A 72,089-nucleotide genomic window follows, 5' to 3' on the forward strand; every position below is an offset into this window, starting at 1 on the left:
GCTGTTAATAATCACGATTTTGGCACTTGACCTAAAGTGGAATTTGAGACCATAAGAATATGTTCTTAGGTCTTATAAACATGTCTTAGAAGTTTCGTTGCGTTTGGATGTCATTTAATGATGTAGGGATGTGATTTGTTTGCCGATGAGCGATTGGCTTTTGGTGATTTCAGTCACTTGAGTGTAGCTTGAGTTAGATGTGAGTTGTTAGTTGTTATCCGAGAGATTGAAAATCTCTTGTAGCCTCTATGCACTAGTCGAGTCAGCTTTGTCCCATGGATTGAAAATTTAATCGTGGTTCTCGCTAAAACTGCAATAAGATAGGATAGTGAGGTTAGACTCGCGTCCCACATATACCTATGTGGGTGTTACCATATACATGTGGTAGTGATGTGTGTGAACACACTAGGACCATCGGGGCTCTTTAGGAGGTTTTTTCCCCTGTGCATTGTATATACGTCGATCACTCTAGGGCTAGCTATCTTCCCATTGCACACTAAGTAATACACTCTCAGTTGTGTGCCTTGAGCTTCCTTTGTCTTCGCCAAGCTGTGTGTATTTCTCTGCAATCCTAATTCCAACCATTCGTATCAGAGTAGGTTGCGTCCTCCGGGGCTCAATCCAGCACACGCCTACTCACTTTCTCCGATTTCTATGAGCTTTGGCGAGCGTTCGCAGGTCAACAAAAATTTCAGGAAAACTCGTAGAACTTAGTCTACTCAGATTTCTGATTCGGGCTCATTTCGGCGTCCGTTTCCACTACAGGCATGTCTGCACATGCAATTTTATCATTTTGTGCAAAATTTATGTCAGTGCCGTTTTTTGCATAACAAGTGCCTTACAGTCTTCTACGGTTTGTGCTATGTAGCACGTGTTGTTCCCGCTTCGTTTCTCCTCTTTTCGGGCAGTTTTCACATCAGGTGCAACATTTACCATGGCTGACAACAACACAAATGTGTTCAAGATGTTTCCTGTTGAGGACAGTTTGGATGGGGACAATTACCCTATGTGGGTTTATATGATGCAGCATGTTCTTGTGTCAAAAGGCGTATGGAATATTGTGCAGGGCATTGATATACATCGTGGTTCTGAGGATGTAGGTAATGTTGCAGGTCTTGCTGCAAGGATTGTTGCTATTAGAGTTGTTTTGCCTACGATAGAACAAGCTCGTTGGGATGTAAAGGATGTGCAGTCTCGTGCATTGATTGCGTTGTCTGTGAAGTGCACCATTGTTTCTCACATTCTTCAGCAAAAATCTGTAAAACGGGCTTGGGATATTCTAGCAGGTCTTTATGCAAGCCATAATGAGGCTAAAATTGCTTTGTTGCGTACAGAGTTGAAATCGAAGATTATGCATGAGGAAGATGTTATGGACACTTTCCTTGCTAGTGTCAAGGATATCAATGAGCAACCTATTTCTGCAGGCAAAGTCATTTTACACAATTTCCTTGTGCAAACTGTTCTTAAAGTCTTACCAGATTCTTACCAGACTTTTGCTAGTACTTGGAGACTTATGACCCAAGGAAATCCTGAAGTTGTCAAGTTTGATGCATTATGCACATTGCTGTTGCAAGAGTCACTTTCCAGAAAAAACAGAGCTAGGCAGCGTGCAGTTGAACAGGATTTTATTGCTTCTCAAAGAAAGGGTGGTAAAAGCAATGCAGCCACTTCTTATGGTTCTGCTGCGAGTGGCAAAAATTCTGTTCCTAATGCTTCTGCTGGCAGCACATCGTCTGGCAATTCTGGTGATAAGGGCAAAAAGAAGATGTGTTGCCATTATTGTAAATCTAATGATCACTTGATCAAGCAGTGTCCTAAGTTGAAGGCCAAAGAGGCTAAGAAGAAAGAGGGTGGTTCCACTGCAAATGCTGGTTCCACTACAAATGCGGCCATTGTTGAGTCTTCTGTGAAAGGAGACTGTGATGCTGACGTTGATGTAGAATGGGCTTTTAGTGCAAAGTGCACTTACAATCCTGTTGTCCATGATGCATGCATGTCAGTTGCTGCAGATTCACATGTGTGGTATTTCGATAGTGGTGCTACAAAGCACATTACCTCACATCGTGAATTGTTGACCTCTCTCGAGTTTGTCCCTCATGGGAATTCAGTCACTTGTGCCAACAATGCCTCTTATCTAGTTCGGGGAGTTGGAAAGATTGTGCTTACTGCTGCAAATGGAAGTTCCTTCACACTTGTTGATGCACTTTATGTACCTGGGATTAAGAAGAATCTCTTGTCTGTATCCGCACTTGCTAGAATTGGACTTGTAGTCAAATTTGTGGATGAAAAATGTACAGTTCATGATCTCAGTTTTGGTGATAAAATTGTTGCATCTGGCCTTTTATGCCATGGGTTGTATAAGCTTACTTTGTATGACAAGTGTGGACAAAATTTTGCAAATGCAGTTGCAGATTCAAGGGCTATTTCATATGCAAAACTTTGGCATGCACGTTTTGGTCATCTGAATTTTGCCAGTTTGCTGCAATTGCAGAAATCTGATATGGTTGCTTCTTTGCCGCCTCTTGAAGCACATGTCAAACATGTTTGTGAAGGCTGTATTTTGGGTAAAATGCAGTGTTCTAAGTTTCCAAAGGATGGTTCAGTTAGGGCCACATGCAGGTTGCAGCTTGTGCATAGTGATGTTTGTGGACCCATGCAAACTCCGTCCTTGGGCAATTACTTGTACTTCGTGACTTTCATTGATGATTACTCCAGGCATGCATGGGTTTTTCTACTTAAACGAAGTTCGAAGTTTTTATGTGCTTCAAACAATATTTTGCTATGGCTGAAAATGTCTCGAAATGTACTATGAGCACCCTCCGTCCCGATCGAGGGGGGGAGTATATGTCTCATGAATTTAATGCATTTCTGGCTAGTCGTGGGATAAAACACCAATGTACAGTGCCTTATATGTCTCAGCAAAATGGTGTTGCTGAGAGGAAAAACAAGTTACATACGAAAATGGCACCATGTATGGTCAAAAGTCAAGCTTTGCCGCATTCTTTTTGTCATGAGGCCATCATGTGTGCCACTTATGTACTTAACAGGTGTCCTACGAAAGCCTTGCAGTCTATTACTCCATTTTAAGCATGGCATGATAGAAAGCCTTCTATTGAGCACATGCGTGTTTTTGGTTGTTTGGCATATGCTTTGATGCCACAAACACAATGCAAAAAATTGGATGATAAGGCTGTCAAATGTATTTTTATTGGTTATAGTGCTAAAATCAAAAGTTACACGTTGTATCATCCACAAACAAAGCGTATTTTGGTTTCACGAGATGTAGTGTTTATGGAAGCTTCTGTTCAGCCCTTGCTGTCATGCACTAGAGACAATAATGTAAGCTCATAGGACATTTATGACACTTTGTTGCCTCTTTTCAGTGGTGGAAGTTCGAATATAAATTCCAATGAGGCAAATGTACAGCCTATGGGGGTTTCCTAAAATGTTCCAGATCAACCTATTACTGATTCTGATGTACATGATGTACTTGGTGAGGAAAGGGCTGAAAATGAGCAAGCTAGAGGTATGCCAATATGGTTGGTGCATACTTTGCGTGACAGTAAATTGGATGCACCTTTGTCTAATCGTACTCGTTCAAACTCTCGCCATGCATCTTATGCATCAGATGTTATGCTTTGGCTATGTCTAGCTTACATGATGTTGAGGAACTTCTATCTTTTGATGAAGCACAGAATTCAAAAAATTGGACGGTTGCCATGCAATCAGAATATGATGCACTCATAGAAAATAACACATAGACTTTATGTGATTTGCCTCTTGGCAAAAAGGCCATTGGTACGAAGTGGGTCTACAAGTTAAAACGCAAGCCGCATGGTGAGATTGATCGCCATAAGGCTTGACTTGTTGCAAAGGGTTATGCACAGCAAAAAGGCATAGATTATGAAGAGACTTTTGCTCCCGCTTGTCGTCAACTACTGTGCATTTTCTATGTGCATTGGCAGCTCATTTTGGTTGGGGTGTACATCAATCAGACATTGTTACTGCTTTCTTTAATGGTGACATATTTGAGGAAGTTTATGTAACATAGCCTCACGGTTTTGTCAAGAAAGGACAAAGAGGACAAAGTGTGTAGATGTAAGAACGCTTTGTATGGGTCGAAGCAATCTCCTCGTGCTTGGTATGAGAAAGCTGACACTCATTTGGTCAAACGAGGCTTTTGTAACAGTCCAATAGAAAGCACATTGTATGTAAAGCGTGAGGGTGATGTACTTCTCATTGTGGTTCTTCATGTAGATGATTTGTTGATCACTGGACCAAATGAGAGACATATTGCTGAATTTAAGGCTGATTTGAATGCTACTTTCAAGATGAAAGATTTGGGGCTATTGCATCATTATTTGGGCATACAGTTTAAGCATTGTGATGGTGGTATTGCCTTGTGTCAAAAAAGTTACATAGAGAAATTTCTATGTAAGTTTGGACTTGAGGATTGCAAAGCCATTGCCACTCCCATGGAAACAGGTTTAAAGTTGAGTCTACATGATGCTCGTGATCCTACTGATGTCAGTCTTTACCAAACTGCTGTTGGCTGCCTCATTTATGTATGCAACATGAGGCCACATATTCAGTTTGCAGTCTCACAGGTCAGCAGATTTATGCATCCCAGGGTCTAAGCATTGGCAGGTTGTCAAGAGGATTTTCCGCTACCTTAGTGGCACTTTACATCTTGGCTTGTTTTATCCCAAGGGGGGATCATTGCCGCCAGACTTACATGCTCAGATTGGACTGGTTGTTTTGACACGCGAGTGTCCACAAGTGGTTATTGTTTCATGCTTGGCAGCTCATGTATATCATGGTTGAGCAAGAAGCAACCTACTGTGGCCACTTCGAGTTGTGAGGCTGAGTACAAGGCAGTCTTCACAGCTACGGTTGAGTGTGTATGGCTCATATGCCTTATGGCTGATTTGGGTCTTGGACAGCACACTGCCATCACTATTTACACTGACAGTTAGAGTGCATTGGCAGTTGCGAGGAACCCAATTTTTCATCCTCGCACAAAGCACATTGAGGTGCATTACCACTATGTCAGGGAGAGGCTCTCAGTAGATCAGCTTGGCTTATGTGCCAACACAAGACAACCTTGCAGATCTTTTCACAAAGGCATTGTCTCGTAAGAAGCTCGAATCTTTGCGCAAAGCTTTGGGCTTACTCCCCTTTGTGGATTGATCATGTCCTCAGGGCATGGCACTTCCCTTTACTCATGTGCCAGCTCTTGTTCACCGCATCACTCAAGGGGAGATATGTTACCATATACATGTGGTAGTGATGTGTGTGAACACATTAGGACCGTCGGGGCATCTTTTCCCTCTTTAGGAGATTTCTTCCCCCATGCATTGTATATACTCCCATCACTCTAGGGCTATCTATCTTTCCATTGCACACTAAGTAATACACTCTCAGTTGTGTGCCTTGAGCTTCCTTCGTCTTCTCCAAGGTGTGTGTGTTTCTTTGCAACCCTCATTCCAACAGTGGGCTTCTTGCAGTATGTATAAATACTCATCCTCACGAGCACAACGTCTAAGAATATCGTCCTTCCCTAACTTGTAGAGAGTTCTTGCAATTAGAGAATAAGGTTCACATTCTTTTAGCAATTTTTTAGCTATATCCTTACGAAGCTCCTTGGGTGGAAAACCGTTAACTAAAAAGTTCACAATCTTCTCACTCCATTCAGGCATGGTCTCTACTAGGAATATGTAAGTATCGTGCAATTCATCATCAATTCCAGTAGGGGATTCACCATTGGGTATGCAAGACAAATGATCCACCATGAAATGTCTTTTACCAGGTCTCACCACAACGATAAAATCAAACTAAGAATTGACAACCATCGTGTAATTCTCCTTGTAGAACAAGGTTTATTTACTAGATACAACAATGCTTGATGGTCAACATAGAAAACAACCTTGTTAGCAAGAAGGTAGTAGTGAAATTTCTTCACTGCGTAAATCATAGCTAAACCTTGCCACTGTCATAATAATCAATACCTAATGCTCCTAAATGATTTTCTCATGTTAAACTGATCATTTAATATGGGGAAGTGCCAGGGGAGAAAAAGCTAGAATATTGGTTAAGTTAGCAGACCGGCCACAGTAGGGATCCAAAGGAGGGAAAATAGGGATCCAAAGGGGGGGCCATTCGCAAAAGAGCTATGTGCAAAAATGGGCTCAAAAGACCTCAAGGTTCAGCCCATTAAGACTTCCAAAATGCTAAGGTTCCAAAATTCAAAGGCTGTGTCCAAAGGTCAAAAGCCTAGGGAAACTGGATGCTTTGTGTGTGTCCCAAAAGTCTTCAACCATCCCTACATAGGAGGGGACGAGCCCTAGAAGTAGGAGATGAGAGAGAAACTCTCTCTCTCTCTCTCTCTCTCTCTCTCTCTCTCTCTCTCTCTCTCTCTCTCTCTCTCTCACACACACACACACACACACACACGAGCTCCCTTTTACACAAAGGGAATGAGGGACACATGTCAGGTCCCTAGCCTAGATGCTTACAAGGTGTACTCAATTCCTATTGGATGGCCTTGGAGGTGGACCAATGATTAGGCTAGAGTAAATCTAGTTTAATTAATTTAAAAACACTTAAAAAAAGAACCAATAAGAATTAAGCTCTCTAGAAGACTATTGGACAGTCTCCCAAGGGGTCCAATGAGCATTCAGCAGCCCAATGGCTCGCCTGATTCCTATTCCTATTGGCCAGGAGGCAAAGGGGTCCAATGAATTAAGTAATAACCTAAATCTCTCACAAAAGGGGAAAGGGGGACACATGTCAGAAGACTATCACTTATGCTGCTTAATTTCCATTGGCTATGCCTGGGGAGATCCAATGAGGTGTGAGGATGAGCAAATAGCAAGAGGGGTCGACTGAGAGAGAGAGAGAGAGAGAGAGAGAGAGAGAGAGAGAGAGAGAGAGAGAGAGAGAGAGAGAGAGAGAGAGAGAGAGAGAGAGAGAGGGACTGATTTTTGCAAGGATTATCACACACACACTCACACAATCTGATGTGGGAAGCAAAGAAGACTCTCTCTCCTTCTCAAGCTTTAATGGAAAGCTTACCACCTACTCCAAGCTTGTGAGAAGGGAGGCCTACACCAACAACTCTTGGCTTTGTGATGCAAATCCAACCAACAAGAGCCAAGCTTCAATGCATGCTCATCTCCTCTACCATGCTAATTACTAAGCTAAGCTATGCTAATATGAGTGATTATGTGAGGAGATGTACATCTTTCTCGTAAGAATACTCCTTCTTCCTCTCAATCTACTCTCATACCCCGCTAGCTCTCACCATCTTCAAAGGTGTGTGAGGTCTTGGGTCTGAGACCGTGAGGGAATTGATGTTGTGTTTGATAATTGTTTTGCTTAATGCATGAAGTTTCCATCTTCATTGCACTAGCTAGTTGAAGGAACACAAAGAATTGTATTGTAAAATGTCTCTCTTGATGGGAGAAACCATAATACAAAGCCTTTTGGACGAGGGACTGGCTCCATGCAAATTCGGTCCTCAAGTGTTGTCAATTGCTTAATTTATCTCTCTTTTGAAGTATTGTTCATGCTATCTAACTAGGTGTTATACTTTTTGTTACTCTCTCCACCCAAGCACTCTTGCTATTTTCCGCTACACACAAGTTACTAGACCATTAAATGTTACATTGGTATCAAAGCACAAGGTTTCTCTTTTCTCGCTCAAGAAGGGAGCTATAAATGGTTGGTACTATTAATTGCATGTGAGTAAGTAGAATAGGGATTTTTCAGCCTTGCAGTACGCCTACCTTTGTGCAGTTAACGGGACATCATCGTCGAGAGCTATGGTCCTAATAGTGGAGACTTACGGGGCTTGCCTACAGCTTAACCACTATTGAGCTATTAGAAGGTTGACAGGAGCTGGTGTGATTTTGGTGTTGAACGACCCTCTCTTCTATTCCTTGCAATTAATGGTATTTGAGCCACGGGTACAGTAGCTTGAGTGCTTTTTCTAAAGGGGTAAAGAGGAGTAGCAACTAGGGCTTGAAGTGCCAAAGTACACCTAAAACGTTACACCTAAAAGTTGTTAGAATGGCTAACAATAGTAAAGAGAGTGAAATTAATTTTGATAACTTTGATTTTGCTAATGAGAAGGCTACTAATGATGCCCCAATGCTTGTTAATGGCTTGTTTCTAGGCTTCAACAAGCCATGGGCGATCCATCCCTCCAAAGTGAAGTGCAACGACGACTTCGTGCTCATGGGATTCTCCAAGGTCCCACCATTACGAGAGAACACCTAGGAAGCCACCTTGCGAGACTTCCAAAAGAAGTCTCTCTCCGATTCGGAAAGAAGAAGAGAATCCATATGAAGGGCTCAGAAATTTGGTCCTTGATGACGCATCTCCTTCTCATATGAGGATGCAAGAGTCTCCATCGAAGGAACGAGAAAGAAGTGGGTCTCTTGCCACCTCGACGGAGATGGCTCCACGAAGATGGCGGGCTAAACGCTCTCCATCACCTCCAAAACGGAGAAGACCATCGCATACTTCTCCACACCATACTTCAAAGAGGGATGACAAAAAGCAAGAGAAGAAAAAGGCGAGAAAGAGTATACCCTCTTCTTCATCCTCTTCCTCTGATGAAAGTGATGGTGAAGACAACAAAGATCAAGGCAAGAAAAAGGCAAGAAAGAGGTCACCCTCTTCTCCATCTTCCTCAAATTCTTCATCTTCTGAAGAAAGTGATGGTGCAACCTTTGAACCATCAAAAAGAAGAGGCCATAGGAAATCCTATGCCGCGTGGAAGAGGTCATCCAAGCTCAAGAAGTTCAAAGAGGGAAGAGCATCTCTTTCCTTACCTATGATGGCACTTTTGGTGCTACGGACAAAGTATTGGCCTTTATCCAATAGTTGGATGCGGCGTTTGGAGATGAGGGCTTCACGGAGTCCTCTAAGCTACGCCATGTAGCTATGCACTTTCAAAATTCTGCCAGACAATGGTGGTCTAGCCTACGTGCCAAGAATGAAGCTCCATGAACATGGAAAGCTTTAAGAGCTTCCATTATGAAGCAGTTTTTGACCACTGATGCCAAAGACAAAGTACTCACCGAATGGCAAAGCTTGAAGCTCTCTCCCTACAAATCCATTCACAAATATGTAGACAAGTTTTGGGATTTACAACTCAAAGCCACTGTCTTCAAGAAGTTGGATTTTGGAGAGCAAAAGCAACAATTTTTTGCGGGCTTAACTGAAGAAATGGCAGAGTATGCCAACTCTCAAAGGCCCCGCACCATATCGGCGGTTATACACCATACTATGGTGGACTCTCGAATCAATTTTCAAACGGGGGCTAAAAGAAATTCTAAGCCCACAGAAAACAAGGGTTCCAATGAGCCTAAGGGGAAGGACAATGTCCAAAAGTCTCCTAAGGGCAACTCCAACAAAGCTAAAGAGAAGGAAGTTTATAAAGGCAAAAATAAACTCTCTCCTAAAGAGCTTGAGCTTTATCGCAAGGATAACCGTTGTTTCAAGTGCGGCGAGCAAGGGCATGCGTACCGCGCTTGTCCCCAAAAGAACACCCGCCATGAACCTCCTAGAGCTACCTTGGTCGAAATCCAAGAGGAGGAAATTCACAACAGAGGATCTCCTCTATGCCATGCTTGGGGAAAGGTAAGAGAACATGATGCTTTTATTCTCTTTGACCCTGGTTCTACTCACAATTTTATATCTATAGAGTTGGCCACCAAGCTAGGCATACAAGCCTACGAGATGGGAGATGTCCTACCCGCAGTAGGTGCTTTCAAGGGGCAAGAAGCTTCAGTCACTCCCTTAATCGAGAAATTGAGGCTCCATGTCCAAAGCTATGTGGACAAAGAGGACTTCAAATCTCTCCTCTCAAGCATGAGGATGTAATCCTAGGGGCACCATGGTTTGATCGCATGGGACACATGTCAGCTCCCTAGCCCAGATGCCCACAAGGTGTACTCAATTCCTATTGGATGGCCTTGGAGGTGGACCAATGAGAATTAGGCTAGAGTAAACCTAGTTTAATTAATTTAAAAACACTTAATAAAAGAACCAATAAGAATTAAGCTCTCTAGAAGACTATTGGACAGTCTCCCAAGGGGTCCAATGAGCATTCAACAGCCAATGGCTTGCGTGATTCCTATTGGCCAGGAGGCAAAGGGGTCCAACGAGAGTTTAGTTGAATTAAGTAATTACCCAAAGCTCTCACAAAATGGGAAAGCGGGACATATGTCTGAAGACTATCACTTATGCTGCTTAATTTCCATTGGCTAGGCCTGGGGAGGTCCAATGAGGTGTGAGGATGAGCAAATAGCAAGAGGGGATGACCAAGAGAGAGAGAGGAGGGGGGCTAATTTTTTGCAAGGATTATCACACATACACTCACACAATCTGATGTGGGAAGCAAAGAAGACTCTCTCTCCTTCTCAAGCTTTAATGGAAAGCTTACCAACTACTCCAATCTTGTGAGAAGGGAGGCCTAAACCAACAACTCTTGGCTTTGTGATGCAAATCCAATCAATGAGTGATTATGTGAGGAGATGTACATCTTTCTCGTAATAATACTCCTTCTTCCTCTAATATACTCTCATACCCCGCTAGCTCTCACCATCTTCGAAGGTGTGTGAGGTCTTGGGTCTGAGACCGTTGATAGCCGTTTTTCGGCTCTTTGTAATTGCCACAGTGAGTTACCTCACCCTACCAAAATCATCCAAACACTGTGGCTATCCCTACCATTTCACTGTACATAGGCGTGCATGAGTCACGGGACTTTTCCCATATCTTCTTAAAAAAACCCTCAATTAGCTAGTCATTGGGCTAGTTGAGCCAAAAAAATAAAAATAAATAAAAAATATAAGTATATTATGGCCCATGCGTATGTAAATATTTCTTTGTATATAGGGCCTAAATAAAAGTTTTTTTCATAATTATTTTGGTATTTATTTAAATATTTCTACTTAGGTGTGTGTTATTTATGCTCTGTACATTGCCTCACCATTACCACAATTTTTTCTTACCATTTTTCATACTCTTTATTCCATATAGAAATATTTTCATGTAAGCTTCTCTTATATTTGGTGTAACTCCACCCCAACAAAAATCCAAAAAAACTAGTTTTATTTATGTGTATATTTTTTCACTATTGTGATTTTTCCCTTTCTACATCTATTTTGTTTTTTTTCCTAAAAAATTAGAACACCAAAAATATTTATCTTTTTATGGTAGCCTCATAATGAGAGAGATTTCTTTTGACCCCTTCATATTTTTTCCACTTATATTATTTATATTTGACATGTACATATTTTTTAGACCCCTCAATATTTGATTTTCTTAGTTGTACTATTCACTTATATCATAATCTCAACAATATCTTCAATTATAGACCTACCAAATAAGGTCAAGGGTAGGTGGCATGCATACATGCACTATGGAGGGCTCACTCTTGGAGGTATTCAAAAGAATCATCCAAAGAAGGACCCCACAAGGACCTTGTGCAGTGGAAAAAAACGGTCGGTTTTGCTGAATTTTTAAAGTTCACTTGCTCTCCGAATTTGAAAAGGTGATACAAACAAAAGTTGTAGCTCGTGGGCTGAACTTTTGCCTCAAATTTTTTCATATTTTTTTGAGCTACGAGCTATGAGCTATGATTTTATTAGTGGACCCCAGTTTTCCCATGCTATGCAGCCATACTCTCTCTTCCACTTTATCATTTTCCTCTTTCACACACACTTCTCCACTCATCATCCCCACCTCTCTCACCACTCCTCTCTACACCCTACTCACCTTCTCCTCAACCTTGAAGAATAAGAGAAACCATGGTGAACTCATACCTCCCACACACAATTCCATTCCAAAATTGACCACCTAGTCTCATTTTTCCTCCTCCAATTTACCCATATCTATCAAAAAAACCACAAAATTCAGCCTCTTCTCTTAAAAGACAGCATCATGGTGGTTGATTACTCAGCTTCAATTACCTTGTCTCTCAAGGAAGGTCAAGAGTGGAGAAAAAATGTACCGTCAAAGCTAGTGGACCGTCAACAAGCGTCAAAATTGGCCCTACTCAAGACACTTGGAGCATCAACCTTGTAAGAAATCCACCTTTTCTTACCTCTTAAGAGTTTTTCTTCCTTATTTGTATCTTACATGGATACTCCCATTGTAAATATCCAATTCCATTTGTAAATTAATACTAACTCTACTAACACTAACACACTATGAAAAGTCCTATCACCTCCATTTCTCTCCTCTCTCTTTCCCCACCAACTTCTTGATAATTCCAAGCAAAAGAAATTAGATAAATGGCTGAAAATCTAACCCAACCATGGTTAGAGGAGTAACCCTAGCCTTCAAAATTGCTATAAAAGGAGGGTGTGGCTAGCACAAAAGGGGGAGCCATAAGCAAGAGCACTATGCTATAGCTTGAGAAGCCAAGCTCAACCTCTCTAGAAGGAGCTCTTGAGTGGAAGCTCATTGTCTTATGCATGTGCATGTGTTGTAATAGGGGATTAGCAAGGGAACTCTATGCCATTGTAAGAGAGAGAGTGATCACTCAATTGAGAGTAGGAAATCTATCATTTCTCCTACTAGTGTAAGCCCAACATTTGCTGAATCAAGGAGGGTGGATTTGGACTAAGCTTGGATACTTTGTCTCTCTTCCCACGTGAAGTAATGGACAACAATGATGTGTAAGTGTCTTGGTGTTTTTTTTTTGTTAGGTTCTTGATAGCTTGTCTCTAGTGTTGTCATCAATTTAGCCATAAATCCCACATACTGTAAGAGGGCGACAGGGTGGAGAGGACTCCCCTGGCCTTAAGACAGTGAGTGGGGTGGCTTTTCTTGTGATGTGTTGTGGTGTAATTTACTCAAGCTATGTTGAACAAATACTAATATCACTTTGATTGGTCATGACAGATTTGAAAGAAGGTATTAGTGCAACAAACACCCCCCTCCCCCTTCTCTCTCTTTCTTACATATATAATTGTGTTTGATTGATCATTGCCGATACGTTTCAAAGCAGCCCGAGCACTATCTCTCTCTCTCTCTCTCTCTCTCTCTCTCTCTCTCTCTCTCTCTCTCTCTCTCTCTCTCTCTCTCTCTTTACGCATCCTAGTTCGCATCCAAAACTAGGTGGTGCCCCAAATTTTTGTAGGGTTAGGTTGCGGGTTTGTGTGTATGTTTGTTGTTTTTTCCAACCCCAACCCAATTGAGCAGCACGGGAGCCTTGAAGGGTGTCTAGAGGTTGCTCTTCTTGTTGCCCGCCCCGGACCGCCTCACCGTGAGGGAATTGATGTTGTGTTTGATAAGTGTTTTGCATAGTGTATGAAGTTTCCATCTTCATTGCACTAGCTAGTATTGAAGGAACACAAAGAATTGTATTGTAAAATATCTCTCTTGATGGGAGAAACCATAATACAAAGCCTTTTGGAGGGGGGACTGGCTCCATGAAAATCCGTTCCTCAATTGTTGTCAATTGCTTAATTTCTCTCTCTTTTGAAGTATTGTTCATGCTATCTAACTAGGTGTTATAACTTTTGTTGCTCTCTCCACCCCAGCACTCTTGTTATTCTCATTAGGAAGCTATTCTAATGAAATGCTCACTATGTTCATACTATTTTCTGCTACACACAAGTTACGAGACCATTAAATGTTACAGCCGTGGTGTAGTTCCTCTCATCATCATTTAATTGATGACTTGCAAAGCTAATGGGGTAGTCCAATTTATGTTCTCCTGGTTGAGCTAGAACACACCCAATAGCAAAGTTCGATGCATCAATATGCACATAGAAAATTACATTCCAATCGGACACTCGTAGAATGGGAGCACTTGTCAAAGGTATTTTTCAATGACTCATAGGCATGGTCACACTCTGCGTTCCAGTGGAACTCATAAGAAGCTTGTACAATGGGCGAGCTATCTCGGCAAAGTTTAAAATGAACCGTTGGTAATAACCAACATGTACATGAACCTTTGAACTTCTTTATAGTTTGTAGGTGGTGGCAAATTGGAAATGGCTTTAATTTTTCTCTCATCTGTGGAGATCCCACTTCTGGACACTATATACCCTAAAATGACTCCATGTTTAACCCCCAAGATTGGCATTTAAAAGGGTTTAAGGAGATGCGATACAATCTGCACTTCTCAAACACTTTTCGTAAACATGATAGATGTTTCTTCCAAGAGGAATAAACACAAAAGTCATCTAAGAAAGCTTCGCAAAACTCCCTCAAATATTCTCTAAAAGCAATGTTTATCAATCTTTGGAAGGTAGCAGGGGAATTGGTAATAAAAGAAGTTTTAGCTTGGTCCTCTAGTGCAATTGTGATTTGATTGTATCCAGAGTACCCATCTAAAAAGCTATAAGCTTCCTTCCCTACGACTCTTTCAAGCACATGTTCTAAATATGGAAAGGGGTAATGGTCTCTTCTAGTGGTGACATTGACCTTCTTGAGATCCACCCACACTCTGAGTTTCTGATTCTTTTTTGGCACAATAACTATTGGAGACACCCATTCTGAGTGCCCAATAGGGTATATGAATCCACATTTGACAAGATTTTCAATATCTTCTTGAACAATCTTTGCATACTTAGGATTCATTGGGTAGGGTCGTTGCTGGACTGGTTTAGCCATGCTATTCATGGGAATTGTGTGTTGCACCACAGAAGGTGGAACACCTTTCATATCATGAAATGTCCAAGCAAATATATCCTTGAATTCCTTAAGAAGTTCTTTAAGTACATACTCCTCACTCTCTGTCAAATCTTAGGCAATGAAAACAGGTTTAGACTCTCACCAAGGTCTGCTAAGTCTATTTCCTTAACCATCACTGGACCATCATAGACTCCATTACTTCCATCGATAGGTATTTTCTGGGCCTTTGTATACACAACCTTACGGTCCTCTGTGGTGTAGGATTTACAATGATAAGGTGTAGGGTGTAAGTCTGTGGTGTCTTGTTGTTCTGTGGACTGTGATTTCTCTTTCGCTTACTTTTGGTGTTGAGCTAACTATCAATTTTGTTGTCTCCTTCGATACGCAACTTTGGCTTCTCTATAGTCTCTAGATGTGCGATGTCAATGGGTTGTGGACTACACCACATAACGCTTTGAAGGTATTCACCCCAGTTATCTACTAGCTTCCAATGAACATCACATGTCCCCATATAATTAAGCCATTTTGGGGTAGTTTTCTTTTCATTTATTCTAGCATGCACATTTGCTCGATATCGTTGCCTCTTATATCTCTTACTCTTTTTGTCTAATTTTTTATTATGGCCGATCTCCAATGAAGAGTCACTAGATGAATTGCTATTCGTGTCTTGTCCTCTCCAAGACAGATTGTCTCGGGTACCATTGGGTCTTGAATGGTTTGTCCCCACATTTGCACCAAGATTTAACTCATATTCTTTGTCCTCAGAGTCAATTTCAATTGATGATTCTGACTTTTAATCATGTGGGCTATAGTCTTTTGAGATGCTATTCGTTCCGGTGTCAGTCAAGCCTTCATCTGGTAGGTCATCAAAAGCTATATGCATTGATCCTATCATATTTGAAGGTACAAGTGTGGTGGCATTTCATCCCCCTCAAGTGTTACCCAGGTCGTCTCCCTATATCCCCAAGTGTCTATGGTTGCTGCTAGGTGAAACCAATCCAATATTCTAGCTTTTTCTCCCCTGGCACTTCCCCATATTAAACAATCATTTTAACATGAGAAAATCATTTAGGAGAATTAGATATTAGTTATTATTATATTACCTCTCTCTTAGTCGTCCTCGACTATGGGGTAGAGAAGATAAAGCATATTCATTAGTCCTTTATAGAGGATCCCTATGTTACCCTATGACATCGTTCCAGAATGGATGACTAATCCATTTGGCACTTGAGAGCTTAAGCTGCCACAAGCATGTCTGCACATTAGTCCTATCAATCTTCCATAGTAGAGTGACAAGCTCTACTTGGTGTTCGGGAGACGTCGTCTCCACAAACTTGATCTAAGCATGCATAGTACTTCATTTTTGTGCACAATAAAGAAAAATAGAGTCTTATAAGACAAAAACTTTGTTCATTTTTAACATTTGTACATTTGCTTACTCTTAGGAAGCATTGTAAGCATTGACAAGGTTTAGGTTATCCTTTAATTGTATGCCTTGCATCCATCTAGCATCTTCAAAAGGATAATTCTTAAACTTAATAAGATATCATCGGATAGTCTTACCGCCTCTTAGTACCTTCTCTTCATGTCGGAGGATGGACTCGGTTGTAGCACCTCTTCTTTGTCCTCAATCTCTAGTGGATCTTCAATAGTTGGTTCTTGAGGTGGCTCTCCTTTGTAAGGCTTTAGTAGGCTCACATGGAAAGCATTGTGTATGAGCCAATGGCTGGGCAACTTGAGTTGATAGGCCATCTCATTGAAATGGCCTAAGAATTTGGAAGGGACCATAGTACCTTTTTGCTAACTTAGCATAGTACTTTCGGTGTCCCGTAGGATTCTTGCCCGTCGTGTGCCTTAATCGAGCCTTGGGTAATTTGAGTAAGACCCAATCATTTTCTTTAAAGTTTTGGGCTCTTTTGTGCTTGTCAGCATCAGCCTTTTGCCTTTGCTATGAGATAGAGATAGCATCCTTAATCTTTTGGAAAGATTCTTGTAGGTCTTGGCTATACTCATCTGCAACGAAGATCTTCCCGTGTACCTTAAGTAGCAAGGGACCTTTTGATCTTCCCTCAATTACCTCAAAAGGTGCTTTTCTCGTGGAAGTATGTACAGTGTTATTGTAGGCATACTCCACTAAGGGTAAGTACTTCTCCCATTGGGATCTTTGATCTACTTCTGTTACATAGGCTTTTAGTAGATCCAAGATTGTTAGGTTAGCTATTTCACTTTGGCCATTCGTTTGTGGGTGATAGGCCAAAGAGAAGTTTAGCCTTGTCCATAAATTCTCAAAGAGACCCTTCTAGAAATTACTAGTCATTCTAGGATCTCTATTTGACACTATGGACATTGGCAAGCCATGGTACTTGAAGATTTGTGAAATGAAGAGGGTTACCATTTGATGGGCTTTGATAGTCTTTTTGACAGGTATAAATTTAGCTTGTCTGTCTACTATCGTCCATATCCCCGTATTCCCATGGATAGACTTGGGCAATCCAAAGATAAAATCCATGGATATGCTCTCCCATGGTGAATTAGGGATTGGCAAGGGTTGAAGCAATCCAGGTTGCTTCCCTCTATCAAACTTCGTCTTTTGGCATACCACACATTTAGAAACATACTCTGTATGTTTGCTTTCATGGTAGGCCAATAGAAATATGTTTCAATCCCCTTTAGGGTAGATTGAATCCCTCTATGCCACGTGTAAGGAGGAGCATGAGATTCATACATTACTTTCTCACATAGTGAGTTAGTAACGCATAGTCTATTGCCATAGAGAAGATAACCATCTTGTAAAGTAAATGGTTCCTCTTTCTTCCCTAGTGCAAGGGCTGAAATCACATCTCTAAAATCGGGATCAATAGCATACTCATCTATCATAGAAGATAGATCATTGCGAGCTGCTATGGAACCGCATTCACTCTCGGTTGTCTTGAGAGTGCATCGACTACTTGATTATGCTCGCCAGCAATGTGAGCAATATGAAAATGAAATTGTGAAAGGAAATTTCCCCACCTCTTTTGTTTGTCGGAGAGCTTGGTTTGCATCATGAAGTACTTAAGACTTTGGTGATCCGTTCGCGCAGAATGAAAGGAGTCCCCAATAAATAGTGCTTCCATGAGTCTAAGGCATGTAGAACTGCGAGGAGTTCCTTTTCATATATACCTAGAGCTTGATCGAATTTCATAGGCTATGGTGTGCCCTTCTTGGAGCAAAACAGCTCCAAGGCAATCACCACAAGCGTCACATTGGACCTCAAATGGCTTTGAGAGATTTGGCAGTGTAAGAACAAATTGAGAGATAAGCTTTTCGAAAGCATTGTTCTCTTTGGCAGACCATGTATACCTAACGTTTTTATTTGTTAAGTCATGTAATGGTCCTGCAATTTGTGAGAACTTTTCTACGAAGCGTCTATAGTATGCACACATACCTATAAAGTTTCTTAGTTCATGAAGACTCCTTGGTTTAGGCCATCCTTTTATTACCTCTAATTTTGATGGATCCATTTGGATGCCATCTTGAGAGATAATGTGACCTAAATACTGAATCTCTTGTAAGAAAAATTCACTTTTCTTTCGATTAACATAAAGTTTATTCTCTCTTAGAACTTGAAATATTACCTGGAGGTGTTGCTTGTGTTCGTCTAATGAATTAGAGTAGATGATGATATCATCAAAGAACACTCCAGTAAAGGTTCGGTGAGGCCTGAATAGCTTCTCCATCAAGCGGTTGAATGTGGTTGGTGCATTGGTCAAGCCAAAAGGCATGACTATATATTCGTAAAAGACCAAACGTAGTGCAAAATGCGGTCTTTAAAATGTCTTGATCAACTATCCCCATTTGATGATAGCCATTTTTTAGGTCAATCCTACTGAAGTAGGTGGACCCTTATAGCTTATCAAATAGGTCTTCTACCCGTGGAACGAAAACCTATTCTTGATAGTGATCCTATTCAGTGCTTTATAGTCGACACACATTTGATATGTGCCGTCTTTCTTTTGCACTAGTAACACGGGTGAGCAAAATGGAGATGAGCTAGGCCTAACCATGCCCTTCTCAACTAACTCATGCACTTGCCGCATAATCTCCTCTTGTTGAGCTTGAGAAACTCTATAAGGAGGTTTGTTAGGCTGTGAAATTCCTGGAAGAAGTTCAATTGCATGGTCATCATTGCCTCATTTAGGAGGTAGCTCACAAGGGATGTCATCAAAAGACATCTTGAAACCCCTTGAGAAAATTGGATAACTCTAATTCCTTGTGAGTGTGTATATTTTCTTTTGCTAAAACATTAGGTTCATTTTGAGAATCTTTAAACAAAAATTAAGTACACAGACATAGAGCTCTTTATTGACTTATTGAAAGCTTGCGTATGTACAATGGGTATGGTGTTACCCATTTGCTTAGCATCTATGTACATATCTTTTTCCCTGAACCTAAAGTAGATTCGTCTTTCAGGGAATTTAACATTGGCAGCCATGCGATCAAACCATGGTTCCCCTAGGATTACATCCTCGTGCTTGAGAGGAGAGATAAAGAAGTCCTCTTTGTCCACATAGCTTTGGACAGGGAGCCTTAATTTCCCGATTAAGGGAGTGATTGAAGCTTCTTGCCCCTTGAAAGCACCATCTGTGGGTAGGACATCTCCCATCTCATAAGCTTGTATGCCTAGCTTGGGGGGCCAACTCTGTGGATATGAAATTGTGAGTAGAACCAGGGTCAAAGAGAATAAAATCATTATGTTCTCTTACCTTTCCCCAAGCATGGCATAGAGGAGATCCTTTGTGGTGAGTTTTCTCCTCTTGGATTTCAACCAAGGTAGCTCTAGGAGGCTCCATGGCGGGTGTTTCTCGTTTGATGAGATGTCGATTATCTCATATGGTGCAACCTCCCACTCCTTCTAAGCACGTCAGCGCAACATGTTGCTACCAAAATTTCAGTTGTTTAGTGCCCCAAAGTTGATCCAAAAGTTATCAAAAAAGTGAAAATAATGCAAACTTGACCATAAAATGAAAAATGAGCATAACTTGAGCAAAACAGTTCCAAATTTGACAAAAATTCACCATGTGACTAGAACATCTACAAGCACTAGGTCAAACTGATTCAGATCAATTTTGGTTAGAGGTACATGGATCGCGATCCATGTTGGAACACATTTTGAAGTGATCTCATCTCCATCTGGTTTAGCATGCTTACGAGATACTGTGGGTGAAAAGTTTTGTGATTTGGAGATCACTGGTTTGGATTCTAAGCCAAAGTGCATAGCTACATGGCATAGCTTAATGGACTCCGTGAAGCCCTCATCTCCAAACTCCGCATTGAGTTGTTGGATAAAGGCCAAGACTTTGTACGTAGCACCAAAGGTGCCATCGTAGGTAAGGAAAGAGATGCTCTTCTCTCCTCTTTGAACTTCTTGAGCTTGGATGACCTCTTCCACGCGACATAGGATTTCCTATGGCCTCTTTCTTTTTGATGGTTCAAAAGTTGCACCATCACTTTCTTCAGAAGATGAAGTTGAGGAAGATGGAGAAGAGGGTGACCTCTTTCTCGCCTTTTTCTTGCCTTGATCTTCTTTGTCTGCACCATCACTTTCATAAGAAGAAGAGGATGAAGAAGATGGAGAAGAGGGTGTCCTCTTTCTCACCTTTTTCTTCTCTTGCTTTTTGTCATCCCTCTTTGAAGTATGGTGTGGAGAAGTGTGTGATGGTCGTCTCCCTTTTGGAGGTGATGGAGAGCGTTTAGCCCGCCGTCTTCATGGAGCCATCTCCACCGAGGTGGCAGGAGGCTCACTTATTTCTCATTCCTTCGGTGGAGGCTCTTGAGTTCTCCTTTGAGAAGGAGATGCGTCATCAAGAAGCAAATTTTTGAGCCCTTCATATGGATCCTCTTCTTCTTCCCCAATCGGAGCGAGGCCTCTTTTGGAAGTCTCGCAAGGAGGCTTCCTAGGTGCTCTTTCGTCATGCTGGGGAGCCTGGAGAATCCCATGAGCACAAAGATGCCGTTGCACTTCACTTTGGAGGGATGAATTGCCCATACCTTGTTGAAGCCTAGAAACAAGGTAGTTAACAAGCATAGGGGCATCATTAGTAGCCTGCTCATTAGCAAAATCAAAGTTATCAACATTAATTTCACTCTCTTTACTATTGTCAGCCATTCTAATAACTTTTAGGTGTAAACTTTTTAGGTGTACTTTGACACTTCAAGCCCTAGTTGCTACTCCTCTTTACCCCTTTAAAAAAAGCACTCAAGCTACTGTACCCATGGCTCGAATACCATTAATTGCAAGGAATAGAAGAGAGGGTCGTTCAACACCAAAACAGCATCGGCTCCTGTCAAGCTTCTAATAGCTCAATAGTGGTTAAACCGTAGGCAAATCCCATAGGACTCCACTATTAAGACCTAGCTCTCGATGGTGATGCCCCTTTAACTGCACGAAGGCATGGCACACTGCAAGGCTGAAAAATCCCTGCTCTACTTACTCACATGCAATTAATAATACCAACCATTTATAGCTAGCTTGAGGACCTCCCTTCTTGAGCAAGAAAAGAGAAACCTTGTGCTCTGATACCAATGTAACATTTAATGGCCTAGTAACTTGTGTGTAGCGGAAAATAGCATGAACATAATGAGCATTTCATTAGAATAGATTCCTAATGAGAATAACAAGAGTGCTTGGGTGGAGAGAGCAACAAAAAGTATAACGCCTAGTTAGATAGCATGAAAAATACTTCAAAAGAGAGAGAAATTAAGCTATTGACAATAGTTGAGGACCGGATTTGCATGGAGCCGATCCCCCCCCTCCAAAAGGCTTTGTATTATGGTTTCTCCCATCAAGAGAGACATTTTACAATACAATTCTTTGTGTTCCTTCAATACTAGCTAGTGCAATGAAGATGGAAACTTCAAGCAGTAAGCAAAAAGCTTTTTAAACACAACATCAATTCCCTCACGGTCTCAAACCCAAGACCTCACACACCTTCAAAGATGGTGAGAGCTAGCGGGGTATGAGAGTAGATTGAGAGGAAGAAGGAGTAGTCTTACGAGAAAGATGTACATCTCCTCACATAATCACTCATATTAGTATAGCTTAGCTTAGTAATTAGCATGGTAGAGGAGCTGAGCATGCATTGAAGCTTGGCTCTTGGTTGGATTTGCATCACAAAGCCAAGATTTGTTGGTGTAGGCCTCCCTTCTCACAAGCTTGGAGTAGGTGATAAGCTTTCCATTAAAGCTTGAGAAGAAGAGAGAGAGTCTTATTGCTTCACACATGAGTTTGTGTGAGTGTGTGTGGATAATGCCTTGAGAAAAGCAGCCCCCCTCTCTCTTGGTCAACCCCTCTTGCTATTTGCTAATGCTCAACCCTATTGGCCCTTTCCATGGTTAGCTAATGAGTATTAAGAAGCATAAGTGATAGCAGCCACATGTGTCCCCCTTTCCCATTTTGTGAGAGCTTTAAATAATTAATAAATGCAACTAAACTCTCATTGGAACCCTTTGCCTCCTAGTGGCCAATAGGAATCAGGCAAGCCATTGGGCTGCTGAATGCTCATTGGACCCCTTGGGAGACTGTCCAATAGTCTTCTAGAGAGCTTAATTCTTATTGGTTCTTTTATTAAGTGTTTTAAATTAATTAAACTACATTTACTCTACCCTAATTCTCATTGGTCCACCTCCATGGCCATCCAATAGGATTTGAGTACACCTTGTGGGCATCTGGGCTATGTGTCCCTCATTCCCTTTGTGTAAACTTGCGATAGTTTTTGACGCCCTTCTGCCCTTCAAATGGCTGTTAACCCTGTGTAGGAAGGGTTGAGTCGTGAAGAAACCTGCATTTGAAGGGATCGAATTTAAGTTGCCCTTCAATTGCGAAGGAAGAAAATTGCTCTGATACGTCATTCGAAGGGCCGGCCATCCAACTGCCCTTCAAAAATCGATTTCAAATTTTACAAGTTCTTTACACTAAGTTTAGTGATGGGTTGTAGTTTGATGATATTGTGAGCAGTTGCCTTCAACTTGGCAAGTTGGCAGTGAGCACATGAGTCGTGAGTCGTGACCTCTTAATTTAAAATTTGGCCATGTGAACACTAAGGTGTGAACGCATGTACATTGTACAAAGCACAAATCCCTAAAAGGTAAATGTTGACGGGCCTTTCGTTATCTACTCAGGAGCCATTGCTCACGCAGGTTTCGTTTTTGACCCTCTGCGGCCTGCCGTCGTCCGAGGCTTGACCACTGAGCCAAGCGGCGAGCTGTTGCAGCCTGCCGCCTTTTTGAATCCCCAGTCGGAGTCCCCTTAAGTTTCAACGTTGTAGCCTACCTCTGTGTCCGCCATCAACCTGCTACGTCAACTTGTTGTGTCTCGAGACTCGGACCTGCCTGAGCAGTGGGAGCTGCAGCGTGCGACCTGCAGGGACAGAGAGCTGCATGAGAGGTTGAGAGCTGCAGCTTGTGACCTGCGGCTGCGTGAGAGCTGCACAGTGCAAACCTACTGCGTCTCTAGACTCGGACCACTTGCCTTCGTCTCAACGGACGACGATTCTCAAGTCAACCTGCGCACTTGACAGAGAGAGTAAGCATTGAAGGTTTTTTTTTTTTTTTGGACTTCTCTTGAAATTGATTATTCGGGTAGACTTAGCCTTTAGAAATTAGGACTATTGGTCTTTAGAGTTTAGACAGTGGACTTACAAGTTAGGACTATAGTTAGTTTGAAGTGGACTATAGTTAGTTTGAAGCTTGGTGCACATTGCACATTGCTGCAGCTTGGAGGGATTGCCAAAATCATCTTTAATTCTTAATTGAAGAAAATAGAGGCAAACAATACACTTGAAACTACTCGGGTTTTTACATCATAATTTGAAGCATTTGCTGGCGATAAATGTAAATATTGCTATATTTTGTCGTCTTTTTTTAAGGAAAGTTTCGATTCAAAAATGTGAATGTGCATACCACGTTTAAAGTGTTTTTTATGCGTTAGTCTTAAACTGTTTCAATCTTTTTTTTCATACTCACAATTTTAAGTGATAGTGTGGTTTTAATTCAATAAAGAATGTACATTAAGTCTCAAGCCAGCCTCGGATGTGTGATGTCGTAGTTTCTATCAAAGACTTAAAGATTTCTTTCTTTTCAAGTTCTTTTGAAGTAGCAAAAGTGGTTAGTCTGTGTGCATGCAGACCGAAATGAAAGAAACTTTCTTCTTGTAAAGGTTTGCTTAAGCTTTAAGCAACAATTATTTATCGTAAACATATATGTAGGTATTGGGACAATCCAAAATTGAAATAGACTTATGTTACATGTAGAAGAAATTAGAATAGTCTCAATTTGCCACATGGTCATATGGTTTGACCGGGTGTGTTATCTTGAGCTATCCATTCTTACCAAATGATAATTTGTGCCTCTTTTTCCTATTGTTAATTTCTTTCTATGCAATTAAAAATTCTATAGTCTCAATTTTCCACATGGTCATATGGCTTGACCGGGTGTGTTATCTTGAGCTTTAGTTTCTTACGAAAACATAGATTATGTCTTCTCTTACAATAACAAGGATAGCAGACACCTTGGGAATGTGTGTTACACATACACAATGTCTTTATTTTGTATATAATTACTAATATAGTCTCAATTTGTCACATGGTCATATGGCTTGATTGGGAGTGCCATCTTGAGCTATCGAATTTTGCCTTTAGTTCTTCTACCATTCAAAGTGATTTATGGTATAGTCTCAATTTGTCACATGGTCATATGGTTTGATCGGGTGTGCCATCTTGAGCTATCGAATTTTGCCTTAGTTCTTCTACCATTCAAAGTGATTTATGGTATACCATTGTGTCACATTAGAATCTAGATCAAGGTAGAAGCATTAATGTGATTGTTTAAGGTACACTTGAAAACATCTACACATATGTAGGTTGACTTCTCTTCTCTCTTTCTTTATAGGACATCTGTACATAGTCACTATGGCAGAAGGTAAGAAGAAGGCATTTCTTCAATCTCTAAGGTCAAATCTCTGCAAGACGATAAGTGATTTATCGGAGAAGCGGGTGCAAAGTATTGTGCAGAACGAGATGCTCATATCAAAAATGCTTGAAAAAGCAATTGCAAGCGCGGTCTCCAAGGAAACCTTTGTTATAAGTAAAGACAAAGCTCACCAGTCTGCTTATAGCATCATTGGTAATATGGAAAAGTGCGCTTGTGATTTATATGAAGCTCTTCCTGAAGGCGTTCAGTTAATAAAGCTGAAGGTTTGGGATTTGGCTTGGCGTGCTGAAAGAGAGAAGAGTAAGCGTGCCAAAGATACAGATACACAATATGTGCTATCTAAAAAGCTACGAAGGGAGCAAGTCAACCATGCCGAAGAGAAGACGGAGTCAAAGATAGATTGCCATGGGCATCCGGCTGGGAACCCTCTGCAAAGATCTGCCAGGAACTCGGAGTGTACCATGACTCTTGGAATACCACATGATGCCATCAACTATTTACAGAACTTGGGTGTCGGCTCCTTTGGTACATGCTTCCAAGTAATAATTAATGGCATTTCGTGTCTTCCAAGTGAAAATACTTATGCGGCAAAGGAGTATCGAGGAATTCCAGGATTGAAATTAAAATCCTTCAAGGACGAGGTCAGCTTTGATCTTCGACACGGGGGGATTGTGCGTAGTATTGCACATACGTGCTATGAGCCTTTGATAGCCATTTTTCCATACTTCAATGGAGGAAGCATTGTAAAAATGATGCACAGTCCATCTTATGAGAAAGGTACGTTCAGCAAAATTGTCATAAAGGAAGAGAAAGATGGTGCAGGTTCAAGTAAAGTCAAGGCAGCTAAGCTGAATCAAGGAGAACTAACACGAGTCGTGGCTTTTGCGAACAATCTTCCAAATATTATAGCTGCTTTAATACACACAATGGCCTATACCCATCAAGTAGGTGTTGTTCATTGCGATCTGCATCCTTTCAATGTTATGTTGGATTTTACAAGGGATTCAGATCCTCGAGTTGGTATCATTGATTGGGGATTAGCTATGAGGCCTGAATCAGAGAGACGCCAGTCACTCAATTGTTGTCAAAGTAAAGCCCACAAGCCTAAACCTTGGATTGCTCCAGAGCTACTGAAGGACACACAAAATGACCATGTGTATACCAGAGAGGTTGATGTATATGCACTAGCCTGGCTTGTTGATCAAATGGTTAACTTTTGTAGAGAGTTTTCTATGGAATACAGAACCGACTGGCTAGCATCTCATTCAACAAGTGAAGCATACCATATTCAAGAGATTATTAAAGTTGGGTATCTTCTACAGGACAGGAACAGAAAGTCATTCGAAGAATTGTATACAGACTTAAGTCACATGCAATTGGATGGGACCAAATGTCTGTGGCCATTAGTAGAAATGATGCCAGCCTTTTATTGAGTTAAAGTGAAATTTCTTTGTAATAGGATATTGACTATCAAAGATATAACTTTCTCTTTGAGTAGATGTTGGCTATCAAAGATGTATTTATTTTGTTTTCAATCAATGTATCGCAAGTGTTTTTATTTTGTATATTTTTAAATATATCTTTTGTAGTCGTAAAGGTAGTTTATACTATGTTTTTGGAATTTATTGGTAGATGGCTCCTCTTGGACGACCCAAGAAAAATAAAAAGCAGAGGACCATTCAAGAAGTCCTTGGCTTGCCTGATCCTCAACTTTCTCTTGACAAAGAGGTTGGTGAGGCGGCTACTACAACTTTAGTAACACTGAGGCTGAAGGTAGCTCAAGCAAAAAGAAGTATGTTCGACGATGATAGAAAGCTAGAGGATACCTCATCCTTGGGCTTTTCCAACAGTTGATAATGATGGAAAAGAGGAGTCAAATGTGTGGTGCATCTTTGCACATAAAAAGACTCAATTTAGTGGAGAAGGATCTTCAACCTTGCAAAGGTTTGCATTAATTGAGCATGCGACGTCAGGTCCGCATTCATATGCGAAGGCAATATGGAATGCTCACACTAAAAAAACCACAATTCCCATAGAGAAACACATTGAAGTGTTAACAGATGAGGAGAGAGAAAGAATCATCTCAGTCATGCAAACTTTGTGGTTTGTGGTTCGTAGAAATTTGCCTTTTGATGAGTTTTCAAAGCTTTGCAATTTCTAGCGTTTTATGCGGACACCAAATATGCCAATTACAAGTGAATATTCTGCTTATACAAGCACAAGTGCAGGAAAAGAGTTTGCAAATGCCATCAAACAGGTCTATTGGGAGAGACTAAAAGAGGTAATTGTTGCTAGTCCCTTTTATTCTCTGCAAATTGATGAGAGTACAGATGTAAGCACTCAACAATACATGATTCTTTATGTTACTTACATGCAGGAGAATGGCAATGGGTCTATATGCACGTCATTTGTGGATTTGTTGCATGTCAAAAATGCTGAAGCTGAAAGCTTGTATTCTACCTTGATGGCATTTCTAGTCAAAATGAAGCTGCCATTGCATAAAATGATAGGCATTGCAACTGATGGTGCTAGTGTTATGACAGGCGCTAATAATGGTGTGGTTTCGAGATTAAAGAAGGTTGTGCCACATCTTTTGAGTTTTCATTGTGTTGCACATAGGGAGTCTTTAGCTGCAGGTGATGCATTCAAACTATACAAGGAATTCAAATTTGTGGACAAAGTGGCCAAAAAGTTGTATGAATGGGCTTCCAGATCTACAAAGCGACATCTTTCATTGGCAGAAGTTGTAAAGGACTTCAATATTGGTCTTAATGGAAAATTGAAGTTGTTAAAAATGCACGATGTTCGATGGCTCTCAAAAGGGCAACTTATGATAAGGGTAGTGCGCTTAATGCCAACTTTACTGATTGTCTTGAAGGCAGAAGAAACGGACTTGTATGCATACCTCGCAAACTACAAAATACAGTTCCTTTTACACTTCTTTGCAGATGTCCTTGGAGAGCTCAATGTCTTGAGTTGTAAACTTCAAGAGGATCACATTGATATTTCTGCTATCGGTAACCATTTGAAGGCTGCTATAAAGTCTTTGCAAATGGCTTTTCTAGGGAATGTATTTAGGCACTGTATACTCAACTTTTTTTTGACAAAGGTGATAAATCCACATGGCATCATTGATCACATTGATTCCTTAGGAAATTCACATTCTCATCAACTACATCTTGGTCCTATGTGTGACGAGGATGTTCTTGATCCCACATGAAACTTTGCACCGGGTGGTGAATAATCTGGCTTACATGGCAATTATGTACATCAAAGGCTTGGTGGATTTATTGTCAAATCGTTTTAAGGTTGATTTTGATCTCTTTGAAGCAGCAAAGTACTTTAGCCCGAAGGATTATGATCAAGACTTGCAGAAGCTAGATTTCTTCGATAAGGTGGCTAGGTGTATTGTGCAAACATTTTGGAAAAGGAGCCAACTCTTTCATTAATGAAGAAGAATGCAAAGGAGAACGCAAATCTTTTGTCACACGAACTCGTAACTGCTTCAAAGGTAAGAGTATGCATTCAGCTTAGCAAGATTGTTGCAACCATGAAGAATGGGAGGTTTCTTTTCCATGGACCATGAAATTATGGAGAGCTCTGCTTCTACTTCCACTTTCATCAGTTGCCTATGAAAGAGGCTTCTAAAAAATGAATAAGATAAAAAACAAGTCTCGTAATAGGTCGTCTCTTGCATCATTGGGCTTAACAATGTTTGTTGGATTCAATACTCCGAAGGCTTCATGTCCTCAAGATGTATTGTGGGAAGAATGCTTTGATATGTGGAAATCTATGAGAAAGCGAAGGATAGGAAGCTTGGAAACAAATTGATTGTTACTATGGAGTTTTATTTGCTTAGATATTCAAGCCAAGCGATATGATTTTGTTATCGAGGGCTCTTTTGCATTGTATTGGTATCAAAGAACTTTTAATCTTATTTCAAGACAATTTTTTTCTTCAATTTTGTACTTTAATGATGAAAATGAATTCATATTCATTATGTCATTGGTTTCATTTGCTCTATTTCTATGTAATCTTTAAAAATTTACCAAGTTGTGGTCCGTGGACCGTGGTTTGAGAAAACACTGTTTGAATAATGAATTTTGTCAAAGTTATACTAAAAGAATGGTTAAAATGCATGGAAGAGTGTGAGATAAGTGAAATATTAATGTATGAGAGTATAAGATAAGTGAAATGTTAGTTTTTTTGGAATTCTGATGTAGAAAGGTGCAAATTTTATTTTTTGTTCATTAGAAGGGCATTTGTAAAATTTTCCCTTCAATGTAGAAGGGCATAAGCTGCACATGCCTGTCACTAGACATTGGGGGTAGCCCTTCAAATCCTACTTAGGGAGTTTGTGTGCGTGTGTGTGTGTGTGTGTGTGTGTGTGTTTCTCTCTCATCCCCTACTTGCAAGGATCGCCCCCTCCTATGTAGGGATTATGAAGACTTTTTGAGACACACACAAAGCATCCAATTTCCCTAGTGTTTGACCTTTGGACACAACCTTTGAATTTTGGAACCTTAGAATTTTGAAAGTCTTAATGGGCTGAACCTTAGGGTCTTTTAAGCCCATTGTTGCACCTTGCTCTTTTGCAGATGGCCCCTCCTTTGGATCCCTATTTTCCCTCCTTTGGATCCCTACTGTGGCCAGTCTGCCAGCTTAACCAATATTCTAGCTTTTTCTCCCCTGGCACTTCCCCATATTAAATGATTAGTGATCATTATTTGTATCAAAATGAAGAATTTCTTTTGATGGAGTAGGCTAGTCTCATAATATCTAACCCACTACATCATGTTAGTTGCCAATTTGCTCTTCTTTTGGTGTGTTCATATAAGCCTACTTCAAGAGCTCCTACTCGCTCCTCTTTAAAAAAACTTATTCATTAACGTCGAATATTTGGCTCCCATCACGCCAGCCCCTAAACGAAATTACTCCCCTGTCCCTGCATCGCCGCACTACCCTGCTTCCATCGCTCTGCAGCTGTTCAACCCCTAGCCTCCATCGCTCTCCTCTCACCTCCTGTCATGCCTGCCCACATTTTCTGCCTGCTTGCGATTATTGCACATACGGATTCAGAGAGGAACAGCCTTGCGCGCGAGAGAGAAAGATGTGAACAGCCTCTGCGCGAAAGAGAGAAAAATGTGCCCTCCTCCCTTGGCTTGTCCTCCTCCTCCTCTTGTTGTCGCCCTTCAAAATACGAAACCCTCCCCCTCCCCAAGGCGCTATTGACGCCCAGTTCCACTGGTACTTTACCTCCCAAAGCTGAGAGTATCTTAAAAGATTCTCTCTCCCATTTCTTTTTCACAATGTGCAACCCCTACTTCATTTGTGGAATAATTACAAGTCATTCAGATTTAGTCTAGCACCATCTCACAATGTCTCTAAAACGCCTCTAGAGGGTCTTTGGAGGAAGCGCTCTAAAAACTTGCAACCTTGTTTACCTTGTTTTGCACTACGTAGAAACAAATGCCACTTGTACACTCTTAGAAAGGCTATATAGTATGGGCTTGCATCTACCCCACAAATGGGCCCTCTATTCTTTTGAAGGCCCTCTTTGCAAAGGTTCATGTAGTAGCGGCCACATGGAGGAGGTGACAAGCACAATTGACATCTGTAGGGCAAGGGCACCAATGGTTGGGGGAGCGGGAGCCCCTAGTAATGTCATAATCTATTATTACATCCAAAAGCCAAGAGATGCACATCCTCCATGACAATCAACTATGTAAACAAATACAACGCCGGTGCATTTGAAGGGTGGTGCTTATGGTCCCCATATGTTACATTTCCATAAGTGGATTTTCATAGCGATAAAAATGAAAAAATTGCCTCCACGAGGTCATAAAGAAGCTGATGTTTACAGTAGAACTTTGTCATGCGAAGAGATGCAAGCGTCGTTGAAAAATCGCCTTGTTTTGAGTTGGTCCAATTCGGTGTCACACGATCGCCCCGTAGCTCTATGCGAAACTCTGCTTAGATGGTTTGGGCAAATAGAACCTTTTGGAGCAGATGTGGGCCGTGCATGTCCAAAACAAGGATACGATCTGGGATGCACATAATTTGGCGATGAGTACCTTTAGTTCACCCTCTAGCCTCAACCCACGTACATGCATATACATTCGGGGCATGTGCACTATGCACACACATATAGTAAGAGTGGATTTGATGGACAACCCACAGCCAGACAGGATGCATAGAACCTAGAAGACATCCAAATACACTCACCACGGACCGAGGGAGGGGGGGAAGAATCTGTACAACCAGAGGGGCTCACCTTCCACTCGTGGTTGGCAAGTAAATGGCAACCTAAATGTGCGTGTGCACGCATCCACACACACACACACACACACACACCCGCCCACTTTTTGGACTCGCGGTTCACACCTGTATATACCGATGATGGCATGAACCAGTTGGTATGCTCTTGCAGGTCCTCTCCTCCTCCTTGCCAGATCTGGAGTAGATGGAGTAGGGTGATGTATGCACAGTCCGCGTCTTTATTCTCAGGTACTTGTCTGTTCTTCACCTTGCTGCCTCTAGGGTTTCCTTGGAGCATCTCTCCTGGTTTCCTTCACGTTGTGGATGGTCTCTTGCAAGCGCAGCATTTATTCATGACATTGATATTTGTGAACGTGTGTGTGTGTGTGTGTGTGTGTGTGTGTGTGGAGGGGGCGGGCACCAAGGAAGAGCATGTTCTCGCTTTCGATGGTTTCTTTCTTGCTCTTGTGCTTATGGAAATGAAGACAGTTTATGAACTGCAGAATTGCAAGAAATTGAGGGGCTTAGTCCTTTAAATACGCTTGAACTTGGGGCAGCGCTTGTCATGAGGCATATATCTGTATGTGCAAAGTTTTTCAGCAGTGTTAGGTTGTCTTTGGCTCCTTGGGAAGGAGTGTTTTCTTTTAAGTGTCTGAAGGAAAAGGAAAGTGCAACGAGGATGCTTGCACACAGTCCAATTGACTTGGGGTGCAGCTAACACGTTGAAAATATAATTCAATGTGGCTGCATGCAAACTACTCCTTTACCCGGTGTGACTTCTGTTCTAAATCTTCCTGCTGTGTTTATTTGTGGTTTTGGGGTTGAGCTTCTACGCATTTTCTGAGGAGCTTGAAATTTGAACTGATTTTACACTTTCTTGTTTGCTGATCTCAGATTTATCCTCATTGGTCTACATAAGACTATCATTTTCAATAATTTGGCTTGATCCTGATTGGACTATATAAACAGTGTCATTTTCAGTAATTTGTTCGTAACTATTTTACACTTGTTCCTGGTTTTAGTGATTTAAGACAAAACAGACTGTCGTATGTGGACAAATTGCATTGTTTGTGTCCTCCGAGTTGGTATAATCCTTCCCATTCCCATCATATTGTCTCTTGATTAAAGATGGGTAGGGGCTGCTCGAACCTAGCATGCAACCAATTTATATCAGCTTAGTGCCATTTTCTTGAATTCAAAAGTGTTTTTTATATCGAATTTTTGTTAAGATGACTTATCTAACCTCGGTAAGTAGGCAATGGGGGAGAGTCTGAAAGAAGTGTTATGAAAGCTCCGTAGGTGTTGCTTATATGCTTGTGATTCTGCCTGCCCCTTACCAAGGCCTCCACACAGTTTTATTTTGGAGATTGTGTATTTGTCTTTTGATTGATTTTATTCAGTGTACTGCTTTTCTCACCGGAGAATGCTTTCATGGCTTGTTCAATACTTGTTTTTGAAGAAGCTGCTGTATATTCTACTGTCTTATCAGTTTTTTGTTTTCATTTGACAGATACTGCATGATGTGTAGTGAGAATGTGACAACTGCGTCCCATTTTAGCTTTGGATCTGAATTAGGATCAAGAGTCGGCTTTTTGTCTGGGATACCTGAAGCTCATATTGATTCTGCAAAGTTGTTGCAATTGGGGGACGGGTCTTGTGGCAGTGGTGTTCCAGTGGGGCTTCCAACATTGCCTATTTATCAGATTCTCGAGGCACTTCATGGCAAGCAAAGGAAATGGCAACTTGAAGGGGCTTTCCCTGCTCAAGCAGTGGCCCCTCTTGAATGCAAAAGCTCTCTTGTTTTTGCTGATAAACACTGGCATGCTGTGCGTGTGGATGCATCTGTTACTCACCGCCAAAAGCATGCAAAAGTTGCTGCATGCAGCGTCCACAGGTTTTCAAGAGATATTATCGACACCTTACCGGATGAACTGCTTTGTCACATATTCCATTTTCTTGGCACTGCTCGTGACAGAGTTGCTTGTTCGTCTGTGTCTAAGCGATGGCTCATGCTTCAGAGCCACATGCCACGGGGAAGCTTTGAGCATGAAGATAATGGAGCATCAAGTGTTGAAACAGAGAGCAGGACACAGGAGGAAGGAGGTTGTGGAGCGTCAGACAAGGATGATTGTGACGAGGGAGGTGTTCAGCAGAGAAGACGTGGGGGAGATTTATCTCGATGCTTGGTAGGCCGCAAAGCTTCTGATGTGAGACTAGCAGCCATAGCTTTGGGAATAGAATCACGAGGTGGCCTTGGGAAGCTCTGCATCAGGGGTGGGTCTTCGGCTACTGGATTAGAAGTTAGTGTGACAGACGTGGGCCTTTCAGCAATAGGTTCTTGGTGCTCAGGCCTTCGAGGCCTCTCGCTATGGAATTGTCCCTATATAACGGACAAGGGCTTATCTGCAATAGGTAAGGGTTGCCCCTTGTTAGAGAAGATTGACTTGTACAAATGCCCTTTATTGGGAGATACAGGGTTGCAGGTGATCGCAAAGAGTTGTCCAGGTCTGTCTTCCCTGAGCTTGGATGAGTGTGAAAAAGTTGGCGATAACGCTCTTGTTACTTTTGCTGAGCATTGCCCTAATTTGACCACCTTGAATGTACAGAATTGTCCCCTTATGAGCAACTATGGCATCAGAAAAGCTGTTTCCAGTTTGAAAAGGTTGACTAAGTTAAAGCTTGCTGGCCTAAACGTAACTGATGAAAGCCTAATAGCCATTGGCTCAATGGCAAGAGTGCTTATTTGGCTAACATTGCACAACCTTGATCAAGTAACTGCTGATGGCTTTGCCCTGTTTGGCAAAGCTGTTGGAATGCAGTCTTTGAAGCATCTCCACATCTCGAACTGCAGGAATTTCACAGATTATGCATTAGCCATGGTGGGAAATCATTGCCGTAGCCTAAGAGATCTTTCCCTTCACAAATGTGAGCAGGTTTCTGATAAGGGCTTGGTGTTCATCATGAAGGTCGCTTCTTGTTTACAGGTCTTACATCTTGAGAAGTGCAATCTGATAACAGGAACAGGGTTGGTTGCTGCTCTGTCTGGAAGGGGTAAAGGATTAAGAGAACTTCAAGTTAAGAAGTGTGAGGGAATAAAGCAGGTGCAGGCAATTTGTCCTTACATTCCTTCTGGTACATCACTAGAGTCTATATGTTTGGCAGATTGTCCGGGAGTCAGCGATGTGTTAGTGGCTCTTGTTGGCTTATTGTCCCCAGAAGCAGCATCCATAGATTTTAGTGGACTTACTGATATAACTGATGATGGGTTGCTTGCATTTCTTTGTGGGAGTCGCAAACTCACAACTTTGAAGCTGAGTGGCTGTGCGAATGTCACAGATAGAGCTATCTCTGCCATTACTCAGCAATGTGGGCAGAATTTACGAACTTTAATTCTAGATGGATGCAAGCTTTTGTCTGATAAAACTCTGACGGCCATTTCCAGCCACTGCCCCTTCTTAGAGGATCTGGATGTCTCTGAGTGCACCATCAGTGATACAGGTTTGAAGGTTTTGGTTGATGATGCAGGGCAGATGCTTACTTCCCTGAATTTTTCTGGATGTGGAGGAATCTCTGACAGGATTTTGCCTTCAATCTACAAGAATTGTGATAGCCTACTGGATTTAAATATTAAGAATTGTGCTGGATTTTCTGAGAATGGTATATCGCGCTTTCAGTCTAGGATGTGGAATTGCACAGTGCTCTATTAAAGTCTGCGAAGTAGAAGTTGAAGCCAACATATGGTACATGCGAGTCGCTTCCAAAACTCAGCAAGCGCTCTCATGAAACTCTGTGGATTTCGTACACTGGGGGTATGGTGTCCATCACACAAATCACTAATATTGCAGCTACTACGTATAATACAGCAGTTGAAAGTAAGGATTGGTAGAAGGTTACTATGGTTTTTACGTCCGCACCTTGTGAATGGTGGGATGGATTCTGGTTTTTGGGTCCACCAGGTGGGCTTTCAACTTACAGCCAGCCTCAACCAAACCATGTTTTCCAGGAGATACCGTTTTTGCAGGCATCCAATCGGGTCACCTGTTCCAGCTGAAATGGTCCTGCACCTTACGCAGGCAGCTTTTGGCATCTCCTGTGACTGACGGTAAAGGTAGGCCGGGTTGTTACTCTAGAAGTGTCGGTCCTTTTTGAGGTTTTATGGCTCCTCTTGGTGGTCATGAATCTTGTTGTTATGTAGTCGTTTGTTGCCTTTTTTACATGTGAGTTTTGGCTGCACATTGGGTGCAACAGCTTCAAGGAGTCTTATGTTGTTCCTGTGCCTTAACAACTCTTGAAAGGAGTTGGTTTTTCCAAGCACACATGGGATCGGCCTGAGCCTATGGCTCCACTTTCATGTTTTTGTGTAGCAATGGAACGATGTACCTTGTTTACTGCAAATTCCAAACTTGCTCTTTTACACAGTGATATGTCTATAGATTGGCTACTGTTTAGTCGCTGGGTCAAGTATTGTTTGTTGTCTTGTGCATGAAACATGCTGTTTTCTGCAGATACAAGCTTTCTTGTTCAAATCATTGTCGGCACTACCACGATTGCAAAAAGAGTTGGATGTGCATGTTGTTCTCTTGGCATAGAAACTGAGTTAAAATTCTTTTTGGAGCTAACCTGTGTAGTTCACTAAAATCCAGTGAGGTCCTTGAACTGTGTTTTCTTTTAAGACAGATGCTTGCATATATGGTCTGCTAAAAGGTCAGAGTTTTCTGTAAGCCGAGTAATGCCATCTTGACCAGTTTCCAGTGGCCTGCTCTTGCATGTAGAGCCTAGAGGTTGCATACACTCGCTCTGGTTGCCAACATACTCGTGAATGCGCACATTTGTTACAGTAGAGTCGCCGCTGTAGTGGCACAGCCTTGAAGAGGTTGGCACAGTGTTGCAGATTTTTGAACCTGTCTTTTTTTTTTGGAGCTTGCTCCCCTCTATTGCCATGGAGGTACCTAGCTTGCAGTATTGCAGGTGGTTAGTGCAAATGGGTTGGTGAATATATTGTTATGCAACCTTTATGAACAGAATTTGGGGCAAGTTTTTAGAAACTTTTGACTGAAATGAATTTGTTGTGTAGTTCTGGTGAATTTATCTCCTAAAATCCAAAAAAATGGATATTCTTGGTTAATCTTTTGTTGAATGAATTTTGTAGAATGGCCAAGTCACTTTGAAGATCCTTCAATAATAACCATTGGGCAATAAAGAGCCCTCTTTTGTTCCTTGGTTGCAGAGTGAGGCCCTGAAGATGCAGCTTTTGAAGCCGCTGGGTTGCAGGGCATTCAGATGAGGATGAAAATTGGAACAACAAAATTCTCCTGCATGGTTTGTGCATAATCTGTTTTTAATGTGTCATGCCAATTTTTCCCATATCAATTGAGGAAGGTTGTGAAACATTCTCTGCTTATAGAGAGTATTTTGTGCAAATAAGTTAATCTTGTGAGGTTACCTTCAAGGAATTTTTCTTCATATTATTTGCCTCGTGGCCTGTGATATAGGGTCAAAAGCTCAGTCAAAAGTCTGCCTGTGCTTAATGAGAAAAGGCAAGCAGAGCCTTCTTTCATCCTCTTTGCAAGGGTGCAACACAATTAAAGTGGTAGATTTTGTTGCATTATTTATTTGTGTTCCCCTCTTGTAAGTGGTGCTCTACATAAATGCTCAATGAACTAGGCAACATAGTTGCCTATCACACACGGCTCTCACTTGTGATATTCTTGAAGATAAATGCTTAAGCAATTAGCTTTGGGCTCGAGAAAAGATAGGTTCCCTTTATCCAAAACCTTTTCAAATTGAAAACCAGCCTGCGCACATTGAGGTGAAAAGGAATAAAAGCCGCCTCAAAATTTAGCTTCAAGAAGTTGTTAGGATTATGTTACCTCCCATTGAGATAGAGATTGCAGAAACCACATTGAACAAAGGTACTTGGTCGTCGTCACTCCAAAATCAAGTTGGCGAAATGGGTCTCTCAAGGGATTAGTCGTGGCCCTAAGAGTGTAGATAATTTTGGACTCGTAATCAGAGGAAACTAGTGACAAAGGTGTCTGCATTCGGTTTTTGGGTGCATAGTCCTAGTCGTTCTTCTTGTATATTTTTTTTGGTGTATGAGAGTAGCGGCCGGGCATGACCTACCCGACTCCGAAAACAAAACAAAAACCACAAGCGGTTGTATTTAAGAATCCAGAATGTTTGAGAATGTTACCTCCCACTAGGAAAGAGATTGCTTTGTGTCAAATCGGCATGAAATGGCAATCCAAGACTCATATTGGGTAGATCTAGAGGGTCTCTTGGGATTGGCCCTACGATGTTAAAACTTTTCTTCTCATGTGTGTGGGAAGTAGAACAAGCTTTCTATCACCCAAGTGTGGTAGATTGGTTCTCCCAGTTTCCTCTTGGGATTGGTCCTAGGTCTCTGTTCAATGATATATCTCTTAGGACTATTTCAACAATGTTAAAAAGTTCTCTCTCTCTCTCTCTCTCACTCACTCATTTCTCATCTTCCTAAAGAAGAGTCTTCCTCTCTTTATTTCTATGCAATTATGGACACACATTCAAGGTGAACCTTTGCTTAGCGAGGCCTTCTAAAGATGTTCTTATCTCTATCTCCCTTATTGTTTTCTTCTTTTGAGACTGTTATCACGAGTTGGGGCCATGATGATCCTCTCTTGGGTTGTGTTTGATTTAGTTCTAACACCCTAACCGAAGGGTATTGGACTTTTTGGCGAAAGGGCAATCACTTTTGTGACTTTTACCCTTCCGTCTACTAAGTACATTTGGCGGATTAGCTACGGTGCCCACCCATTCAGTGGCTAGACTTGTTTCGAACCCATGACTTTGGGGTTGTGTTTGATTCTCTCTCTCTCTCTCTCTCTCTCTCACACACACACACACACACACACACACACACACACACTTTAACACCCATGTAGTATGATCCTTGATGATGTAGTATGATCCTTGATGACGGCATACCTAGCTAGGCACGATTGCGGGCAGGGGATCGTCGGCTTGGTGGCACGGCATTCCTAGCTAGGTACGATTGGGGGCAGGGGACCGCCGGCCCGGTGGCACGGCATACCTAGCTAGGTACGATTGGGGGCAGGGGACTGCCGACCCCCCCACCGGGCCGGCGATCCCCTGCCCCCAATCGTACCTAGCTAGGTATGCCGTGCCTCCCTCACAGAAACTCATGATGTTGAGGTAAGTCATAATGTGGGAATTATTGTGAGGATCTGTTCAAAACTCCTTGTGATATTGGGTTGACACTTGTAGGATCTAAGCAAGAGGATACTTAATATTTGACTACAATGGCACTGTACCCATGTTTAGTCTAGTCAGACAGCGCAAAGCTCGATAAGGGATCTAGACATGCAACTAGCATACTTCCCTGTTAATTTACACCATTTGAACCTAACATCAACACCCCTTTCAATGCTGTAAAATCCGCATTCGAAGTTTAGTCCTTGCAAGTTGCACCAAATTACTATTTAAACATCAACCATGTGTTTATTCTGGTTATGGAAGATCACAATTTCAGATGCTCATCCACCCAACTAGATGCTTCAGTTTGTAGACATAAAATAGCGCCACATATAAGCAACTAAAAAAAATCGAGGGGCTTGTAGAAGGGCAAAGCTTCATGGAAAAATGAGTATTAACATCATATTTGTGTTGTTAAGTATGTTCTGCAGGGTCAAAACATGCAGATGCTGTTGTGCTCGCTAAATGTCTAGGGTTGATGTAGCCCTGTGGTTTTAAGTTCTGAGAATGTTGGAATGTCATGCACATGCCATATTCATTGTGAAACAAATTGATGGAATTCAACAACCTAGATTTAACCCGATCTAAGTCATTTTGGACTCCCAAAATCCCCTTCCCTCCAAAGAGCATCCCGCCACTTTGTCATTTTAAACATTTTTTGCTGGTAGTTGCGCCAACATTGTCGGTGCAAGCTCATCTAAGAGTAGTTCAATTTGAGGTCCCAGCCATGGCATTGTCAATAGCACTCCCATCCTTTATTCTGTACTCATGTGGTACCCTGACTATAACACTAAATAGTTGTCAATAGCACTCCCATCCTTTCTTCTCTCCTCATTTGGTACCCTGATTACACTAGCCACAAGCCATGTAAGATACTGATCACAAGAAGATTTTCTCATGTAAGAAAACAGAGTCTTTTTCAGTGTTTTTCTACAAGGCATAACATCATGAGCTTCTGCTCGAGAGGCACCGCATACCTAGCAAGATACAATTGGGGGAAGGGCCGGGCCGATGGTCCCCTGCCCCCAATCGTACCTAGCTAGGTATGCGGTGCCTCCCTCACAAAAGCTCATGATAATGAGGTAAGTCGCAATGTGGGAATTATCGTGAGAATTTGTCCAAAACTTCTTGTGGATCTAGTAAGTGCCTCAACCACAATCGGAGAGGCTCCCAATTCCACTCGGATAGCCTCATGTGGCACTGCGCCTTACATCGGATCATCCTAGAGATCATAGTGCCCAGTAGTCTGTCCATTCCATCATGCATCGGATTGGACCAATTATGATGTTCTGTACCGCATATCCTCATGTCAATCTTGAAACTGTTCAAGCCTCTCTCATAAAGAAAGAGGGCAGACATGTGTATGTAGCCTTGCAGGACTCCACATCGAGCAAACATTCAGGCTATGGTGTCTTGCTAAGTTTAACAAATAGATCTCTAATCTATGCATAGCTCTGTAATGCATCCAATTGTCTCTAGCCTATGAAGCACCATCTGATAAAGTGCGAAGATACCCAATGGAATCTCATTCAGAATACTCAAATCATACAATCATGCTAAATTACAAATGTGTAAAGCTTGGCCAATAAGTGGCCCATCATCAAAATATGGTAGCTAGTAGGAAGCATATGATCCCCAGTCTTCAATATCAGCACAATAGTGTTAGTGCTCTAAAGATTTTGGATATCGGTTTGTTGGGTCTCCATGCCTCTGCTTTGTGTGCCCACGCTCTTGTGTCTAAGGTTTGTAAATGCATTGTAAGGGCTTTGCATTAACTTCTATTGGCTTCTAAAGGCATTTGTGCGGATTATGGGCATGTGGGTGTGTATGTCCATCATGCATCCCACCTGGTACCTCCCTTTGCCAGTGCCAGTACCTCTAGTACTTGTGCTGGCTTCATTTTCCTTGGACCTAGTAGCCCCATCTCTCTTGACTGCTTCAGGATTTGTCAGTGCTATCATCGACATATATGCACAAGGGTCTCAACATGCATGCACATGTGATTCACACACATATACACACATACGCACATGCACACGCACAAGGGTCTCAACATGCATGCGCATGTGCATGCGTGCAATGGTCTCAGCTTAAGAAGACGTCCTACTCTGTTTTTACTTTGTTAGCGTAGTGGGCAATTCGCAATCCCTGGCCTGTCATTAGCCCACGTGCTTCCAGCGCTGAAAAGCTCTACAAAAAGGCTACGCCTTAAAAAGCTCCCTTTGTTCGGAATGTCATCTGTTTTCAGCGGATGCGAAGCGAGGGCCTCTCTCTAGATGCAAATCACCTAAACATGCATCTTGAAGGCACGTGGCTCTACGCATGAAAATTGAGGCGGAGGAAAAAAGATGTCGTGCTTGGCACTGCCTTGGTTGATATGAATGCCAAATGTGGTGCACTTGAGAAAGCACAAAAAGTGCTTGAGGAGCTTCTTGTCCGGAATGTTGCCTCCTGAAATGTATTGATTGCAGGATGTGCAAACCAAGAACAGGGTTGTTAAAAGAAGATGTCATGCTTGGGACTGTCTTGGTTGATATGTATGTAAAATGTGGTGTGCTTGAGAAAGCACAAAAAGTGCTCGAGGAGCTTTCTGTCCGGAATGTCGCCCCTTGGAATGCATTGATTGCGGGATGTGCGCAATAAGAGCAGGGGTAGAAAGCTCTAGGTTGTTTTTAGCAGATGCAGAGCAAGTATATCTCTCCAAATTCAATCAAGGCATGTGACTCTACGCAAGTGCTCGAGGAGCATTGTGTCCTGAGTGTGGACTCTTGGAATGTGCTGATTGCATGATTTGCTTCACAAGGGCAGGGCCAGCAAGCTAGGGCTTCTCTCCAGATGCAATCATGTATGCATGCATGAAGCCATGTAGCTCTACACAAGCTTGTATTGGCAAAAAAAATCACAATCATATTGTTAGTCAGAGGCTGTCAGATGCAAAGAGAGGGCCTCAAAACGTGCCTGAGGAGCTTCCTGTCTCAATGTCAGGCAGGGTCTCTTCAGATGCAATCACCTACGCCTATGCAGGCATCTCGAAGGCATGCGGGACAACAGATGCAATCGTAGGCAGGGTCTCTCTTCCGAATGCCGTCTCTTGGAGTGCATTGATTGCAGGATACAAGCAACAGGAGCAGGGTCAGAAAGCTCTCAACTGTTTTCAGCGATGCAAAGCGGGGACCTCTCTCCAGATGCAGTCACACACGCATGCATCTTGAAGGCATGTGGTTGTACGCAAGATGTCGATATGGGCTTGAAAATTCTCTTTAATATTGGCTGTCACAAAAAATTACCGTGCTTGGCAATGCCTTGGTCAATATGTATGCCAAATGTGGTGCGGGATGTCTTTGGGAACATTATGACTGTAGGATATATATGCCCCGCATGGGCCGCGCCGAAAGCTGTGGGCTGTTGATATGGGCTTGAAAATTCATGCCATATTGTTAGTCAAGGGCTGTTGCAAGACATTGTCGTGCTTGGCAATGCCTTGGTCGATACATATGCTAAATGTGGCGCACTTCAGATAGCACAAAACGTGCCTGAGGAGCTTTATGTCCGGAATGGCGTCTCTGTACGTACATTGATTGCGGGATACGCACAACAAGAGCATGGACAGAAAGCTCTACGCTGTTTTCAGCGGATGCAAAGGGGGGGCCTCTCTCCAGATGCAATCACACACGTGTGCATCTGGAAGGCATGTGGCTATATGCAAGATGCCGATATGGGATTTAAAATTCGCTCTGCTATTGTTAGTTAAGGGCTGTTGCAAAAAAATCTCATGCTTAGAAATGCCTTGGTGATATGTATGTTGAATGTGATGCACTTTAGAAAGCACAAAACGTGCCTGAGGAGCTTCATATCCCTGATGCCATCTCTTGGAGTGCATTCATTGCAAGATACGCGCAACAGGAGCAGGGACAGAAATCTCTCGGCTGTTTCCCGTGGATCTAAAGTGAGGGCCTCTTTCCAGATGCAATCACACACGCATGCATCTTGAAGGCATATGACTGTACAGAAGATGCCGATGTGGGCCTCTCTCCATATGGTATCACCTACGTGTTCACATTGAAGGCATGTGTCTCTATGCAAGAGGTTGATAAGGGCACAAAAAATCTGCTTTTTATTGTTGTTCAGAGGTTGTTGAAATAAGATGTCGCGCTTGGCACAATCTTGGTCGATAAGTATGACACGTGTGTTGCGCTTCAGAAAAGTGATGGTTTCTCACCAACCGAAGTCTCTTGGAGTGCTTTTGTTTTCAGTTATGTCAAGCAAGGGCACGGTGAGGAAGCTCTGAAATTAATTTCAAAGGTGCAATATAACATGGGCATGTTCTTCATGACCATTTTGCCCGAAATGTTGCCAGTCAAATGCATTAAATGATGGGAATGGCATCTCTTTCAATGCATTGGTAGCGGGATACGCACCGCAAGAGCAAGCGCGGAAAGCTCTAGGCTATTTTCATCTTTTTATCTGCAGTGTGGACTCCTTGAATGCACTCACTGTGGCACGTGCGCAACAAGAGCAAGGCCAATGAGCGATATAGGAAAGAAGTTGTGCTTGGCTTTGCCTAAGACTATGTGTACGCCACATATGGTGCTCTTTAGAACGCACGAAAAGCGCCTGAGGAGCTTCTTCTGCAGAACGCCGCCACAAGATCGCAGGAAGGGTCTCTATCTAGATGCAATCAACTACGCCTACACAGGAATCTGGAAGGCATGCGGGTCAGCAGATGCAATCACGTACGCAGCCATAGATATTAGAATTCACGATATGATCGCTAGTCAACGTTTGTTGGGAGTACAATTTTATGCTTGGTGGTGGTTTGATTGATATGTATACAAAATGTGGTGTCCTCACAATAACACAAAAACTTCTTGAAGGGTATCCTCCCTGGGGTGTCGTCTCTTGTAGCGGGTTAAGCGCAGCAGATGCCCAACATCGTTGATGCAAGGAAGTCCATTGGTGATAGACATTCAATCGCGCGGTGAGTAGGCATTATTATTTTTTGATTTTTGACACTGAGAACGCAGTTAATGAACGCATTGAAAATTGCACACTGCCGTGGGAATGGCACGTTCCCTCGTATTATAAAAATTGGGGAAGATTGTGCAAACTCCCCCATGCAAGGAGACTTGCATGTTTTCTTTTTTTGGAAACATAAAAATGGAACAACAAGCAATAACATTGACATCTTGTATGATCATGAACATTGAACTTGACAAAACTCTTAACACTCCTTGTGGTTTTTTGTGAGGTACCCCTCTGAAGCATTTCGATCAGTAACCAATTTCTGTGGAGGTACACCACTGAACCACAACCATCGGTATCCCAAACACTCTCAGGTAAAAAAATCTAACACTCTTTCATGAAATCTCTCTCTCTCTCTCTCTCTCTCTCTCTCTCTCTCAGTTTCCAATATTTTGTTCAATCTCAATTCGATGGAACATACCTAACGAAGCACTCTAGTTTTCCCTCTAAGCAATGGAAGAATTTGCCTTTGTGCTCCTAGCTCCCACATGGTGTCTCTCTCCCTCTCTCTCCTCCACGTGCCTCCCTCTCCCATTTTTTCCCCAAAGCCACAACATAATCTTTCTTGATACTGTCTAATCAAACCCATTTTGAAAATCGAATAGACCTACTTGGTATAGATTAATTAGCACACTTTATAAATGTTTGATAACATTGTTGGATTAGAAGCATAATGCTGGTAAAAGGGTGTGTTTTTTTAATGAGCTTCCGATTTCGAGCTTTTGCAATGAAAACCAATTTTGCAAGATTTTTCACATTTAATTTGGAGCCTTTTCTAACAATACAAAAAAGTTAACCAAAAAGCTAACCCAAACATAAAAAAACGGCCCTCAAAACCACTTGTGCCTTGTACTACTAATCCAAGCTCACATGTAACACGTTTTCCCAATGTCTTATGGAGTTTTGGAGCTACCTTACTAAACTTTCTTTTTTATGATTGTTTCAAGGCAAAACATATTTGGAGCCAGTAACGATGGATTTAATATCACATCGCAATGAAACATTGCAAGGGTGGTGAATGCCTCCCCCCCCGCGCGCCCATCTCTACAAAGTTTTTTTGCTATTAGGATTTTGTACGATGGTCTCATGTTGCACCATAGCCTCAATACTACCATAGACCCTAGGTAGGGAGAGCATCGAAAATTGTTTTGGTGTAGTATTAGGCAGTTGGGTTGGTATCAGATTGCTATGAAACTTTGCAAGGGCAGGGAGTGGAGCACACCTAGCCTATGGGAGAAATATGACTATCATGCACTAACAATGACTCAATGATCCACTTCCGCACCATAGCCATAACTTTTCCATAGATAGAGATACAAAACTTCCATGCATTACAATATAAAGGTAAAGAGTAGTATCCCAACAAACATACTATGAACATCATTATGTAGGCATCACCATGGAAAACCTATAGTCAACTCTTGAAGCACCAATTTCAACTTTGTGCATCGAAGAATACAATATTCAACATCCTTTCATTGCCTTCCTTAACAATCACTACAAAATAATCTCCCTCCAAGAAATTTGTGAGCACATCTACATCATCAGAGAGCTGTGCCATCTCTCTCTCTCTCTCTCTCTCTCTCCCCCCCGGTTATAGGCACCATTTTTGTGAAAAACAAGGGAGCGGAGTCACCTGATTGGCCTTTCCTTTTATTCCACAAAAGTATGGCATACATAGGTAGGTAGAAGAGGAGTGTTCACCAAAAAAAAGAAAACAATTACGTTCTATGATAGCCACCAAAGCTTTCTAGAGGAGCATTGGAAATAAAAAGCAAGGGGACCAGAGCCTTTCTATTGTCCAACATAGTCAACGCATTTCTACCCTTGCTGGGTCTCATTAGGGCAAGCTACACAATCTTTTTTGAGGTTTTTAACGGTGTGGAATTTGACTACAATTAGGTAAAGTACCTACACGTAAGGATAGTATGTATTGCTTTCCGACATTTAGTACAAAGATGTTTCCGAGTAGTTTTAAACTTTAAAGCTTGGGTCTTGGAATTGCATCCAATAAAGAGAGTGTCCTTTGGGAGGGAGAGAGAGGCTGAACTTCCGTAACGAAGACCTTTAAAAGAAGGTTTTTAAGGTTCTTATAGGTGTTCCATCATGAGGTGGGGTTAGATTATAGGTATTGACGGGAAGGTTTCTCTTGAAGAGTTCTATTGGGTATTGGGTCTAAGGGAAAGATTTAAACTGCAATAAGTTGATACTATGTTAGCACTTTTAAGCTTTTGATATTGTGTCTATAGCACTTATATTTCTTACGAGAATCAAGTTTTTAGGCTTAATATAGTACACCTTGTTATATCCAAAAGTCTTGAAAACCATGCAAACAAAGCCTTATTTTGAACAAACTTTTAGTAAATTTTTTTTCTAAAATTAATCTATTTTATTTTGTCTTCAAATATTTATTAAAACTTACTTTAGGCTTTTGATCTTACCTTTGGGGTAAGCTCAAGGCCAAGCTTCAAAGAAGATGCCCAAAGGTGATGAGCCTGCATGTGCCTATTATATAAACAATAATAGGATTTTGATCTAGATATAGTTAAATCTGAATATATTTTGATCAAGATATAGTTCGATTAAAATTTTAAGAAATTATACAATACACTATTTTTGTTGATGTGGTGTTGTATAATACGCTCAATTAATTAGAGGTGTTGTATAATGCGTCGGTTTAAAGCGTATTCTACGTACATTGTATAACATGCAATGCAACTTAGCTTGTATACAAGTGAAACTAATATTATATGTAGATAAAGTTTAGGGTTTTATTTCCCTCCGTTTGGGTTTTCGAGTCTCTCTCCCTTCTCCGTTTGTGTTTGTGTTCTTGCCTTGCATTCTCTAGTAGTACTACTAGGGTTGAGTAGCTATTTGTTTGAACCAATTTTAATGTTGTGTTGTTGAATCAATTTTGATCAAATATCACTCATGTTTTATTTCTTTTAGCTTTCAAGTGCCACATTTGTAGTTGTGTTGTGCAGATACAACTACAGCTTTGTAGTGTTGTGTTTTATACCTTGGCGTGAATACACACAACTTTAGTGTTTCATCAACAATTAAGGGAGGAAAATTTATAGAAGGACAAACCATTTCTATGAGATGCATTGGTAGGTGTATTCCTTCAGATTGTGCTTAACAGAGAAGGGTGCTTTCCCCTCATTAGGAACGGCCTTTGTATACGCAATAGTTTATAAACTCTCAAAGGTATCCATGTTATTGATGTGGTGGTTTCTTAAGAAACATTAACATGTGCTTTGTGGTGTTGAAGGTGCTTGGATTGGATAGCTATAAAGGTATTTTGTTTGCGCATTGTCCCAAGAGAACTCAGCCAATCAATTTAAGTGAGACACCCTTGTCAACCTAGGATGAGACTACCTAGAATGAAACTGCACGTGCATGTGTGTGTGCGCGCGCGCGCACACACACACACACACACACACACACACACACACACACACACACACACACACACACACACACACGTATTGCTATAACTAATTAAACCTAGGCCCTCACACTTTCCCTTGCAAAAACATTGTCTCTAACACCCTATGTTTTCCCTTTACTAAGTTGATGCTTGTTCCTTGAGCAATTTTTTTCGAAACTAAAGAGGTGTGTTTCTCCCCCTGGGTTGGCTTGTGTCTCTCTATCTTGCAGGGGGTTCCACACTTAGTGGCTACCTATAAGCCTTGTCCCTTGTGGGAAGGCACCCTTAGTGGAGTGCGAGAATCCTAAAATCCCCGTACGTGGCACTTAAAATAAGGTTTGAACATTATGAGGTGCATTCACATCCATTACTCCCTCCCTTCCCTCTTCCCTTATCCATAAAACTATATACCGTGTGTAGGCAATGGCTAAGCATTCTCCTACCCCTCCCGTCTTTTTCATGATATGGGCTTCTACGGGGATTACCAATGGCGGTCGCTCTGTGAATGCCGTTGCTTGGAGATGCACACTTATCAAATGACCAGTTCTTGGGGGGACTCACCGCCCTGTACAAACTAGGGGCCTCAACCATGAGACTGCTATATATAGGGGTGAGGGTTGGTATGGCCCCTCACTTAGCCTTGTTTGCATTGGTGTGTGTATGTGAAAGAGAGGACTGTGAGTGTGTTGCTGCTTGCTGAGCATCATGGAACTGGTGGAACAAGCATCTCAAGTCAGTGCTTTTATGGTCTTGGTTTACAGTTCTTACTTAGTATTTGTGTTATCACTTCACCCTTTACACTTTATTGGCATATTTACATTATTGGGTTGTACCTACAATTGGTGCTCACTACCTTTTTGGTGTTTTTTTGCCTTGCTATTGGCTTGGAATAACAATCTGTCACATAGTCTTTTTGGTTAAAAAACGAGGGCAGATTGCCCTCTTGAGTATTCTCATTCAGTATATTTGTCGAAATTGGATTGTGGTCCTCTAAACTGTTGAGCGTTGCTAGAGTTGATACCCAACAAGGGGGTCACTACTGTGGAAACCGCCGCTAGATCGGCTTGGTACATGCCATGTTTGTTAATGCCACACTTGGCTGCATAATCTCTGTACAATCAATGCGTGAAGGGTTTTTTTCTCATCAATACATAATTTGTAGGTTTTTTAAATAAAAAATGGGGGAGAAATACATAATGGCATTTTGCCTTGCACTCGTGCTTGATTTGATCTGACTTTATTTACACATACTTTTGTTTAAAAAAAAGGGGGGGTTTTATACTGGCGCAACTTGGGCACTTGGTAGTTGATGTGGTGGCCTAATGTGCATCATGAACGTACTTTTAAAAGGGTTTTTTTTCCACCAAATGTCATGTTTTCTGACTTGATGTCTGTACATTTTCTGTATTGGTTGACTGGCATGCCATAAGGAGTTTTATTACTGATAAAAAAAAGGGGGGGATGACATCTTGTCTGGTTGTAAACTCTTGCTCAGTTATTTGGCATGATGGTCCAAGATTGATTGAGCAAATATATGGCTCCATCTCAAACGCGGGTTTCTTTGTTATATTGGTAAACCCTATACTTGGGAAGCATTTAAAATATGGTAATGTCTTAGACAATGTTTCCTGTTGATGTCTTTAATCTTTGGCATAAAAACTATGGTGCTGACATTGGTTTCTTACAAAGAATATGGTATTTCTTGGCTCATGATAAATCTTTGAAACGGCTTGGTAAGTAATTTGTGTGGAAGGAAAGGTATTGCCCTTGAATGGAACAACAAAAAAATCAACATTGGGAACCAATGGTTTGAGTGGTTAAGTTTTAAAAAGAGAGAGAGAGAGGGGGGAGATGGCATATGACACTTGGATCAGAAGGGGTAGTGGCATTTTGATTAGAATTTAAAATTATTTAAATAGCTATTTAAGGGCTTAAAAAATTGGGGTATATAAACCTCATTTATAACCTACTGTAAATCCACTTGTATCTCAAAGTAGTGATGACCTTTGTGATTACAAAAAAGAACATGTTTTTAATGAGAAAGAGAGCTAAAAATACTTTGGACAGTAGGTTTTATGTTAAAAAAGTTATAAGATCGACATGGATAACAATTGATAAAGTCCATTGACACTTGTAAAACACATTCAAGGTTAGCATATCTGTTTTCTTGTTTGAATGGATGCAGGTGAGGACTCTATCTTTTCTTGGAATTTTTTGGCATAGCTGATGTCCGTTACTAGTGTACCTACTTACGTTACAGATTGATATGTACTAACTATCCCTTGAACAAAAACATTGGAGTGGGATCCTGTTCTTATTTCTATGTACAAGAATAATTCAAAGACTGAGTTGTTTTTGTGCTGCCCCTTGTGAGTTGTCTAAAGCCAGCTGTCTTTTAAACTATTATGTTCTTTTGTGTTTATGTATTAATTTAAAACAACACACACACACACACACACACACACACACACACACACACACTCAAGTACGGTTAGGAAAGGTACTCTTTCTCATAAACACATAACTTACACACACATATCTACACGGGCCTAAATTTAACCTTGTAGTCTCTAAACTGAGCTTCTTCAATTTAAAGTGGTTGCATTCCCTCTGCATACATAAATTATTCGAGGTCTATGAAGACCTTGGACAATGTCTTGTGATTTAGACTAGTAAAACTACATGGGTATGTACATGTACGTACACTTACTTTGATGTTAATATTGAGGGTTTTCTAATGTCGCTAGTATACACCCGGGGTTAATATGTTATACACACTTGATGCATCACCCATCCCTACACTACAATGCTTAGGAACCTTAAGTATACCATTCACATGAGGGTAGGATAGGAAACATTCAATAAAAAGTTGTTTTTGCTACTGGCAAAAAGGCTGTCTCCCCCCCCCCCCCCCCCCCCCCCCCCCCCAAAAAAAAAAAAAAGAAATGCTACCGCTTGCCTTATCCCTTGTGAGTTCATGCCTAGTACCTCTTTATGGATACCCACATAGAGTAGTTGCACAAATTCAAAGCACCCATTCTGGGTGGTTAGATAACCTTTAAATTGCTATTCATCCCTCTCTCTCTCTCTCTCTCTCTCTCTCTCTCTCTCTCTCTCTCTCTCACTCTCTCTCTCTCATAGAGCATTAGTGATTGTAAGCAATAGATAAATATAGTGGATAGGCTTTAAGTCCCAACACATGGCATCTAAAATATGCCTGCTATTTTGAGAACGCTCTGTCAATCCCCTCCTGCAACCCTTGTTGGATCTCCCTTTGAACGTGCACACACATGCACATTCAACCATGGGCTTACACATAGGCACAAGGTGGCGCTCTCTCTATGTTAACCCTCACGGCTCACGGACACCCTATCACCTACGACGGACGTTGTATTATTTACTTATAGAGTCAAGTACCGGGCTTGTCGGTCCAATAGGAAAAGGGTAAGAGTGATCGCCGATGAGAGGTGCACTCCAAGTGGAATATTCAAGGGATTAGTTGGCTAAGCATGGGCGCCCAAGTGTGAATGGGGCGAGCTCATATAAAAGTCAACTAAACCTAAAATTCACTCATTCTCTCATTTGTGCAATTGAAGAGTGCTCTGCTCCATCTCCATCTTCTTCTTCTTCATCTCCTTGTGTGTGTGTATGCGAGAGAGAGAGAGAGAGAGAGAGAGAGAGAGAGAGAGAGCGAGAGCATTGCGGTGGCACGACGGCGGTGAGGCGGTTGAGCAAGGCGTAGCGGCCTCTCCCTCTTCTTCGCGGCGAGGAATCCTCCACGAAGCAAGCGTAGAGCGGTGAGTGACACACCATCATCATCTTTGAGCTTACTAGTTTAGGCTTGTTGTGTGCTTGGAGCCATTTGTGGCTCGCATGCGGTGTATCAGCAAGTTCCTTGCATTGACACATGCGACATACGCGCACATTTTTGGCGCCGCTGCCGGGTAAAGTAGATCTGTGAGAGCTAATATAGTGTGTTAGTATGTAACAGTAGGTGTATTAGTTAGAAGTAGGTAGATAGAATGTGTGTGTGCTCTCGCGCAGGCTGCGACGACCTTATCCTTAAAAAAAAATTTAAAAAATAAAAAAATATAAAAAATAAAATAAAAATTTTAAAGGTAGGACCGGGATCGAGAATATCTCCTAGACCCAAGCCCAAGCTCATGCTCAGGCTTAGGCCTCAGTCGCCTTTTCAAATAATGAATTTTAGCTTCACACGTAGCTAAAAATCGATTTTTTGAGGACTAATGGAACTTCAGATGCCCAAAAATTGTGCTGTAAAGCACACAGTGACCCTCTAAATGATACTCGTTTTGAGCTATCACACACTTTAATAAAAAAAATAAAACATTAAAAAACATTAAAAAACATTAAAAAAATATTAAAAACGTAAAAAACACGAGTGAAAACGGACGCTTAAAAAGGGTAAGCGGTTAACCTTCGAGGTTATTTGCCGACGCTTGTAGGGTGCCGAAGGCACATGCATTTGCGCTCTGGTCATGTGCTAGAGACGGAGCAACTAGAGAGAATTTCAACTTACGCGAGTTCTCAATATCCACCTACTTTAGGTTCCAGGCCCTCGGGGACCCAAGGCAGTACAAACCAAGACCCGAACATAGCGGCTAGTGACTCTTCCTCTGACTACGACGTCATGGAGGGTTTCCCAATGCCTAATCCCGATAGCTCAAGCCAAGACATGCATGCCATGGGCCCGCGGTCCGGGTCGAGCGCTTAGCCGCCTGAAGGAAACCTTTAGTAGAGCCACTCGCTCCGAACATGGAGCTAATGATGTAAATGAGGGGGGTGGGGAAGTAAATTCTCCATTCGTGACCAACGTAGACCCTATACTCTTAGAGAATGTGCACGTGAATACTTCATTCACTGCACCTCTTGACTCTTCAGAGTTATTTCCCTCCGAGGTCATATTACCCAATAGTAGAAGCCTTGCCGAAGTGCAAGAGGTTGAGCGATATATCCTTGCAGCAAGGGAAAAGGAAATTGAGAGTTTATGCAAGGCGGAGCAACGAAGAGAGTTAAAAGCAAAAGCCCCTATGTCAATATCCTTGCTAAGAGAGCAATCAAGTGCTCTTGACTTAGCAACCACTAAGGGCCAACCCCTAGAAAGCCACATTGCATCTGGTTCAAAGGACACCCTTAGCACCTCAGTCCTAGATGGAGTGTTCTTAAATGAGAACTGGGAGTACGAACTACAAACGGAAACTCTGACCGACCTATACACAGGTCACACCTATCACGTGGGTTGGTTAGATGTCCTACAATCCACAATGGGTGCTACTAGTGTGGAGGATCAACAACAAAGAGTTTGTGAGGTTATCCATAGGGTCATTGAGTTAAAGAGACAGAACAAGAGGATCAACATGCCTTCAACGGGTCTCATGAGATTCTTAGATACAGGAAAGGCTAAACAACCGACCTTATCGCAAATGGAGACTCCCTCGGTAAGTCCAATGGATCCTCCATATTGTTTCGCCAGGGGTCTCAGTGCAATCTGAGCCCACAAGTGATAGCTTCACATTTCGAAGTCTAGCTCATCTTTCCCTTGATGACAACACGGCTACCATACCTACCCCAATGATGGGTATGCCGAGAAACACGCCATGGACCTCATTTGTTAGTAAAGCACCGCTACATGGTAGCTCAATGCCTGCAACAATACCTACAAGTGTGTACTAATCGTATACACCCATGGGTCCTCGTACTCATGTAGTCCCTACCCCTCCCATTGTCTCAACTACCTATGCTCCACAACCATAACACCCAAGCTCTTGTTTCCATGGGACTATACCGGCTAGAATTAACATGTCACATCCGATGTCTACTATGCCTAGGGCCACACATATGAACTTTGGGCCACCACATGGCACAACATCTTACCCAACGTGGAACCCAAGGGCTTCCTATGCGCCAAGCCCAATGCCAATACGTACTCCACATGTAGTCTCTGGAGCACCTCTACCCACAGTGCCTGCTCACTTAGGTGACTTGGCAACATTTGCTCAAGCTATTGGTCGATCTATTGCTGAGAATATGCGTAACGCGCCTGATAGAGAGCCTAGAAGTAAGGCAGTACAAATAGCCAAGCTCACACAAAAATTTAGTGGAGACAGAAAGCATATCGAAGTGTTTGAACAAATATGCGATTCTCTAGGAGAACACAATGACCTACATAAGAGCAATGCTTTAAGCCTAACCTTAAGTGGAAAGGTTGGGGATTGGTATAGAACCCTAAGGGTGGAAGAAAAAACGATTTACCCTACTCTTAGGAGACTGTTCTTAAAAGAATACATACGAGAGAGAGTGCTTTGGGGTGTAGCCTCTCAGTCCAGAAAGCCCAATGAGAGGAAGGAGAGTCGGTGAGAGACTTTATTAGTCGCTTGAAGCATTTGAATTCTTGATGTAATCCAAATGAGCGCTTCAACAATAACCAATTTCTTGATAGATTCATTAGGGGATTACGACATGAGGATATCTACAATGGCTTAGTCATTAGAGGTATCACCACTTGGAAGTAGTCACCACCAATGCGATCCAATTGGAGGATGATTTAATGATTTGAGGAGAAAGAGTGTCTGTTGAGTCTAAATCTATTAGCTCACAAGCATCGGGGCATCAGCCAATGACCCTAAAGCCTATTGCTAAGGAGAAAAAGATATCTGAGATGACTTTAGCAGATCTCACCAAGGCTATTCAAGAGAGTCTTAGAGACAATCGTGCTCCGTAGAAAAATCATATGTATCCAAGAAGGGAGCAACAATGGTGCTCAATATGCTATGGACAACATAGTACCAGTGAATGCCCTACCTTTAGAGTAAAATTCAATGGGAATTGCAATGCATGTGGAAGGTATGGTCATCAAGCTAAGGATTGCATAGTATTTAAGCGCGTGATGGCCAATATACCAACCTTAGCATGGACAGACACACCTCGAGTGCCTGCATTGATGCCGGCCCCACCTCTTGAACAAACATCACAACATATGGTCCCTAGGGCCCAAAATGTTGTTCAAACAACACCTTTACCACCTCCAGTGCTAGGACCGCAACCACCACATCTGAGAATCACTTCTGTGAATCAAGTGGGTTGTGAGTCATCTATTTCTTGTTTGGAAGGCTGTGAGGAAGATATAGATCCTAATATTGCCTATGGGATGGATGTGCTTGAATAAAGTCCACAATACTACATGGAGGACTATTGGGGACAAGTCAAACCTGTATATCAAGTAGCTGCTCTTGCGGCAAGAGGCCAAAATATCAATTACACTGCTAAGAGACCACCTCTTCAATGCTATGAGTGTGGAGGTACACATCGTGTAGCCGAGTGTCCTATTAGGCTACAAAAGAACGCCACACTAATGCAAACCAATCAAGCAAGCACGTCTACAATGCCGATACTCATGTGTAATCGATGTGGCATAGATCATTTGATTGCCGAATGTCCAAATAATCCAAATGCACCGAAGATCACGCCATTAAACTTGATTGAAGTTACCGAGGAGCCATCACCAAGTACACCTGTGGTACCAGCAAACGTACTCACAAGATCGATGCTTCAAAAACAAAATTATATTCTTGAGGAAAGAGACACGGCATCAATTGCCCAATCTCAAAAAAAGAAGAAAACACGAAGGAAGAGATCGCAAAAAGCAACGAAGTCAGACCCCAGTTCAAAGACCAACATAGGGACTAGTGACGACCCCGTATATATGAACGACGTTGAAGAAGATTCTGATTCAGGTGAAACCATGGAGACCAAAACGACCACTAAGATAGAAACCAACAAGGAAGATCTTCATGAGCCACAATGGCCAGGATCCAAGAAGAAGATAGGAACTTATCCAAACCCTACAGAGGAGATTGAGCGAGTCAAGCAATTAAGGAGTTTGGTAGAAGATACCCAAAGGGATCTAGAACCAGCACCTAGGAAGATCCAGATTACAGACACCGTGTTCCCTACGCAACAACAACCTCACCAAGTCCATAGACCCTTAGCCATACCTAGTGTCATCCAAGAAGAAAGTGACTTAAAGTCATGGGAAAGTGGGCGTACTCACTTCTTGACGGAAAGAATGTTTACAGAGGGATTACTTGATCCTATTGAAGAAATGGAGGTCCCATCTTCCCCACGTCAAGGGACTGAAGTCCAAAAGGTGCCGTTAAACATTTCATGTCTTCAGAAGTTAGAACCACCATCATGTCCAAACTGTATAAAGACCCTGAGCTAGTCTCAGCTCTTCGAGCCTTCCTCAATGGAGAACTAAAGTTTGGGCTACCACAATTTGCACAAATGGATGGAGCTGGGGAGATGCCAATAGAGGAGGAACACTTAGATCCACAACCCAACCTAGATGAGAACCACCATCAGAAGTTAGAACCACCATCATGTCCAAACTGTATAAAGACCCTAGATGAGAACCACCATCAGAAGTTAGAACCACCATCATGCCAATAGAGGATTTCATGTCTTCAGAAGTTAGAACCACCATCATGTCCAAACTGTATAAAGACCCTAAGCTAGTCTCAGCTCTTCGAGCCTTCCTCAATGGAGAACTAAAGTTTGGGCTACCACAATTTGCACAAATGGATGGAGCTGGGGAGATGCCAATAGAGGAGGAACACTTAGATCCACAACCCAACCTAGATGAGAACCTTGTTATAGAAATACCTGTTAACAAGTTGGGACAATACTTTGAGGGTGATGAATCCAATGCGACCATACCAATCACTACTAAGGGATTAACTATGAAGGGAATCCTTGATGGTGGTGTTGGGGTTAGCATTGTGACTAAAAATTGCTGGGAAACTATGGGAAGACCTCACCTTGCGACCACAACCATAGTAGTGAAGATGGCCAATGGGTCTATTGTTAAACCTATTGAGATGCTAGAAGATCTCAAGATCAAGGTCTTTGGACATAAAATAAGGATTACCTTCATTGTTATGGATTTCTCCAAGCACACTATGGCATCGGAGATGATCTTAGGACGCTCTTTCATGACGGAAGCAAAAATGGTGCATGATTGGTCTAAAAACCATGTCTACTTGCAGTTCCAAGATTCTATCATTCGAGTGGATCTTGTTACTGGTCGAGCACATCCTCTAAGAAACAAGTTTATAATTGATCATAGATCTGACACCACAGTTCACTCGGCCCCATTGCAGTATTGTTACACGTGTAAAGCGGACACTGATGTTGACGAAGATTCTCCTTATATGGATGTACTACCTGGGATCACTGAGTCGGACAATGTGGATTGGGTCCACCTAGCAGTAACCATAGACACTTGGGGAAATAGGGGGACAACTTGGGTAACACCTGAGGGGGATGAAACACCACCACTTGTACCCTTAAATATGCTACAAGCAATGCATATAGCTTCTAACAAGACTCATCTTAATATAACAAAAAGAACATACAAATGGGTCCCTAAATCTTCTTTAGCGACCATAGCTAGTGCTAAAAAACAGAAGCCTTGTAAGAAACGTCCCACTCGCTCCGAGAAATGTAAGAAAATGTTGCGTTGGATTCCTAAATGACTATTGGAAGCCCAAGGCTACTATCAAGGAAATGATCAAATCTGGGTGCCAAAACGTAAATTGTGCGCTTACTTGTCACCGGGCCCATGTGAGCTCAATCCTGTGGCTCCAAAACAAATTGAAGATCGCGGAAAGGAAAAAATCACAGAATGCTACACATATACTCCAGAGCTAGTTTGGGTACCGAAGAAAGAACAATTTGTTCCACCTAGCTTAGGAAGGGGGGAGTCCCATGAAGCTTCTAGCTCCTCATGTAATGCATCCATAGAGGTAAAAGCTTCTCCACAGCCTCCACCTACAATAGTGGACCTCCATAAAGCTACAAAGGAATCCACACCTCCGAGTGTTCAAGAATTACCTGATGAACCACTTCAAGTTCGATCCTGGGAGAGTACCTTACCACCCTTGCAACTCGATGAGGCACCTAGGGTAATAGAAAACTATTGGCAAAAATCATCACCTATTACCAACTGGAACAATTGGTTTCAAAGGGTGACGAGCACATTTCAAACGGTATGATCTACCCAAGGAAGGGGGGAGTGTTTGCTGATAGTCATCATTCACTCACTTCCCTCTCAACCTTCCTCCCTGACCTCTCAATCTCCCAATCTTAGGGAATGTATATATAAAGCCTTATACTCACAAAAAACAAAAATAATAAAGAGCAAGAGCAATTAGCAAACGAGTATGCACAATAAAAGTCAAAACATCAACCCAGAGCTACACATTCACATCCGGTACACTGAAACAGAAATCTATGTCATAAAACATCTTTGATCCTCATCACTCGAGTGATGGAGGGTAGTTAAGATTAGTACGAAGGAGTGTTTTGTTTTAGAGTTGACTGATTAGCAAAGTTCCTTTTTCCCACTGATGTGCCTCCTAGAGGTATTCTTTGTGTTTCCTAGTGTGTACAGAGACGTGTTGTTGTTGTTAGGATTTGAACCTTCATGAAATCTTTCTCTCATCCACTTTTCAAATCAAGCGCGACCATCAACACAAACAGGTGTTTCTTGTCCATTAGCATTTCCCCTTATCTTTTTTGCATCTATGATTGTCTGCTTTGATTGTGATGGGTAGCATAATATCCAGCACATTTGCTTAGTATCAAACATTTAATTCAATGTCATTTTTTTGTCATAATCACTTGTTTAGGTTTAAAAATCAAGCAGTCCGACTAAGCTAGTTTGACCAAGCTAAGTGTTAGAGATCTTCTCTTAATACCATGGGGAATGCCTTCCTCATAATCAATGCCTAGTTAGGTTCTTAATCCGATTTAGGCAGCATTGTGTGAAATGTACTAGGGCTTTCTAGCGGGCTTAGTCCCTATTGACCTTTAGCTTAAGTATTATAAAGGGAGTTTACTAGTGTGATGAGCCTGGGGAGGGTAACAATGTTATATGACCCCCCAAAGTTACAAAATTAAAATGCTGAAAACGAACAAACAAAAAATCAAAGTGCCACAATGTAAAATCTTAAGCTGGAAGAGAAATCTCAGCTTGATTTGGTACTTCACTCACATGTATCACCTATGGTACTAGAGCCCTAAAGGTTCCCAGTGTGGGCGCTTTTCCTTGAAAAGCAAAAAACCCAAGGCATACAAAATAAGCACACACATCAAAATTGAATCACTGTGAAAAGACTTTGGGGGGTCAAAGAAAAGGTAATCAGTCAGGCGATGATTTCATGAGAAATTTCTTTTATCGTAGCTTAACTACAAGGTCTTCTAGGTATAGCCTCTAGTCAACCCTTGAACATGAAATACTTGGCTCTCGCGATTAAACGACTTAATTGACCAGAGAAAATTGAGAAGCTTACCCATGGTATTAATAGTCGATCTTTAGTGCCTTTGGACCGTTAAATTAGCGATCCCAGACTTGTTTAATTTTCTATCTTTACAACTGTTTATGCATTTAATTATATTGCAATTTAACGTTTATTGCTGACAAATGGTTTAAAATTCTGTTACCAATCACATTGTCTGCCTACAACTGCATATGCTTTTTAATTCTATATGAGAATGCAATTACTGTGCCGATGTTGTTTGATTTTGCAATGACTGAAGAAGGCTAAGGACATTCATCTCAAATGCTCTTCCACCTCGATAAATGAGCTTCAACTCAATAGCTTCCGAGGACGGAATCTACATCAGGAAGGGGGGCATGTTAACCCTCACGGCTCACAGACACCCTATCACCTACGACGGACGTTGTATTATTTACTTGTAGAGTCAGGTACCGGGCTTGTCGGTCCAATAGGAAAAGGGTAAGAGTGATCGCCGATGAGAGGTGCACTCTAAGTGGAATATTCAAGGGATTAGTTGGCTAAGTATGGTCTCCCAAGTGTGAATGGGGCGAGCTCATATAAAAGTCAACTAAACCTAAAATTTACTCATTCTCTCATTTGTGCAATTGAAGAGTGCTCTTGCTCCATCTCCATCTTCTTCTTCTTCATCTCCTTGTGTGTGTGTGTATGCGAGAGAGAGAGAGAGAGAGAGAGAGAGAGAGAGAGAGAGAGAGAGAGAGAGAGAGAGAGAGAGAGAGAGAGAGAGAGAGAGAGAGATCGAGATCAAGCATTGCGGTGGCACGACGACGGCGAGGCGGTTGAGCACGGCGTAGCAGCGTCTCCCTCTTCTTCGCGGCGAGGAATCCTCCACGAAGCAAGCGTAAAGCGGTGAGTGACACACCATCGTCATCTTTGAGCTTACTAGATTAGGCTTGTTGTGTGCTTGGAGCCATTTGTGGCTCGCACGCGGTGTATCGGCAAGTTCCTTGCATTGACACGTGCGACATACGTGCACACTCTATCATCCGCCTTTTAATGCGGCTATCTTGTTCTCTCTATCTCTTCTACTCTCTGTGTATGTCACACACACACACACACACACACACACACACACACACACACACACACACACACACACACACACACACACACACATGCGCGTGCGCGCAAGCATACATGTCGACCTTCTCTCTGAAACGTGTATACATCATGGAAGGAGGCTCTGCGCTAAAAGTTCATGGTGTCTTCTGATGAAATCCAAGCACAAGGAAGGACTTGTCAATGCCTTGATCATGGGCACCCACATTAGGTTATTTTTTATATGGTGCATTTAGAACCACGAACCACAACATTGCTGGCACTTGAAGGCCATATGGTCTTGACAAAGGTTCTCCAACCTGTTGGGATAGGCATGTCCTTTCATCTCTATGGGAAACATCTCTAAACTTGTCTAGCTTAGTGTTTGGCATTTGGCCTATGCGCTGTATGGCTATGTGTAAGCTAAGTAGAAAGGGAGGAGCTCCAGCCGAATATCTACTCCAGGCTTATAAATAAAGCCCTCTATGTACATCTTTTTATGGTATGGTGTGAACTTTAATGTAACAACTTTTGAGTCAAAAGCACGAGTATATTCTCTCTCTCTCTCTCTCTCTCTAACTGTATAAGCTATGTCTGCACACACACCATCATCAGCCCTCTATGTACATCTTATTATGGTATGGTGTGAACTTTAATGTAACAACTTTTGAGTCAAAAGCACGAGTATATTCTCTCTCTCTCTCTCTCTCTCTCTCTCTCTAACTGTATAAGCTATGTCTGCACACACACACATACCATCATCCCCAACAACTGGTATCAGAGCCAGTAAGCATCACGACAAGCTTAGCAGTCCTATTAGCATCACACAGAAGCCCAATTTGTTGATTTTCAAGTGCATTAATCACTGATTAGAAGGTGATAAAGAAGCCCAAATCAGCCCCTTAATTGAAGAAAACCGAGAGCATGGCTTGAATTTTCTTTGATCCGAGCTCGCGGATGTTTTTCCCTCCCTAAGGCGCTCTCTCCTGCAACTTTGGATCATGCAAAATTGAAAAATTCAGATTATCACCTCATTCAACGGCTTCGGCTTCGCTTCGAAATCTCTTCTCGGCCTTGGAGATTTTCCGATCAGCCCCTACAAATGCAGTCACAGCTCAAAAACGACCCCGATCGCGGAATGGCTTCAAGATCATCCCACCTCACTTTGGACGGCAACTGTTCATCTCAGCAACTCTCAAGTCTCGTTTTCTGTGTACATAATGCTTTTTTTAAAATTATAGTAGCCTTTTGAGCCTTTGATTGGCTAGTGGAGCTTCATACCAACATACTACACAACTCCAACAATTTGCAAAGCTCCCATTATAATATTTTTGTTGATTAAAACCTGCAAGTTTACGCACACTCGAAGTGGCAGCCAAGCTCGACATCAACAACACACTCGACTTCGTCACCAAGCTTGACATTGTCAATATTTTATGGTCGATTTGTATTCGATCGAGCTTCCAAGCTGTTCAAACTTCAAAGCACACACACACACTTTTCCACACACGTAATTTAATCACCACTTGTGAACAGGGGCTTCACGCACGTGAAGAGTGACTTCACAATTTCAGCTTCCAATCATTGTGTACAGGGCAAGACATTGCCATAGAGAGAGTCTCTCTACTAGTAAGACCAAGTCCCTTCGTGTGTATAACCATTTTGCACCATGGGAGAAAAAGGGATTGAAAAAATTAATGGGGATGATTTCCATACATGGCAGACAAATCTACCTGGATACCTCATGAAAAAACAACTATGGTCAGTTGTAAAACCGAGAGTAAGCGAACACTTCTGTTGACGGCACTCTCACTAAGGTCCAAATCACACAAGCACAAGCTAAAGATGAACAAGCACTCGACATAATTATCACATCACTCCACAATAATTATGTGCCAAGCATGCGATATTTTGGAACAAAACTTTGGTGCTAAACAAAAGCAAAGTAAGATTAGCTTAAAGAAAAATCTTTACAAACTTACTATGCTCCAAGAGGAGGATGTTTCAAGCCTCGTTAATAGACTAATGACCATAATCGCGCATCTCACTTACATTCAGTACCAAGTCCCAGAAGAAGATCAAGTTGCTGTGCTCCTGAGTGCTCTACCTGAAAGTTTTGACAACATAGTCACAATCTTAGAGCAAAAGGAACCCATACCTTCTCTACAATATGTTAACAGGGGCAATCCATGAAGAAGCAAGAAAAGTAAGAAGAAATTTGAATTAGTGAGAGGATCTTATTTTACATCATCATAATCATCATCATCTAGAGCGTCATCATCATCACCTAGATTAAATAACAAGAAGTGTTATTAGTGTGGCAAGCCTGGACAGGACTGCTACAAGAACAAGTATTGTAGCAATTGTGGCATCAAAGGTCATCCACCATCAAAATGGCAAGGAAGCAACAACAAAGACAAAAGTAGAGTCAATCTTGTAGAAGGAGAGGACGGAGATGCAACTCAACAGGCAGAGAATTGTCTCCATGTGTGTGCTGTCCCTAACTACTTTTGCGAGTATACTGATGTACTGTAAAATGGATGGTCTTCCACCTTCTTTGTTAAGGGGAGGATTTCTTAGTCTGTGTGACACCATATGATGAGACCACTCAGTCTGTGTGATTATCTCGGTCTATGTGACTATTAGCCTGTGTGGCTTTAGGTCTCGATTCAGCTTCATTCAGTATAGTCCATGCCTAAGGGGAGGATTGTTGGGATAGGCATGTCCTTTCATCGCTATGGGAAACATCTCTACACTTGTATACCTTAGTTTTTGGCATTTGGCCTATGTGTTGTATGGCTATGTGTAAGCTAAGTAGAAAGGGAGGAGCTCCAGTCAGATATCTACTCCAGGCTTATAAATAAAGCCCTCTATGTACATATTTTTATGCTATGGACTTTAATGTAACACCTTTTGAGTCAAAATCACGAGTACTCTCTCTCTCTCTCTCTCTCTCTCTCTCTCTCTCTCTCTCTAACTGTGTAAGCTATGTCTGCACACACACACACACACACACACACCATCCTCCCCAACACAACCATGGATCTCAGTGGAATGGTAACCCTCACCAATTCAAAGGTGAAGAAGTGCCTCCTTAGGCTACATCCCCGCTCCATCGTCTATACAATATTGACAACGATAAAGGACAACATCATTCAGGTAGGTGTATTTGCACCTACTCAGTACACTTTGGGCTTTAGAAAATATATTTTTTGTGGTATTCTTTTGCTTGTATCTGCACAGGTTATGTCGAAAGATGAATAAGTAATGCATTGAGATTAGAGTCTGGCCCTTTTACTTGTATCGATAAGGTTCTCTCTAATCCTAATGCTGTTCAATTTTTGTGAGATCATGCTTTAACTTTCTGGTGGCGTGGTAGTTGTTGGATACTTTAACTCTAAGCGTAAATATGAGGTATTGAAAACTGCTGGCAACACCCTCTCACATATGGTTGCACGGTAGAAGACCTCTTCAGATACACTTACACTAACTTTAATTATTATAATAATGGTATGGTATTCCCTCAAGGTGGTAATGGTTAAGACCACTAGTAAATTGTCCAATTCTGCTTTTTGTGATTTCTTAAATAACCACATGCTTTGTATGTTGACTCTACAGATGGACTTCAATGTCGGCCTCTTAACAAAGGTTTGGGAGACCTGATTGGGGATCTCTTAGTAATGATGTCTCTAACTACGATAGTGATATAAGATTTGGAGGGAGTAGTTTAGTTGCTACCTACTCTTGGTTCTTAAAAACTGCTACATGCTTTAATGCTAGCTTGATAGTATAGTTTGATTGTCTGTTGTTCTTTGCAAAAAAGATTTTATGTCTCAACCTCTTGGGAGATGATAGTTTTTTTCCATATATATAATCTAGATATAATCAAAATGTTGAGATATGGCATGCACAACCACACACGCAATGGTAGATCTAAGGACCAGGATGATGTTAAGCATGCAAGATCATACTCCATTGATTGGTGATAGGTGCATGATACAAAGACCCGATTGTTTTTGGGTACATCATATTTCGTGTTTAAGTGAAGAGAAGTGGGAATGAAGCCCACCACACATGGCCTTACAGAGATGTCATTGGATGGAGCTCTTGGCTTTGTGATCTTTTGAACTCCTGATTTGAAGTCTGGACTTTGCGATGTTTCAAATTCATGCCTGTTATACTATTGTAACATGTAAAAACTCTTTATGAGGGAGAAAATAATCGGAGATATGGTGATTAGTCTTATAAATTTTGATACAATTATCCATCTCTTGGTTATGAGGCTGGGTGATGATAATATAAAGTGATTTGAGTGGAAGAAAGTACATTTTAGCAAAATGCTTATGGCTTGGGATTAAAAAAGCATGGAGTAATTGGTTTTTGAGTTTTCTTCTACTTTGAATACTTTGAGCTAGGTTTCTCTTCATAATGGTAGCCTTAATCCTCAAGTGAGGGTCTCTCCTAAGATGGCCGTTAGTGGTTTTTTTTGAAAATTTGTCCGAAATACAAACAAAATACTGTCCAATTTTTTTCCATGTGATTACTAATAAAAATAATTGACCTTTCATTGGCAAGGAGTTTCTTTGTAAATTCTGACACGAATAACAATAGAAAAAGGTTTTTGACACACGTATTCTCATATAATGACATTGTTTTTTGTGCATATGATCAAAATTTTAAACATTATTTATTTGATCTCTGCATCGTTGTCAGTTTCTTTGTAATTTTTAACACCGATAACAAGGGGAAGGGGTCATTGACACCTGTCTTCCCAAGTAATGCCAATTCTGACGGGCTTGTGTTTCTTGGATGGTGGCAGGTAAGAGGTTCCTTCCTTGGGATTACGAAGGAAACTGCAACAATAGTTGGAGATCATCTAGTGTTTGGTTTTTTTACAATGTATAGATAGTCCTTGTAAACACTTCTTTGATAAGTATATATATGCATAAGCGATACAATGGGTATCAATACATCCAATCTAAATTTTGTCAATTGTACAATTTTGTCTGTGTCAGTTTTGTCTATTATAAAGACATACTTTTATGTATTTATGTACCCCTTGTCTGGTCTCTAGTCCCATTGTATGGTTCAATAGTTTGTTCAATCAAACTATTGTTAGATAATCAATCATAAACACACACACACACACACAGAAAATGTGATGAGCCTACTTTTTGAATTCCCTAAAAAATTGTCTTTTTTCCCTACCATATCTCCTATATTGATCATGTAGGATGGTTCCCTACAATTCTTTGATAGTATGTCTCCTACCTCAACTATTTCTAAATGGGGCAATTGGAGCTTTGATCCCATAAGGAGATTTTTCCTTCCTTTATGCTTACAGGGAACTCCCTTTTAAAGACCTCCGAGTCGGGTCATGAAAATTGGTCCCAATATTTTTTATTCCCTTAGGGAGGGTTGGCATTAGGTGGGACTCTCCCCTTGTGATTTACCTACCTAATTAACTAACAATCTATCCTTGAAGACGAGCCTTGCTTCCTCTCTTTCTTTCCTCCCGTTGTAGCTCGTGTAGTACATTCCTCTCTCTGTCACCCCTCCCTCTGTTGACACCTCCTCCTAGCTTGCCAAAAGGCTCGTAACACTCGTTGAGGATGGTATGGATGCATTGCAAATATCTTTGAGAAGATTTTTCTCCACTTCATGTAGTTCTTATATTGCTTTGTTCATCCCCAAGGTTTCAAACTGGCATGTATTCTTTCCATGATGTACCATTGGAGTGATGGATGACATACGGCTTAATAGCCATGCATAATGGGTATTTCTCTTTGCTCACTATCATTAGGAGGAATTTGGACTCAATTTTGTGCCCTGTAAGAAACGTCAACTCAGCATAGAGAGAGGTAATCCTGAAAGATACAAAAGTAGTTTTTTGGAATTCTATTTCTCACAATACATACATAAAAGTTTACTCAATTACTTAAATGCATGCTCGTACAAAATACTTTTCGAGAGCCCAACTTAAGCGTGCACAAAAATTTATGTTTGTGAATCTTAATGAGTGATGTGATGTGCAATGAGAGAAAACACATAAGAGATGTTTTCAAAATACAAAAAGAATAGCAGGGATGCATTCGGAACATCCAAAAACCTTAGGATAGCACTTTAAAATGCTTTAAATCTGACGTCTCTAGCTCAAGATATAGCTTTTCTAAGCCTAGAGCCTCATGAGGTCAGAACCAAGCGAATAGAGGCCCAAGAGACCCCTTATGGGCCTCTATTTGCTTACCCCTTCATAGTCTTAAATAGTACCTATCAATTGCTAGCAAGTACGATCCGTTCAAATTTGAATTGTGAGTAGCTCAGAAAAAGGTGATTGATGCTTGTGTTGCGAAATGCACACGTACAAGTACCTCATTTTATAGGATAGCAACAATGGGTCATAAAAAGGCTCTTGGCACTTGTGCAAGATATCACTATCAAGCGCCTTACTTTTCTGGTGACAGTGACAATTTCACCAAAATGGTTTTCATGGACATTTTCAAAAATGAGAAAAAAGGTTTTTTCTACGTAACGCTAGCCTTCTTCCTATTGGCTAAGGAGAATTCTCTCACTAGAGCTAAAAGGCCCAAAAATGAGTTCATTTCTTTCCTAATGGGTATATTCTGACCATGCTCACTATTGCGGTTAAGACTTCATACTTGCTACATTTGCTTGCCCCCAATGGTATGCCAATCTACTCAATCCAATTTTGATCATAGCAGGAATTGAATTGTTTATTACTATATAGGGTATTTTTCTTGTTTAGTTGTTGAGAGTCTAGCCTCCTACACTTCTATCTTGACTTGGTGGGATAGGATAGCTTCCTACTTCCTCTTGCCTTGACCTCTATGTTTAAGGTGAGGGATCCTTTATTCCTAGCCTTGGTTTTTTTTTCCGTCAAGAAAGAGGATAGGATCAAATTTCTACAAAATTTTCCTTCAATGGCCTAGAGTTGAGGGCTTTACTCCATTGTTACAATGGATTTGGTTGAGAACGCTTCCTTTTCATAGGTTTCTTATCTTTTTTGGTTATTTTTTTAAACAATAGTACAACCTTGGGTTTATTTCTTGTTTATCATCAAGAGAGAAAAGAAGAGAGTGGAAAGGATTAAATTTCTACAAAATTTTCCTTCGGGGGCCTAGAGTCAAGGGCTTCACTCCACTGCTATGATGGATCTGGTTGAGAATGATTCCTCTTCATATGATTCTTATCTTGTCTTTTTGGTTATTCTTTAAAAAAAAAGTACCTAGAATAGACTTCAAAATCTTGAACTTAACGTGATTAATAAAATTTGGTGTGCTTTACTATGTATGGTTTTATTGGGCTCTTTAAACTCTCATGTTCTTTGACCAACCATAAAATCATTTTCAAAATTGTTAAAAAAGTCTTGGTTTTAATTGTATTGTATGTCATTTATAAATAAAATAAAGGAGCTTTCCTCTTATTATAAGTTGGATTACTTTGGTTGTTCTCTCTTGAGGGCTTTTGATGAAACTTTCTCCTCATAGGAGACCCAAACCTATATTGTAAGCCCTAATGATGTTGTTGAGGCTCTAACTTTTTCTTGGTTTTTTTATATTTTGTACCTTCAGGGTGTATATTCCTACTGGCTCAAATGTTAATGAACAAGATCTAGAATCTTGGGCCTTGCCAATTTTATGGATGCTTTGATGCCTCCTTTTGATATGAGACTTAGGATTCAATTGTTGCTTAAAAATCTGGTGGATTTTGGCCTTGAGTTACTTTTGTCATTGTAGCTTATATTCACTACTAATGTAATGCTTATCTTAGTGGAATTATTCACTTAGTTTTGCTAATATGGCTTTAATAATCTATTAGTTTTGATAGCTAGTGTCACTTCTTGTTCTTAATGCTTATTAAATCTTTTACTAATTTTAACATGCATTGGTATCAGCTAACATCAACGGATTTTAAGTTTGAATCCTGAATTCTAAAAACCATGTTGATCTCATCTTTCAAAGTTGATTTGTTGCCTCTTACATGCTCATATTGGGAACTTAGTAGGCTATGGCCTTAAGAAAGACCTATGGATTACTAACTCATAACTAACCCTGGTTTGGTTTTGATTGATGCTTGTTACCTTGTTTTTAGATTACTCACTTCCCCATTCTACCGGTCCTAAATTATTGAATGTATTTGTATGGATTATTTTTTCTCTTTGATTATATTGAGTAGTTGTTCTTTTCTTACTAATTAAAGAGCATGATTATGATCTCCTAAATTGAAGTGATCTCTAAACTTTTGAACCATTTTTTTTTTTGACTGATTAGTATGGTCATTTGCTATTTGATTGGCTTTGTTCTTGCTACTTCATTTGTTGTGGCTCATTCTACACTAGCGAGCTTTGAACCATTTTCTAATCTGTAAAAATTGATGTTTTTGGATCTTGCAGGTCAATAAGCCTTTTCTACCTTTTGGTTTTTCCAAAGTTTTGAATCTGCAGTAATGAGAAACTCTCTCATAAGGCATTTATTGCTCAAAAGATGGTTAGCAATAAACTTCATATGGAAAAATATATCCTGGGCTATCATTTTTGCTTTCTCTTCGATTTCAACCCGTTGTTTTTGTTTTCTCATCTCATATCTTTTGCTTCTGCTCCTTTTGATTCTTTGAGAAGAAACTTTCGTGTTTTCCAAATCATCAGAGGAGTTATGTTTCTTTTTGGTTTTTTAAGTTGTCTTGCTTTAAGTGAATGATTTCAAGCCTTTGATAAAAATAATTTGCTTGAATCACTTGATCTTGACCTTCAGCTTGATGCAAATTACCCGTGGGTATGGTAAGTCTAGTTGGGCAAGGAACACTACACTATAATCTAGCTGATAATCAAGATTACTTTTCTCAAATTTTGGCTCAATGGTTGATTGGGAATTGATGAGGTTTTTTTTATAAATGGAATTGCTTGAGATGATGGTCATTTGAAACACACAATTACAAACTATAATACGAAATTCATATTTGGGAACGATAAATATGCTTTCCCTAAAAATTGAGATCAGTAAAATTCATTAGAAGATTCATGGTTTTGGAAAGAATTCTCTAAAGTCTTCCCCTTTCTTCTAGCTGGGTAAATCAAAGGTGAGTCCTTTGGTGTGGACCACCAACTCTGGATCCTACCTAACAAAGCTTTCGAGTACCCATCCTTAGTGAAGCATGGATTCACCTTGCTAACCTTCTCGCTTCCATAATTGAGGATAACATCTTAAAATTCTAAAAGGTGCTTGGAAAGCTTATATGAACTTCAACAAGCTGCCTGCCTTTAATGAAGACCTGAAGAAAAAGCTGAACAGAAAGTGGGAGCTTAACTTGAGCTCAAAGCAATGGACCTATAGGTTCAAGTGTCTTTGGTGTTATGCCATTCCTATCAAGCACAATTTTCTAGCTTGGCTCATCCTACATCAAGGTGTATGGTCAACTCAAAGCGATCTCAAGGCAAAGATAGGAGATGGCAAATGCATGAGGTGTAAAGATGATGAGGACTTGAAACACATTTTCATGGGCTGTTTTGCATAATATCAAGAAACTAGAAGCCCTTCATGCTTGGTGTCAGGTTTTGCTCCCTCAAAGGTCCTGAGTCAAGGATATCCTTCTAGGAGAAAGTCTAAGGATGGATATTCCTTTATACTATATGTGGAGACTCTACTACCAATGGTTATGTTGGTCCCAAAGAATAGAGTCTATCTTTCAACCGGAGAATGATCAAGAGAGAGAGAGGGAGAGAGTGGAAAGATCAAATTTCAACAAAATTTTCCTTCCATGGCTTAGAGTCAAGGGCTTTACTCCACTGCTACAATGGAATTGGTTGAGAATGCTTCCTCTTCATAGGTTTCGTATCTTGTCTTTTTGGTTATTTTAGAAAACAACTATACCTAGAATAGGCTTCAAAAGCTTGAACTTGAAGTGACTAATAGAATTTGGTGTGCTTGACTCTGTATGGTTTATTGGATCTTTGGAGCACTTGATCAATCTTTTCACACGTCTCAATTGTAGCTAACATTTGTACTCCATTCTGTCGAGATTCCTCCTGAAAAAAATTTGCCAAAATCTCCGTTGGTTTCTTCAATTCCCTTCAACTTTTCTTCATCTCCTCGGCAACCAATAGTTGAAGGGGTGTTGTCTCTGTCGCGGATTGTTTGCAAAAATCCATGTGTGCTGTAGAAAGGATTGAATCCTTTGTAGAAGAAATCATTCTGAGCTCTCATACCACTTATAGGCTTGGACACTCCAAGCAAGAAATCAATAGCAACACAAATAGAAACTGCAAAGTCTTTGAGCTTATACGTGTGTGTGTGTGTGTGTGTGTACACACACACACACACACACACATATATATATATATATATATATATATATATATAGAGAGAGAGAGAGAGAGAGAGAGAGAGAGAGAGAGAGAGAGAGAGAGAGAGAGAGTTGACACGACATGGCAGAGTTTCGAACCAAGACACATTGGCCCCAAAGACAAGCGCCCCTTTTGGTTTTCTTTATTATTGCTCTTCGCAAAGTAAAATTCTTGAGGGTCCAATTCTCTTTGAGACTCTACGTCTCCAAATGCTTTGCAGAAGAATAACCCTCTAGGCACTTTTAAACGTACAAGGGATGCCCAAAAGCACAACCCCAAACGCGTCAGATCCAGAAGCACTTATACCCAAAAGCGTATGCTCCAAAAGCTCCATGCAAAACTTCCAAAATCTGCCAACACGTTTTTCAAATATCCGTATAGCCTACCACGTTAGCAATGTCATCACAAATAATAGAATTTCATACATTTGCCGCACCAACAATCAACTTCCTTACAGATGGTGTTTGAGCTTATGCAATAGAACCAATGATTTTTTGTTCTCCTCTCCATTGTGCAATGTGATTTTGAAGTGGCTAATCAAGTGTTGTTCTTAATCTTGCTTGCTTAATTGATGTAGCGAATTTTGAATCCTCATTATGCTAATTAGGTTGTGCGTAATAATGTATAGAGTAGTCGAGCGGCATTGCAATATTTACTTGTGCACATACATTGTCTTCTCTAGCAACTACACCCCTTCTTGTTGTGTTGAGTACGAAGTTGCATTGGGCATTTGGAGTAACAAGTAGCATTGCATGGTAGGAAAGAGCATACATTGTGTTCCAACTTTGGAGTAACGTAAGACATATAGTGGATTAGTTGCATTGCACGCATGGTGGTTCTCTTGACATTGCAAATATAGTGGTTGTAGAGAGTTTTCCCACTTACGGTTAGGGTCAACTTTCCCATTCGCAGAATTCACATTTTAGACGGTTACAGTGGGCACTATACTATGATGACCACACAACTTTCTTCTTATGGTGTCGTCCTGTTGTCAAGGAACGGGAGAAGAACAAGGCTACATGTTAATTCAATAGAATGGCATTAGATTAGGCATTGGCATTAGAATCATTATTGTGAGTTGGAGGCTCCAAAATCCTCTAAAATCCCTTGTAGATCAAGAGTAAGATTAGGGGTAGAATTAGGTGAAGATTAAGAATAGGATAAGATTTAGGGTAAGTTAAAGGCTTAGGAATATGTAGCAAATGTCATTTCCACCTTTTTGCTTTAGTTAGTTGCATATTTTCTTGACAAGATTGTGGAAACCCTAACTTCCTTTTTCTTGCTTTCCAACCTCCAATGCAGGTGGTCAAGTGTCTACATCAGCACTAGGGCCCTAGAAGAGAAAATTTTGCCATTTGCATGATGCAAGGACCCAGAATCACTCCTCTGTTGCTCAAATTGTTTCTAGTCACTGAGATAGTTTTGAGAACAAAAAGGAATCCCAAGGATCTAGAGTGGGCTAAAGAGTCTTAAGGTTCCCCGGGGACACATAAATAATTCTAAAACTGCATGTTGTTATGAGAGTACTCTTATGTTTTTGTTATTGCAAACTAGATTAGAGTGGTTAATATGGGACAAAGAGACCCCTTAAAGCTTCAGCAGTCAAGGATTTCGAAGGACACAATTTTTGCAGGTGCAAAAAGACGCATGCCCCAGCACAATCAAGGCAAAAGAAAAAAACCACCACTGCAGCTATGAAAAGTTTCTTCCTCCTCTACCTCTAGCCAAATAATGCAGACATCTCCACCTTCTAAAGCACAAGAGATAGAAGTGGAACTACCAACAGGGATGCTGTGGAATCGTAAGGGGAACAACAAAAACAAAACTTGGAGGAAGGGGAGATCCCACCCCAAGAGTAGCTTACTACCACACCTAGAGAGCAACAACAAGATAAAGAGGCAATCTCTAATAGAAGCACAAAAGTGCAGTCACCACTGGCCTATGAAGATAGAGAGCAATCCTCTAATAGCTCGGAGGCTAAGTCTGACCATTCAGCAAAGGAGAGATCGGCTTTAACCCCAAACACCATCCCACTCACGGGATTGCAGACTTCAGTGTCAGAGTACGGTGGGGAAACGGAGTTTGAAGAAGGGAAGATGAAAGGGCCAAAGGAGGAAGCCACATCACCTTCTAAAGACTAGGGCAAAGATGTGCTAGAGTAGGGAAAATACCCAATAAAAAACCACTTAAGGTGGTAAGGGAAGTTAAAAGCCGGCGGAACAAAAATTATCTTGAATTCCACCATAATCACCCTTTCTCAGGAAACCTTGGATTCTACAGGGTATTAGAGAAGTTGAGGCTGCATTACTATTGGCCCAAGATGTGCCAAGCTGTGTCCATACATCTGCAGAAGTGCACTATATATCGAAGCATTAAGTCCCCCCTCAGAATGTGGCTCTTGTACCACATATAGCTCATCTATCCCCAATTGTGGTACATAACTAGTAGGTTGGGATCTGATGGGTCCTTTCCCCCTGTCTATAGTGGCAACCGACACATACTCGTCATCTGAGTATTTAACCGGGTGGTGCAATGCCGTAGCCATACCCGGTGCCTCAGTATTAAAAGTTGCCGCCACCCTATTGCACAAGCACATCTTCAGCTACGGATGCCCCATGCAGCTCTTATCTGATCAGGACACTCAATTCAGAAGAGATGGTACTGACACAGCTTGGGAATCCACCAATTTTTCACTTCCCCCTACCGTCCCCAAACAACTGGTTTT

General features: G+C 41.3%; 1 protein-coding gene and 2 pseudogenes across 1 annotated transcript; all 3 read left to right on the top strand.

Annotated features, from left to right (window-relative positions):
• The first annotated feature begins 26,716 nt into the window (after nucleotides 1-26,716).
• LOC147433848 (uncharacterized) lies at nucleotides 26,717-27,878 on the top strand (annotated as a pseudogene).
• Nucleotides 27,879-27,881: 3 nt separating this feature from the next.
• LOC147433849 (uncharacterized) lies at nucleotides 27,882-28,458 on the top strand (annotated as a pseudogene).
• A 2,420-nt stretch (nucleotides 28,459-30,878) lies between these two features.
• Nucleotides 30,879-35,303, top strand: LOC147433850 (EIN3-binding F-box protein 1-like). Its single transcript, XM_086490480.1, has 2 exons — nucleotides 30,879-31,134; nucleotides 32,396-35,303. The coding sequence occupies exon 2, from the start codon at nucleotides 32,403-32,405 to the stop codon at nucleotides 34,590-34,592; it is 2,190 nt and encodes a 729-aa protein (XP_086346606.1). The 5' UTR covers nucleotides 30,879-31,134; nucleotides 32,396-32,402; the 3' UTR covers nucleotides 34,593-35,303.
• Nucleotides 35,304-72,089: the final 36,786 nt, after the last annotated feature.

The sequence above is a fragment of the Adiantum capillus-veneris genome, chromosome 19, assembly GCF_014529385.1.
Source record: "Adiantum capillus-veneris isolate H3 chromosome 19, ASM1452938v2, whole genome shotgun sequence".
Lineage (NCBI taxonomy): Eukaryota > Viridiplantae > Streptophyta > Polypodiopsida > Polypodiales > Pteridaceae > Adiantum > Adiantum capillus-veneris.

What these genes read in the sequence shown, in the direction of transcription:
- LOC147433850 (XM_086490480.1), top strand. Translation starts at nt 32,403, where the DNA reads ATGATGTGTAGTGAGAATGTGACAACTGCGTCCCATTTTAGCTTTGGA.